Consider the following 60,948-nt stretch of genomic DNA (forward strand, 5'->3'; position numbering starts at 1 on the left):
AACCTGGGGATGGCAACAGTGGGCAATCATTGAAGAGCAAATCAGCTGTGGCTGGTTGCGTTATTTTACTGCAGGCACTCTGAGTCACACTTCTGACCATATCCATGCCCAGGCTGCCAGTTACTGCTTTGAAGAGATGCAAAGAAGTATTGATAGATACTGGGAAGGTGTTAGGGGGCAAATTGCATTTTTTGTTGCTGTGGTATGACAAAGTGCTACACAAGACACTGGCCCTAATGAGTCAGACATCGTGTATGTGCTGTGCAAGAGCTGAGCTTAGCCTAAAACTTTAAAAAGGTGGGTGGGTCAAGAACAGGACAGGTGGACATCCTCTCATTGCAGATGGAAAAACAAACTGCAGGGCAAGGCCAAAGTCAAAGTGTGTGGTGGATGGAGTAAACCAGCACAGATTTCTCTCCTTTCCCAGCCTCATGCTTACACTCATCACCTAATGCAGGCTGATGGACAACCTGCCCTGATGCTTAGCAAGCAAAGGTCTCTCATGAGCAGAGGTTTGTTGTCCCTCCCCTCTTTAATGCTAACATTTCCCCACAACACCCTTGGGACAAAAACACTGCCCTCACACAGGAGACTGCAAAGCACAGATGGGCACTGCTCCGCCACTGCACCTCAGGGCTCTAAGAGCACTTTCCACCCTGCTCTGGAGGCTGATCTTATTTATTCTGCCTGACTTTGAATCACACAAACGCACTTGATCTCCCTCCCACAGTGCATGCTTCATTCAAACTCCTTAAAGACGGTTGTTAACGCAAGTGACATTTTTAGAACTGCACTGTATGGGCGGTGTGTGCTCCTCCAGCACATGAGCTGCTTATCAATCACTTAATTGGGATGTCTTGGTCTTCACCCAGATGGTCCCTTTCAGCAGATAGCATTGTGTTTTAAAACTTTGGATAATTATAGCCCTGTAAATGGAGAGTGCAAGATTTGTTGGCTGCAGCCAGCTCATCTTTCTTCTGTAACAGCCTCATTGTCTAGTCATTGCCATATTCACAATGGGACAAGATCCTCGCAAATGGAGACACCCATTTAAAGACTCCTCAGCTGGGTAAACAGTAGCAGGAGCCTAGCTGATAGTAACTCCAGGAAGGATTAAAATCTATTAGTAACTTTGGCTCTGCTGTTTATCTTTCCCTCCTTCCCTGGGCACACAAAGTGGAAGGGAATGAATCTAGCATCTATGTTGCTCTGTTAGCTGATTTAAAACATATTTAAAACCTGATTACGCTGGCCAACAATACCCTGTCAGCACTTTGCTTTTTATTCTTTTTAAACAAAACCAATTAACAACGGTCCTGAGGGAAACGGGCCCATCATTTCTCTGTGGTGAAAATGCAGCTTCAAGCAGCACTCAGGCATTTTTGCCAGCACATTGCCTTCTCCCCTCGATCAGCCGGCAGCTCAGCTCCACTCAGGCCCTCCGGGCTGGCTCCCTCCTGGCTTCCCTCATCCGGGGGGCTGCAGCAGCTCTGCTGTGCCTGGCCAATGCCACTTTCCTCCCCTGTCCCCTGGGCACCAGCAGCGACTCCTTGGAGCCACTGCTGCTTCGTGTCAGCTCACATCCTCTGCACCGCATCACAGCACAGAGCGGCTGCCTGGCTCTGAAGTTTAAAAATTACCTTTATCAAAAGGGAAGACTAATCTCTAAACAAATGGACGGGAGGCAATAGTAGAGTGCTGATATGGCGTATGTCTTTCAAAGGCAGAATTAATGCACACAAGTAAAAACAACTGCTATTCAGATTCTGCGGAGCACTCCAGCAAGGGAGGTCTGGCACCCTGGGCTACCCTGGACACAGGGTGCCTTTGTTTAAGGACGCCTCAGTTAAAGGAAAAACTCAAAAACAGAAAATAAAAATTTTATTTTTATTAGAGATGTATTTATTTATTTTAAATTTTTATTTAATCTATTAATTAATTTATTACATTTATTAGATATTTTTCTTTTTTATTAGAAATTTTTATTAGAAAATAAAACATTTTGCTCATTTCATTAAAAAATAAATCAGAATTCTTACTTCTTACAGAGGTTTGATAGACCAGGAAAAAAATGGATGTGCTGCTTTTTTATTGCTTCGCAAGCCAGATTTTCTGATTTCCCGTAAGACACCATGGATGGCTGGAGAACAGGCTGTACCATGGGAGTCAGAAGGAAAGTAATTTTTCATCAGCCTCCATCTTTGTTTACAATTTAATTTGTTTAGGAAAACACCTATCCATAAAAACATCCACATAACAGAATTAGCACTTCAATTGTTTATGAGACAAGAAACCCCAAAGCTCACTTCTGAAACCTTAATGAAAAACCACAGGACGTGAGAATCAACACAGATATTTTTAAAGTTTAAATAAAATGCTTGTTTTGTTTTGGAACATATGCAAAATTACAGGCCCTGCTTGCCACTTATGCAGAAGGTTTAAAAAGCACATTTTCCCCTCCCATTTAATGCACTGCAAGAAAAGGTTACTTAATTTAGGCATTGACTTTTTCAAGAACTTGTAGATAAAGCTATGAGTTAACCACAGTGTTTAAGTGGCAATAAAGTATACTCAGAAATTATGTATTAGGGCTGGGCATGAGAATGTTAACAGCACTTTCCATTCAAATTTCTTTCAGCAAAACCTTCTCAGAAAAGCTGCGTGCACAAATTAACAATAGGTGGCTTTTGAGGCAACAGTTTGGAAGGTCACCAGAAAGGTACCCGACTTCACAAAGACTCAAATGTATGAGTAACTCCTCTGAGTCAGTGTCTTGTCACACAATGCACCGTGCTAAATTTAGGCAGGAACTGGGTTACAGGCTTCAGATTTTTAAAGAGTTTCAGCATGATCCATCTCTATTCCCGCTGTCACAAGTGACCACACTGACTGCACCTTCTTGGCAGGTTCATGTGAAACACTAAGAGCAAAACTTGAGTGATTGCTCAGATCCATGGGTTCCTGCATGGCATTTATCTAAGCAGCATCTTGATGCCTCCCACCAGTGTATTAAGCTACATGACTAACATCAGTCACATATCTACTCCCATCATCTTTTTCCTGAGGTAGAAGTGCTCACAGAAGACTGTTTCATTCTGGACTATGTGTGCACGTGCACGCACTTGCACTCGTGCCTGGATACAGCTAACCGATGCTGCTTGCGTGAGAGACTGAAATCCAGAAAGTGGGGAGCAGACTGCAACATCAGTTGTGATTTCTCAACTATGTCAAGGACTTAGCCGGAGTTTTTGCATGGAGGAAGCCTGAGGGCCTGTTTATTACTGTTCTGACTTCAGTGGGGCCGGTTACCACACTTAAGTCTTTGTGAAATTGCAACCTTGCTTCTGAACTTTGTGGCTCATGCCACATTTCTGAAACTGAAAATAATCACTGTGTTATCTTTTGCATAGTATTGTTTCACAGTTACAGTATCTTTATTACATATGTTATTTATTTCCACCGGTAGAGGAAAAAGGAAAGTTAAGGTTTCCCCCCACTATTGTTCCTGATTAAACTATTTGTTTACGTAACATTTGAAAACTGTAACAAAATCAACTAGGAAAAACAAGCTGCTCCAAATGAAAATACAGCTTTTTCCTTAATCTCAGGATTACATTTAATTTACTTGATTTAAACAGACATGCTTTACTAGGAGCAACACAGTGAAATTTGTTCATGGCACATGCTAAACAAAACGAGCTCCCTGTAGGATAAAGAAAAAATGTTTATCTAAAAACAAAGGGTTTTTTATTGTTGCTCAGTCAGTTCAAACAGCAATAAGTTTAAACAAACATAGCATTGACATCGCTTGCTACTCATAAAATGTTGATGTTTGTCCTGATAGCCAATTAATAGAATAAAATCCCTGTGTTTGCTTGATCACTCAGTGCATTTTCAAACATCTTTTTTTCTCAGTGATGAAGTTGCTCCCAAACTAATGGAGATATTTTATTACATTTTGAATACAATAATGTTAGACTAATAATGTCAGTAATTGAGAGTGGCAGCTGAGGATATTGGATAGTTGCATGCAATTATATAACTTTTTAATAGATCAGAATTTTATCAACAGTAGCATGTATTTCATTTAATCCTATCCTGATTGGTTTATATTTCACCTTAAATACGCAACACAAGCTTTTGGTTACTATTGCTTTAAAGTACTTCTGCAGACTGCAAATTCGTGACTGTTCACTAAAACACGCAGCTCACCCATAATTTGGCTTGGATTTTAATCCTTCTAAACTGATACAGCTCTCACACACCGTATCTGTAAGCAAACAGAAGAATCCCAAGATATCATCACAGGAAACAACCTGGACTGAAAAGAAAACCAGGAGAATTTAGCAAACCCTTGCTATTCTCCAGCACTAATGAGGTAGATTCTCCTCCAAATGAATAAGTAATGGTTGACTGTCTGGAAAAGAAGAGGGAAGAAGAAAGGTGGGGGCAGAGGCTGCTTTTCTTAAGCAGGCTGAGACCAACCACTATTTTGCAAAAGTGTGCCAGAACTGACAGCTTTCAGCTTGACACCTTTGCATTTGCAGGAGGGTACTGGTCTGAAGCTCCAGCTCCGATCATTCCCTACAAACTCAATCAGGCACATACCCCTGCCCATCATTTTGATTTTCAGTTTCATGAATTAAAAATGCTTCAGGGACTTAAAGGCTTTTTAAAACCTTTTGCAGCGATGAGATCTGCTAGATAACAGTCAGGCTGACCATTGACTCGGGCAGACCAGAGCTCAGCATTCAGACTGCATGGGAGTATTGCTCTCATGTGTGGTACATGCAAAGCTCGTCAGAGCTTCCCTGCTCTGCTCCCTCCTCACATCCCGGACCTCGACTGCCCTTCCCTGACTCACCCTTGCAGGAGGCCCTTGTAAACAGAGATAAGCAAACTTCAAAAAGTCCAGATTCTGTTTGGGTAAGTGCCTGAAAGTTCAGAAACTGGCTTGGAAACACAGTGAGAATTGGCTGTCTTGGGAGGCAGCCAAACATTCTCTAGCGAGGCTGGGCTATAAACACTTCAAGAATAGCCTCTCTCATCGTATTTTGGTGGTATTTGTTTCTCATCCTGTCTGGCTGGGAAAAGAGAGTATCACAAAAACAAAAGGGCCCAGGAATAAATCTGCAGGCCTGCTTCTCTCTGGTCTTGTGCCCGAGCCCTGGGCAATGCAGGAGCAGCGCTTCCTGCCAGCTTTGCCCACGTTGCGCACACCGTGCAAGGGCAGGCGGCAGTGACATGGTGAGGGCCCCTGTTTTGGAACAGTGAGTACATGTTATGGCTACGCCAACCAAAGGTGTCTGCCACCCAGGACAGGCCTCACTCCCCTTCACCTCATGCCTGATACCGAAGCTAAATCAACAGAAAACTGAGATTGCGGAAAATTAAAGAAGAAGGGGACAATTTTTGCCATGTCAAATTCCCTAGGTCAGTTCACTTTGGTGGTCAGACATGCATCGGGGCAGGGGCAGGACTTTGCAAGGCTGGGGACAGGAGAGGAAGGGGGATTTATCCTGCTCAGCAGCAGCCAGGTATATATGTGAAACCGCAGCCAGAGACCCTGAACGGAGTTAAAGCATCTTCGCATTGTATAGAAACAAACTTCTTTCTTTTAGGAACTCAGATGAGTCACCATATTCATTCAGCCTACAGTCAAAACGAGCTTTCCTTTCTGAAGTTCACTCCCAGCTCGATCTAGGGCATCATCAGCTCAGAGCACTTATTCTGGCATGGGCAATGATCCGGACAAGTGTAACCACATCACTCCACCTTGGGGCAAGTCACACCATGTCCCCTGCCCATGGCACACATTCACCATGACTGGCAGCACACCAGGGAGGACGCAGCTGTCACCATGGAAGAGGCCAAGGCAGGCCTGCAGAGCAAACAGAGCAAACAACAGCCCTGGACAACAATGCAAACACTTGCAGGAAGAGGGGAGCGTATGAAACCTGTCTGGTGTGTCTCACGCTTGGTTGGCACCAGAAGTTGAGCAAGACGCCTGCGAAGCACACACCTGCAATCAGTGCATGGTTTCTCAGCAGTCTGGAGTCTCTGCAACCACCCAGAGAGGTGCAAGCATGTGTGGGGAGGATGTCACTCTTGTACTGTTTCACCCCAAAATGGGGCCTGCCCTCCCCTTCTCTCCTTGCTCCAGACCTAAGGCTCATTTGACCCTCTCATCTCAGCCAATCTGACTTGGAAATCTGGAAGAAAACAACTAAGTCAAAAAAAGCCCCACAAAAAAGCAGTTTTCTGACAGTTTGAACCTTTGGCTCTCCCCCCGTAGTCAGGGCATGCATGTGTGCTCTGGCATACCCTCTGGACAGTCCACTGTCCCATCTGGAGTGAAGAGGGCCATGGCACCCACTCCAGGGCAGCCAGGTCCCAGAGACAGTGGGACTGTGGCCTTCCTGGGATGTTTTTCCCAAGCTGTGTGCAAGATGCTGACAGAAACATGAGGGCCATGGACAGCAGTGTTGCCCTGCTTCCATCAGTGGGATGTGGAAGCGAAGCATTCCTGCTGGCAGTTCTCATCCTCTGCTCTTGACATAAGCATTACCTCCTGGGTGACAAGCAAGGTGGTTTTGGGCTTCTGGACGCTGCATTCTCTGCCAGGAAGCCAACTGGAGGCTCAGGCACATAGGGTGCCAGCACCCCAGTGATGGCACCCACTCATCACCTCTGCTGGGACACTCGGCCCTTCAAAACAAGATCCTAATCTCGCCTGCCTCTTCTGAAGTGAGTGCTCGAGCTTACGGACGGACGAGAGGAGCTTGTGGTGAGGTTATTTATAGCTGCAGCAGCTTCCGCAACAGCAAATAGTAACAGTGCAATGTGAAACCGAGCCAAGCAAAAGTATTTTTCATTGAAAAATAGATGACAGCTTGTTGATACTATCAGACGGGAAAGGACTATGAAAACAAGTGGCGGTGGCAGCAGGTTTTCAAAGAGCAGTGTCTTGACTTGGGTTGTTGGCCTTCATTTGGGGCACCTGCCAGTAGTCCACAGCAGCAGGAGTCCAAATTTTTGTCAGCTCTGAGCAGTGAGCCCCGTAGTATATGTGGTATGGAGAGTGGGGTCTCTCAGCATGGCTTTGCCACCCCAAAGAGCACTTACAGGAGGTTGTGGTGCACACAGAGGGTCTCAGCCCTGTCTCTGACCCACCACAGGAACGTCAGCCTTGGCCCTTTCATGCAGCCCATAAGGCTCTCTGCACAAAGGAACATCCCTGTTCCAGGACAAAGATGTTCCCCAGCTGCATTTGCAGGCAGAAGGCTGCTGATCTTGACCAGCCATCTCTGCACCTCTGCTATCTCCAGGTAACATCTACAGTGACGGCAGAAGCACATCTGCCCCTGCTTTTATCAGCTCCTCTCTTAAACAAGGCTGTTTACTCTCTCCTGCCTCTGCAGCACTGGATGCTTCAAGATCTGTGGTTATCAACACTACGCAGGCAAGTGGCAAGGGTTAGTTCATTACTTTTTCATTCCTTGATTTAGCAACCTTCTCTTTATTTGAATTCACAGTCCTGGAAGATGGCTTACCAGGCCATCTTATGAGGAACACAACAGTAAGATAATACCATCACAGCACTACTCCCCCTTCCCTCCCTCACACACACGAGGCCATGTGAGAGGAAGCAGGGTTGCTCACACTCCTTCAGCTGAGTCAGGCATGGACTGCCCCCATGCCTGCGCCCACCCGGCATCACTCGCCCACCTGGCACCACCCCATGGAGGTGAGAGGCTTCTGCACCTACAGAAAGGAGAGTGAGGCTGAGCACTTCTCCATAAGAGGAAAAACTATGCACAGATTTAACAAATCTCTTCAACTGACACCAAGGGAGGGATCTATTTTCTGTCACCTTGTAGGCTTCTGTGCTCAGTGCACTGCTGTCAGAGCCCTCCCCAAAGCAGCAGAATGACCCAGCCAGCTTCATGCAATGTGGGAGGAACCAGAGGCCAACTAAGAGATTACTTATTTAACCCATGCTCCCACCCAAAAAGAATGTAGAGCTAGGGCTGATGCCCTCCCAAACCTTGGAGGGGAAGACCCCACTGAGTCACTGCTGGCCCCAGAGAGAGGCAAGGCTGGGGCCAGGGTCAGGGCTCAGGCTGCAGAGGGGAAACACACCTGAATCCCTAGAAAGGAGGGGGTTCCTCTTATTTGGTAGCCTGTGTGTGAAGTGATGGCACTTTTCCAGTAGCTATTAAGGGAGTTTACAGAAAGGAGACACAAACTGATGAAGAAGCCTTTTTTTTTTTTTTCCTTCTCACTGTGGCAGTCATCCTTGTTTCATGAGACACCTTTGAAAATATATTTAGTGTCATATTGCTCTATAAAGTGAGAAAGCATTTATTACCCTCACTTAACAGTCAGGAGTTGAAGGAAGCAAAAGAACAGGTTGTGCTTGTATTTTTTATTTTTAAGTGACTGTCTATTTTGGACATCTCCATCTATGAGGGCCTGGCTTCAGCCAGCTGTCCTATTACGGTTTTTTGGGAAAGGGAAAGGGAAAGGGAAAGGGAAAGGGAAAGGGAAAGGGAAAGGGAAAGGATCACACCTGAGGCAGACAGGAGTACTGACACATCTTCCTGTCCTCCTTCATGAATACCTGCTGTCTGCTTCACAAGGATACTGGACATAGCTAAAAACTCTCCATCATTCCCTAGTCCCTTGTAGCTCTTATGAGGCTGAGACGTGTGTAAGGATTGACCCAGCAGGATTTTATTTCAGTTGGTGTAAGGGAAGGCCATAATGGCTGCAGATCTCACCAAGCACTGCAGAAAATGCTGAGGTGAGTGGGGAAGATACAACACAGTCTATTGATGTGTGGGACAGGCATTCCCAAACTGCAGCTTAAAGCCTGAGAGAGGTCTCCATCAGGGACCCTGATGGACACTATAGAGGGCCTGAAGGATTGCACAAGTGAGGATGTTCCCCCTTGCTCCCACATCCAAATTCTCATGAGAGTGGCTGGGAACACTGTTCTCCAAATCTCCTCTTGTGTTCTCACAGCAAGTAACATCTGTGAAAGCCAGAGCGAAGGCTGTGTGTTAAAGATTAAGGGTACTCCTAAGGCAGTGAGCCTCTCAGACCAGCAGGATTTATGGCATGCTCAGTCACATCCCTGCCAGGCTTTTGACTCCTCCAGACCCCTACAAACAGCCAGATCATCTCCAGATTTTCCATCTGGAATCCAAGGCAAGACTGGTCGTTCCAGTTTAGACCCTCTGGGTCTTACTTTGAATGCTCTGCCACTGCATTTCATTTATGGGAGAGGTAGGAAGGTGATGCATGCTCCCTGGAACAAAAAGGGTAAAGGACTGTGAGTCATTCAAAGCCAGTGCACAGTGTAAAAGAAGTTTGAAAACCTCCTGACCCCCAGCATTTATTATCCATTAGAATTTCTCATTTACTCCCACTGGGAAAAGCTCCTCTGACATAAAACACTCCTGTATTTTGAGTAGACACAAATAAAACAACAACTTACCCTGCCCTGAAATGTCTCCTTTTTTTTCTGCAATCTCACAAGCCTTTATTTCTGAAGATAGATTTGCCCTCAAAGCAATTGTACTTTCAGTATTGTCCCTAAAGTAGGTTTCTTTCACCCAATGTGACAAAATTCCTAATGCATGTGTGCTGATCTTGATCCAGCTCATTATATTATCATTTACATACAAAAATTTCCATGGAAGTGTCTTTTTAAGTGTTATGCTCATCTAAGGTATCTAGGCTATATTTTCATTCTATCAACTATCACCAAGTTGTTATTTAACCTTATACTCTACTACAAATTCTTTTTCAATCTATTTGAACAATTGGTTGTCAATTAAAAAAGGACTCACAATGTTCTGTTCCTGGAGACTCTTCACTTCTCTGTTGCTCTGGCACCCTCTTGTCACGGTTTCAAGACCAACTCTTAGTTGCTGTGAACTTCTTCTGTGGATTTTTAACTTCATGTGACAGCAAAACCAAGTGAGATATTGGTTTGAATTATCACCTCACACCTTTATGAAGCACACAGGATCAGGAAATTCCGTGAACTGAGTTCTGTTTGCTGCTCTGCCAGAAGAAATGCAGCTCAAGTTTCGTTATATGTGTTCACAGCCTGATAAGTCATTATGGGCCAGGGATAATAAAAAATAAAACCACAAAGTGATAAACAGTGGAGTAATATAAGTAACACTGAAGCAAAAGAAATACAATATATCAAGAGTAACACCAGCCTAACAAAAGAGCCCCAATAATGGAAATGACCCGTGAGCTGGCCTATAAGCTCCATACATCTGTGGTCTTCAGAAGTGCAGGAGGGGCCTAGGATCAGCTCCAGTTTCTCAACTCCCAGGTTAACCCACATCATCTGCACAGACAAACCACAGAGGGAAATGAGCCAGGCAACTCCGCAGTGATCCTTCTGGCTGATATATGAGCTGAAGGAGTAGCCACTGAGCAGAGCTGAGTGACAATCGTTTTGTAGGTCCCATTGGAATTGCTGTCATATTTCATATTTATCCCACCTCATAAAGGAGCGGAAGAAAACCAAATCAACAAGCGAAAATTTGAGGACAGGAAAAAGGGAAAGAGATAAGTCAGATCTGCTGAATCCAAATGCTTGGGAGATTTCCAAGTGTTTCCCCTAAAGTATTACAAATGGACAAATTTGTTTTACTGTAAATTAATTTGGAATGTGAAATGGAAAGGCATTTCCAAATTGGAGAAGTAATTTTCAACTTAGCCTTTAAATGAGGCACGTGGTGGTTAAAAAAAACCCAAACCAACATTTTCTTTATCCTGTGTTTTCCCTACGATAAGGAGAATTCAATCCCTATGATATGGAAGAACTCAGCTGTGTATTTGGGACAGACTCGGACTTTTCCTGTAACCACACTATTTTCCAAAGAATTTCCAATATCAAACACCTTTCAAGAGGTCTTGAAGCCATTGCAGTCTGCTGTCCCTTCACTTGCAGCACCCTGCCCTTTCCTCTCTGGCAACAATGGCCAGATGGGAACTTTCCATGGGCCATCCACAGCACTCTAAACATGAGCCCCTGTGGCTGGCACTGCAGGATGCTGTCAAATCCATGGAGACCAGCCACTACACAGCTGCTTCTCTGACCTGAGAAGTGGTTGCATTTGCAAAGATTGCTGCAGGGAGCAGCTTGTGCACACAGAGAAGGGAAGAGGTGCCCTTTACTTGAAAGAGGATGGACTGTCCTGAGCACAGGGTAAGTCTTGGTGCCTGCAGATGAATGATAAAGTCTTTCACACAGTTTGGAAATGGAGAAACAAGACATCCAGATGTGAGGTCAATATCCAACACATTTGGATGTGTGTAGGAGGCAAGAAAGGTTGTGGAATCCCTTATTCCTAACAAAAGATTGCACTATTCCTGAGGTGAGAGTATAGAGACTCAACCCTGTGGGAGACACTGACCATGAAAGTAACCTGAAAAGCACACCATCAGTGGCCCTTCCCCCCTAGACCCTTCACTGGACGTGCCACAGTTGTCCTTGCAGCGGACCATGGGGCTGCACTGCAGCAGGCACCCTGGTGGCCCCTCATGGCTGGCCATTTGCATCCCATGGCACTTCCCCAAGCATGCAGCCAGATGCAACAGCAACATGCCCTCTTGCAACCTGGCATGTGTCACAAGATGTTGAGAGGCCTTTGTGCAGCCCCAGTCTGTCTTCAGCTGTTATAATCCAGAGCAAAACGTGCACAACAGCATTAACGTCAATAATAAATCAAAATTGGCATCATTTTCATCCTGCTCATGGTAGCAGCAACAAACTAACAAGTAGTAACACCAGAGCTGTGAACATTTTGTTGTTAGCACCACTGGTGATTTATAAAGAAACACGCAAGATGTTCCTTGTGCTGGGCAGACTCAATGCAGAAACAGAAGATAAAACACATCAGTTTTTATCCAGTATGGCAGGAAGGGGTTGAGGGGGGAAGAAGATATTTTTGCATCGTGGTCATGCGAAAGGCAAATTTCACATGGATTTTCAGGCAGACTCATAAATCAGTCCATGTTCCCTCTAAAAGTTCATGGTCTTTTGCAAACCTCTCAGTGAACCAGGGCTGAGCCTAGAGATTATAAAGAAACCTGAAGCCAAGCAAGTTTCAACTAAATTAATATTTTGCTGTGAACATTTTCTCAGGTCTACCTAGTTTGTTTAGGAGTTTAGGCAAGTACAACCACGTCTTTCAGGAGTAAAAAAAAAAAAAGTTCTGAGAAATCAAATACACCACACAAAAAATAACTCCAAAAAATCTTTACATAGATCTAAATTGTTCCATGCTCTGTGTTCATTGTATTACTTGCAAAGGTTTCAGTTAAGGCAAGGATTCAGCTTTCATTTCAACACCTGATTTTTATTTGTTCGTGATTTTTTCACCGCAGAAAATTCAGTGTGCTCGTGTTAGTTGTGGCACGGCTTGCTTGCTTTTGTTCAGGAAGGCATAATGGTTTCAGACCCACATTAATGAAGCAGTCAGAGGAAAATCTTCTCTTTCCTAGTTGCAAAATAAAAATAAAATAATAAACTCACCCCGTAAGAACAATTTAAATATGTTAGATCTTGCAAAAATATTCCTATGCTTTCTATGTTTGCCAGTGCCCACCTCATCTTTCTTGTCTTGTAATTACAGTGGGAGTGCTTTGAAGTAGGAGCTGATTTAAGGGTTTAACTCCATGGTGTTTAAAACACAAAAACGCGGTCTGTGCCCACAGCTGTGCCCACAGCTGTGCCCACATCTGACCTTTCAGGGTGGATCGCCGTTAGGCTGAAGTTCCAGCAGCATTTAACTGGGCAGGTCCGTAACACCAGCACAGATGTCCCCAGGTGCAGCCCCGCTGCACTGCTGGCCCTGTTGCATAGGGGCAGGTCGCTGCCTGCCTCCCTGGTGCAGCTGCAGTGCCTTTGGGGGGCGTCTGGGGTAAACCTCAAGGGCAGAAGTTAATGAAGGGCAGGGAGCCACATGTGTCTGCAGCTCTGGCATGCCCAGTGCTGTGGCCAGGGCAGCGGGATCACAGGTCTAGGTGCCTGCATCATCCCTGACCTCCTTCTAGCCCCAGCACTGAGGAAGCTTGTAGATAAAAATGTTGAAAGCAGTATCATACTGATAAAATATTTTCCTCCTTTAGCAAAGCACAGACCTTGCCACCAACAGCCCAAACACACAGCCCTGGTCCCCCCACCTGCTGCCAAGGTGCACATCAGGTTCCAGCTCTGCAGGATGCTGAGCAGGGCGTATCAGGACAGAGAGACAAGGGAAAGAGGCAATGCACACCCTGTGCCCCTTCACCTGCTGGGACTCACCAGCCCAGGCTTTCCGCCCACCCGTCCTCCCTGCACCACATCCCTTTGGGCGCCAGATGAAGATGGGGAGGGAGGTGGGCCTCGGCCCTGCTCTGCTGGTGTCTCTGCTGACATGGTGCTTTGGCCTGCTGAGTGTGATGACGGGTGGGTTTCCCCACACCTCCCGCAAAAGTTGTTTTTGCAAAGGCTGCTTTTATTAGCCCGGCCTTTAAAAGCAGAAGTTATCAGGGCATAAATCATCCTGTGACTTGTCGAGAAGCCTGCGAGAGGAGATAAAGGCAAGACAGTTTGACAAACCGTTGGGAGAGGGAGGAGGAGGGAGGGGGAAGGAGGGAAGGGGGGAAGGGGGGAGCCGAAGGAGGGAGCCAGGGCGCCGACCGATTATGTCATAGGTCAGCCGAAAGGATGCAAAAAAGATCGAGAAGCTGTTTCCAAACTTTCTGAGGCTGGCTCTGACTACACGTACCCACTACAGAGCTGGGTGTAATAAATTTCGCACTCACAGAGAGCATTACATCACGTACAGGGAAAAGCCAGCAGATGAACTCACACCCTAAAACCTTGACTTGGTATGTAGTCAAGCTCGAGCAGACAACCCCGTTATTACGGAGCTGACAGAGCTCTGCACGTTGCTGTGCCTTCACCCTTCCACTTCCTGCCGCCTCCTCCAGCCCAGCCAACACTTCCTCACTCGCCCTCTGTGCTCCCGCAGTCCTGCCAGCGGCCATCCCGGGCACCCGTAGCCAGCCACACAGTGCGAAACAGCAACAGCAAACCAGACATTTGGCAGAGTTTTAAAACATGCTCCTCTATTTCCAGCACACTTTCCTCACAGCAGCTCCAGTTTTTCTAGTTTTCCTTGTGAATTTGTCAACCATTAATGGCTCTAAAAGACAGACCAAAATTTATAGGCACAGGGGGTCTGATTCTCTTTTACATTAAGGCTCACATATCTGTTGGGCAGCAATGAGAGTCTTAAAGTGGGGCTAAATGTCATTTAGCACACAGAATCCCTTTTACAGCAAAAGAAGGGTAGAGAGTTAAGTCTATGTCTGGTGTCTCCCCAAGGAATTTCCCAATAGCTAATAGAGGCAATGCTGGGGAATACTATAACAGGGAAAATTGGAGTGAGACTCAGATCCCAGCACCCCCAGTCCCTCTTTTCAGAGGCCTTGGTAAAGAGGAGAGGCACAGCAGCTCTTCTCACTACCTGCCCCACCAGCCCAGGAAGGTTGCTGCCAGCAAGTCTCAGCCCCACCACAGGGCTGCAGGCACTGCAGCATTCAGCCTGGTTCAGCCTCAACAACTTACGGTGCTGTGACATGGCTTTCTCCAGGGGTCTTCTGAAAGCAAATGAAATATTGGGCTCAGGATGAGCCAAACTCACCTGCTGGGGCCTTTTCTGTCTAATGTCTTCATTCTGTCAAAATTATACTTGATCGGGTTTCATTATTGTTGTTTTTAACTTTCACCTCTGCCTCAGCAATTCCATCTGGTAGGTCATATTCCTCTCTCTGATTGCTTTTTGGATAAAAACAGGCTCACTGGGGCTTTCTTGGAATTAGCTTTTCTTTTTATTTCCACTAGTTGCTCAGCTCAACCCCACAGTTTCCTTGACTTAACACAGACGGGGTCAACCCACCTTTGCCTTCCTGGAACATGCATTGAAGTACTGATTCCCATGTGCTACAATAACCCCATTCCATTTCTAACAATCTCCAAGGAGGGTCATTTACAGGGACTTGAACTGAAAAACACAAGTGTCATATCATGCTCTTGCGTGTGCACTAGTGCAGATATTAAATCAGCAATGATAGGAGGGAATTGGCTATGCCTTGGCTATGTCCCCAGGACATTCTTAGAAGACTGATGATGTACATCAGTCTTAACTGTCTGGGTTTGAAATAATTAAAGACCACTTTCCCTTCCATTAATTTCATTGAGTATCTGGAAACACTTTTTTTATTTAGAATTTTGTGCCTGCCTTGTAAGAACACCATCCTCAATAACCTCATTTCCACCTACCATAATTACAGCAACATGACCACTAAGGTATAACGAGAGGCTGAAACACTACTGGCTACTGCACCACTGCTGTTTGTGCTCTCTGGCACTCTGTTATGTTATGCCAGGGTGGAACAAAAAGATTTCCCATCTTGAAAAGACTGCATAAAAGCTCCTGTTTAAGGTTACATCACTGGCTTGCTCTTCATATGGTTGCAACATTCAAGGGTCTGGAGCCTTTCCAGAGTGTGTACAAGCAGGGCAGCAATGCAAACTCTCCTCCAATCATAAAGATGATAAACTGGCTTGAAGAAAGGAGGACTTGGGCAACAAACCAGTTAAACAACCAGTCAGCCAGTGGATGGGTTAATTACAGATGGTAAACCTAGTAGCTTGTTAGAGCTTTTAAGAAGGCACAGGAAAATGAAACAAAGCAGGAGGTGTTTAAAGATGTTTCTAGCTAGTTAGCTGGTATGTGGCAACCATGTGTCATGGTGGCAGACCCCAGGGAGCCAAAACTGTCACCTGTATGGGAGAGGGAACAACAGCTAGTGGGACCTGTGCAGCTCTGCATTTCCCTCTGTGTGAGCTGGGGCCAAGTTACTGTGTGAGCACTGGCAAAGCTACTGGGCAGTAGGCCTGGACCCCAGCTGAGGTTAAGAGGTATTCTTGCGGAGATCTTAAAAAGAACCCTTTTCTGGTGGGAAACCAGAGAAAAGAGCAGTCTCCCTCTGATCTCTTCTGCTTCTCACTTTGCATTTCTTTCCTCTTTCCTTAGTCTTCTCTGTCATGGGTATTCCTATAGATACCACAGGGAAGAAGGACTCTTGCTCACTGTGGTCCCAAAGACCCTCAAATAGAGATGCTGTCTTGGAGAAACAGCAACATGACCCTTCAAACACTTAAAACCTTCTAACTGAAAAAATATTAAATCTTATGTAGACAGGATGCTAGGTAAATGTAGATTTTTTTTTTTTCAAGCAATAACCTGAAAAATAGCAATCCTTGACCCATGTTTTACTTTGTCTAACTTTTCCTTCCTTGCTTGTACATGTCAATATTTACAAGCTCTACCACTTCTTGGATTATTTATTTTCCCTGGTCTATTTCACTGAGTGAAAAATCTCTCCAGCTCACAACTTGACAGTTTGTTGCTGATATCCATCTTTATTAACTTCACTGCTGCAAAAACCCAACAATAACCATATATAGTCATAAAAAACCCCCACCTCACTCAGGATGATGCTTAAGTCTGGGGGGGGAAGAGGCAGGCCAGTATTCTCCAAAAATAGCCAGTGGTTTGCACACATTTATTTTTGAATGGATATCACTGAAAGCCACTTCTCCCTCCCCTTCATTAGCAGTCAGTAAACTCACTGAAAATCAGCAAGAGAGCTGCTGTCGCCACACCTGGGGGATGACAGGGAGGGTGGCCTTTCTCACCTCCCTATATTGCACCTTTTTCTGCTGAGGGGCAGGACCGAAAGGGTTCAGGGCTATCAGGCTCACTCTCATCAACCCTGGTAAGCTCTGAAACGCCAGAGCCAGGCAGGCAGCAACAACCTTTCCAGATCGCTTTTAAATTTGGCCTTTGAGTGACAATGAACTGCACACTTTTAAAATATTCCCTGGAATGTGTCACACAGGATGATGAAAAATGGTTTTCTGTGTCCATTAGATAGCCTAGAGCTCAGGCCCACCTCCATTTCACAGCTGACCCCCACCAAAGGGCACTTCAAGATGATCTGAACTTCCCACAAGGTGTTTTCAGCATTTCCCAGGTGGAAATTGTTGCTCTTTAAGAAGAGCTACTGGAACAATAGACTGTGCTGGAGGGTCTATCCTCTTCAGCTCACCATCCATCAGCTTGGCTCAAGCAGAGGATTTGGCAAAGCCTTACTGCTTTTGCACCAAAATGAATCAGAGCCCACTCCCGTATTACATCTGCCACTCAAAACGTGGGCAGAGCCATCTCTAATCAATCTGGCTAGATCAAGTCCATCCCTTCGCATTTTCCTGTCCTGCATTTTCAGAGCCAGAGCACAAGCAAGACAGTCTGGCATGCACAGACCTCTTTGGGCCGGCTCTTTTCATCTCTGTGTCCAGGCTTTACAGAGTAATCTAAAAATAAACAAAGCCTCTAGCCCTGATAGTGGCAAAAATAACCTTCCTGCCCTGACCCACCTCCTAGCCCAGAGGGGTGGGTGCAGCTGGGCAGACGGGGAAGTTAGGGGAGGTGGAGGGGAGCTAGTTGCAGACACCCACTCACAATCTCCTCAAGACCCAGTGGGTCACACTGCAGGGACCGGCTGAGCCCGTAGAGCCACCAAGCACTCCATGTCATGAAAGAGTGGCACCAGACCATTCAGCTGCCTTGATATGAACAGGACTCAAAGACCTGTCTAATCCTAACCGGAAAGACCAGCAGATGGTCAGCAAGCTGGGAGGCAGTAACATGCTCACAGAAACAGCATGCTAGTTTGCTAGCGCGGGTCAGCCTTAGCCTTGTGAAAGTAAGCGCTCATTTCTCAGTGTGGGCACACCTGAGAGAGGGTTTGATTAAACCAGCTGGCATCACATTAAGTCTTACATTGCTGCTGCTTTTTTTCTCTCTTGCCCACTTGTACTTAAGCTTATTTGAAAGCAGACACATGCCTGGATAGAAAAAACTTCTCTGTGAGTTCCTGTATTATCCTTTCTTAGCAGCACTGTCTGCACTGTGAGGGACAAAAAGCCAAAGGGTCTGGCTTGCACCCCAGCAGCATGGGCTCATGCAGACTGACAGGTCATAGCACAATGTATATCTTTCAAAGTTTGGCAGACATTCACTCCAAAAGGGTTTCCAAATTTCCTCTCTAGCCTCCTGTGACAGCCTTGGATTAATTTTGTCTGGAACAGAAGATTTATTGCCTTTGAGTCATTGTGGTTCACTTATCTGCTCTACATCTTGAACCAAAAGTTCAGGTGGCATTTAGCTATCACCCTTCTTATCAATTCACTGTGGGAATACCCTTGTGAGACCCTATTTCTTTCCACTGCCAATTGCTTCTTATCTGACTTTCAGCTGAAGCAATCCTACCAGGGGGCCCTTTCAAAAGGATGACTGAGGCTATGTTGGCTGTAGGAGGTTAACAGTATGGGTGGTGAGATTCACAGCATTCCCAGTGCTTCCTCTGAGCATTTCAGGCATGCTAAAGACAAAATATCGGAACAAAAACTTCCAAGCTTTCGAATAAAATCAGCTTGATACTCAAGGGCCTGACTGCCCCAGTGGCTTTAGCTCTGGTTTACAGCCAAAGTTTAGAAAAATCTGTTTTCCACTTCCCATTCAGATGCAGCTGAAATCCCACCAGCATGGTCCATCCTGGGAGCAGGCTGTCTCCACGCCCTAGGACCTGGCACTAGCCCAGATGGCAGGAGCGCTGTGAGAGAGGTTGCTCTTGTGCAGTTCTCATCACTTCGGGCAGAGGTTAGTTCACGGGACTTGGCATCTTCAGCTCTTCAGTCAGACTTAAATCTGTTGCCTAAACCCAATTTGGATCTAATTGTAAATGCCTGTGGACAGCCCTGGAGAGCGTGGGAGATTTTATCCTTTCTGCCTGAGAAAAGCTACTCCAAACATTGTGTTGTCAGGTAGCCCATATGTTTGTTTATTTGCCTGCTCACTTCTTCAGACCTGTCCTGATTAATTTCTTGACAGATAGTTACGCCTGGCTTCAGCGACAGATCCTTCCCACCAGCAGCACTGTTTGGGGACACCCATAAGCTGCTCAGTGGGATGCGTGACTGCAGGGCGGGGAGGAAGGCAGCGACCTAAAGCTCATCCTCCTTCGAGGCTGTGTGGGGCTGCGGAGGAATTTTCCGATGAGCTGGGAAGTGTCCTCACGCTCCGGCAGCGAGTCATCTCGGCAGCACGCAGGGGGAGGACTGGCGGTGAGTCAGAGCTGCGCAGAGCGGAGCAGCTGCGTCCTGGCCGCGGGACCCTGCCTGGGGACAGCCTTGCTCACAGCCACGACACTCACAAAAGCAGGGCACTCGCAAGGGCTGAGGATGCAGCGGGTTGTGGTAAATTAGTGTTTTAAATGGAGAGTTTATTTTGGGAGCTCAGTGTTTAATTTCCCATCCTTTATGACTCATTAAGTCAGGTGAGCTACCTCTATTATTTACTTATACTTTTATATTTCAAGGGCAGGTCCTAAACTGATATTTGTATCAGTTGAGCACCTTCTGAGGCCAAGCTCTCTCATTTATCTGCCTGCTTAGCTAGGAATTTATCTTGTGTTCATACATTTGCCTCCTCCAAAATGGCAGGTTTCTGGGAATTTGCTTCGCAGTCAACATCTAGCTGCTGTGTTCTGTGCTTCTCAATAACTATTGGTGCACTAATAGAAAAGAAAACTTCCACACATCTCGGTTAGTGTCTTTGAAAACACAACTAGAAATTTGTGAAGCTTGGGGAGAGGAAATGTTGCCATGTGGCAAAAGGAGACATTGTCCATGCACTGAACAGCTGAGAACAGAGAAAACTACTGAACAAATATTTTAAAAAATCATAAGATGATGACAAAATGATGGCCAAATAAGACCAGCTAACCCCCACTTCAACTTGCACATTTCCTTCCCACAAAACCATTTGAGAGGAAAGAGGGGGCTTCAGAGATGATATCCTCTCCCCCTGCCTCCCTGAGGCACTTAATCAGAGATTTACAAACCAGTAAATCAAAAGGCACTGTGAAATTCCAGCCAGAGAAGCAAACAGTGAACAGCGAGATTAAGTGGATTAGTCTACTGTACAGGAATCCAAGGAATGCAGCCTGCATGTGCTTTTGTTGTGGATTACTCAGCAGCAACATTATGGTTTTACATCTCCCAGAAACATATGGGCATGTGCACTTGTGCAAACCAACAAGAAATAGCAGTCCCCAACATGCTGCTTGGCTGTACCAGCTGTGCTGATTTCAGCAGATACAGCATTTTCCAGGGAAAGGAGGAGAGTATTCAAACACTTTTTTGTTGTATTGGTTGAAAATGAAACAGCAAACAGGCAAACACATCCATTTAGTTCAATGGCAAAGAACAGACATCTCCCTCTACCTATTGACCGTCCACCTGTTAATGGCCCAGTGAAATCCTGCAGTTCAGACACTGCAAAACTTTTAGGACAGTTGGCTCCTGATCAAAACTCAGCATCTCAGACTGATAATAGTTTTGGTGTTGTTTTAATTGGGTCCAAAAATATACATGGCTTCATAGCCTGAGCAGACTATCAAAAGGGGGTAGGCAGAAACACAGGGAAGAAGCAGTAAGTGATGGATAAATGAACAAACTATTACTAGCCAGAGTTAACAGTTTGTATTAGCAGTCAGTAATAAATAATTAATATGGCCCTAGGAGATATAAAGCCATGGTATCTCGTGCTTGGCTCTAAATGGAACTCGAGATAACCTACTTTGAACAGTAATGTGTTCACAGTATGTGGGAATTAACTGCTCAACGTAATAAGTATTATTGAATTTCCCATCTCTGTACAGATAAAGGGCAACTGCCACCAAAAAACACAGTAATAACAGTAACCAAATGATAAAAAAAGCAAACAAACCTGCTTTTCATTACATCCTTAAAGTGTTATAGGTTGAAATAATCTTAAAAGGGCTTAAAAAACAGCAATTAGATATTTCCATTTCTGTTTTCCAAGACTGCAGCTGAGAAAACGAAAGAGGCCTAAGTGCCATACCGTGCTAGCCTTGCTAATAACTCTCTGTGAAAAATCTCATTAATTCAGTCTGGCTCTTCAGATCAGCCGCTAAGACCTTGTATTGTCAGTCATCCTCTGGCCTTTTCAGGATTTCCACAGCCTAACTAGCAGAGTCTCCATGGAAACCATGCAGTCATGCTTTGCACATCCCCAGAACTTTTTGTTCCTGACAAAGCTTGAAAAATCACATGCAGCATGGAGAGTTTAACACAGTGAACTAAACCCTGACCCACACTTATAAATGATAAACCCCAGCATACTAGCTTTATTATAAATTATTTCCTTACAAGATACTTAGCCAAACTGGCAAAATGCTAAACCAGACGACATAGGAGGAATGCAGCTCTGGAAGAGAGGAAACAAACAAACCAGAGCAAAACACAGAGTTTTGGCCTAGTTCTTCCTCCTTTGACAGTGCTGGAAGCACGCAGGTGTGGAAACAAGCAGAGAGCAGAAGTGGCACTCTGAAGTTGCCTTTCCTCAAACCCGGCATCCTCATAGCCCTCCGGGGAGGAGTCAGCTCTCTCGTGACTGTGCATCACAGTGGTGCTGATTCACTTCTCTGGTTGTGCATCCCAGCCGGCAGAGGCAGCAGGAGCCAGGTCTCTGCCCTGTGGCTGCCGGGTGCCCCTGATACCCCGCCTGCACCTGGGATAGCCCAGGCACTGCTCATGCCTCCAGTCCTGGAGCAGGTACTTGGATTGACACAGCAAAACTGATACCAAAGGCAGTACTGGCATTGCTCTCAGAATTAGATCCTCTGGCTCGCAGCTGGGAACCAGCAGGCTCAGAGTGCATGCACGTGTCTGATGGAGGGTACAAAGTTGGCAACCCACTCAAGAGTCTACCTGCCTTTCCCCCCAAGCCTTGATGCTCCCCACTGGGCTCTGCCAGGAGGAGCAGGCACAGTGGTCACTGGTTGCACTGACCTGGCTCATCCCCACTGATGCATGGAAGGAGCACCAACATCACTGCCCAATATAAAGTATTGACTATAGCCAGCAGGGCAGGGGCAAACTGCCAGGTGTCCTCCCCAGAAATGAATCCATGGAAAGCCCCACTGCATGGTCAGCACCTGGCTGTCACTTGTTCCTTGGCACTGCAAGAGCCCCATGGGATTTTACCACTCTCCTTCCAAGCACTGCTGCTAGTCCGTGCTTGGGGAAGCAGTTGCACAAAGATGCTCTACATAGGAGGACCAGCAGAAGTCAGAAAGGTCACATGCAGAGAAGGAGTCACTGCAGGCCAAACTCACTTTGCCGCAGTAAATTCTCAGCATTGGCGCAGATGAGCAACCGCCTGCTCTGTACAGCGTCTGGGTTTGTGAGAAAAGAGGTGACTCATAGCTGAGGGTCATGCTGTAATCTGGGAGGACTGCCAGGGGAGGGAGAGACACGCTCAGCCTGATCCATGATGAGCTCACTCCTTTTGTGGGGCGGAAGATGCAATCCACCTCAAGAGGATCAGAGAGTCCTGAGTGGGCTGAACCAGTCATTTGGGAGCTGGCAGCCACATGCTTCCACCCCTGAGTTGCAAATAATGAGTTTAGGATTAGGAAGTCAGCCTCACATGGGATGGCTCAGGAGGTGTTTGGCACATGCAGTCCTTCCCCAGTGGGATTCAAGAGGTCAGAGAAGTTTTTGTTTCCATGGGGTTCCCCTGGTGTGTCACCACAATGGATGGAAAACATTTCCCCACCTTCTCCTCCCCCAGCAAGGAGTGGTACATAATCAACAGGAAGCCTTGGATCTCTGGGGCCTTTCAGAGCATAACCACAGGCATCAGAGCCAGCGTGGTGTGGGGCATGCAGGCCTGATAGATGTTGGCTGAGCTGGCCAGGACCCTCTGAAGTTGGCCCGGTATGAGCCAGCAGAACCACCCTGCCAGTGCTGTGCTTGGGTGAGCAGCACTTGCTGATGCTCTCTCTCGGAGCCATTCCCCATCAATGCCAACCATCTGCTTCACTCGCCACCCAAGCAGCTGCTGCTTTGCCACAGAACATATGAGCAGCTTGGGTACCCGAACAATGGAAACCACAGGTCCTCACCCTCAGGTGTGCATCCAGCCCACCTTTCCCGGTGGCAGTTTGCAAGGCCAGAGGAAGCAGATGGTGTTGGGCTGGAGCAGGCTGAGCTTGGAGCAGACCAAGTTGAATGACAGCCATCATTTGTGACAGCTTCAGTGTATTTGTTTGACCACGAGGACTGACAAGATCAGAGATTAGGAGACATACCTGGATGATGGTTTTATGCAAAAGCCTTGATTCCTCCTTGCCATGCTGTGAAATTGTACATGAGTTGGCTTAAAAGCAATAAAACATCTTCTTTGCATTTCTTGCTCTGATCTCTTATTTTCTTTGGCTTCGTCTGTCCTGTGGTCAGAGCTGAGACCTTCTGGGAGCCCAGGAGCCATGGCAGCTTGAAGCACTGCCTTGAAGGCCCTTGGAATTATAGTGGCTGTTTATCTGCTGAATACAGTGTAAAATAGAGTTGTGACTTCAAAGGCCATATTATTAAAATACAACAAGGCAACCACATGTCCCTTCAAAATTGCATTAAAATTAGAATAAGCAAACACTACTCTTCTGCTTTGCTACTGCAACTGCATTTATTTTCCTGAAACTGCATCCATACTTAAATGGGTTCACCATCTGGGACAGGGCTGTAGAGCAGGAGTCCTTCGCCTTGGTCAGAGATAATGACACTGAGCACTGCAAGGAGATTTCAGTCCCCAAGAAGGGCTAGTGTGGGATGCTTTTTGAGGAAGTGACTGCATCTTGACAGCATACCACAGAAAAGATAAAAACCCTAGAACGGAGACAGAGAAAACATTTACTCGATCCTGGAGCTTGTTGCTCGCCTAGTCTCAGCTTGCCCTTGCCCACTGCTTTCAGCCCTTCAGGGGACACCTCTCACAAAAAGCCCTTGCTGTCAGCCTCAGACCACTCATCTGTGCTGGAAGTGGCAAAACGTGTTCACTCAAAGGGGAAGTTTGCCTGCAGGATCACCTTTCAGAAGGTACCTGCCTGCTGTCCTGGGGTACAGGGAAGTTTCTGGCAGAGAGAAGCAGTCCCAGAGTCATCACCACTGCTCTCTGCTTCCTTCTGAGACTGTGTTCAGGCCATGAACAGCCACAAATCTCACTGGTGTCTGCACAAAAATAATGTGATCAATCACATGACTTCAGGCACTTACAGTTCAGACTTTCTACATAAAACCCTTTTTCTATGAGGTCTTTTATTTTCACACAGGCTCAGTATGGATTGTGATAGACAAGGCAAGGGGACACCAGTCATTTCTCAGATGCTTTCTGACTTGGAGCTTCTAGCTCTTTAACAACACCTGTTAAAACTCCTAAATATATGAGGCAAAATCCAAGTCTGATGCTCCTGGGATTTGCACTTTAGTGAAAAAGAGACTGTCACAGGGACTTGAGCTGACATATAATGGAGATAACACGCGGGGAATCTGGGAACACAGATCTTTCTTTGAATCTATAGAAGAAAAAGGGGGGCAAGAATGAACAAGAGAGATGGTCACTGAGCTGACTGTGGGAGGTCTACAGGGAAAGACAAGCAGACACAGGACACCAGAGACTACACAAAGTCCAGATGAAAATTACCTCCTTCAGGACCTTTTCAGTAAATTTAAGCCAGGATCAAACACAAACCCCAGTTCATCAATTTTTGCTATAGAGCTGCTGTGGTTTTGATTTAGCAGTAGATATTCTACAATACTGCAGAAGCACAGCCTGACTCTCCCTGTAGATCTGGGCAGGCTATTTACCATTTCTTTTACTTCACTTTCTCCATATTGACAGTGTTAATAGCAGATACTTTATCAAGCCTTTCATAAAAGATATTTATTGGTAAATCTCTTGAAGAGCAATGTATGATGGCCATCTTCCTCCATTTCTGCCTGGTAGAAAAAGGAATTGTCGATTTTCAAGTTAAAGTTTCATTGATGTTTAGATTCTGTGAGAGTTAAATATTATTCTAAATTGAACCAGCAGTTAAGTAAACAGATGATAAGCTTTCAGAGAACTCAGGAGTAGTATAGGAAAAAACCCTCCCATGTACTTTGGCTACAGGTGTGCAATGTTTATTCTCTTCCATTAAGTTGTAACTGAACTTTGCAGTTGGCTCCACAGCGTTTCAGTTGCCATAAAATTTTGTCAGGGATGCATTTTGTCTCCTATTTGGCTATACAAGGGGCAAATAGATCTATGGAAAACCCACCTCTAGCTTTCTAGCTTTTCACTAGTTCCATTAGCAGTCAAAATCTGGATCATACTTAATTTTACAAAGTCCAGTGACAGCCATGCCTGGCTCACCTCTCGTATGAACAAAGTCTGAGTAAGTTCTACCATTAAAAGAAAAATTATTTTCCTTCTATGCCTTAGATACTTCACAGATGTTATCATTAGACAGGAATGAAGAAAGAAGAAAAACTCCTCACGCTAGCCCCAAGGAGAGCCTTGGGGTCTTATATAACACTTTGAGGCTTGAGATAATTTCCAAGTGCCTTCTGAAATACAAAGAATTGAAAATACGTCACAAGGTGACAGTGGGACGACACATATCATCCATCCCTCTCAGGTACTGCACTCCACCTGCCCTCTGCCTCACTAATGTGCATGTATGAAGGAAGCCTCACCCAGGAGACACAGACACTGCTGGGATACCATTTAGGGTATACAGAAAACATATTTCCACACTGAAAAGAGAATTGCTTTTTTCTAAATATGAGTAAAAGCGTAACAGCTCAAGCACTACGGAGTGAAAATTCAGAAGCCAAGAATTAGTTTGCAGTCATCTAAAAACAGCTCTCCTGAGTCTAAGAAATCTATTTGTCTTGTCTCAGAGGAAAGGCTGTAGGCTAGACAAAAATAGCTTTCTGGTAAGTTCCTCTGTAACCATAAAATCCATGTTCCTCCTTCTTCCAGTTGTACATTCCCTTCTTATTATCAAGCTGGGCATATAGTTGGAAGATGCTGGCATGAATGTGCCAAGGAGAACCATGAATCCAAGCTGGAAATTAATGCTTAGCATGCTCTGAGGGGGCTATGGTCAGTAGCTGGCTGACTGATGGGTGAAAATTTGGCCTCAGCATTCAGGCTCTCACCTCATAAGCAAAAGTAACACTCAGAAACTTTGAAGAGATTTCTGGTCTCCAGCCAGAAAAGGCCATCATCATAAAGAGGTGGGAGAAGTAAGGAAAAACAAACAAAAGGGAGGGAATCTCAAAAAATCACAAATTCTTTTTGCATTTCACACAGAGCAGGTTTCTTGTGGATTTCAACACCCAGCTGCTTCCAGGAACAGAACAGACATGCACGTGCCTGCAAAGCAAAACACAGCTGGAGAGCTAATTTTAGGCCTACCAGTCTTGGCAATGTCCCTTTAACAAATGAAGAATAAACTATTTTCATGCATATGTACAAATACCAAATTCTTCCTGTTAATTTAGATGGTGATTAATGCAGTTTGGTCCAGGTACCACCAGGTGTGCCTGTCTCCCTGAAGTATGGTACTTATCCCTGACTGGTAAGATTGCCTCCTCCTATTCACAATGCAGTTCTTGTGTCTGAAAAACCCAGTAAAGAATTCCCCAGACAGCAGCTATGCCTGAGCAGAATGGAAGAGCTGGGCTTCACAAGTACTTTCAGGTGAAATTACACTGACATTCATCCATTGCAGGGATGCCGAGTGATTAAACCTTTTTCTTTAATTAATGGAAAAGTGGCCTTCCTCTTTCCTTCCAAGAAGCAAATGCCAGCATATGAGAGGAAAGAAATAACAGGCATTATGTTTGCACTTGGGACTGGATTTCAGGAAGACCAAGACCAAAAAAGTTACAGCCAAGGTTTAGAAAGACATCATCTTACTAGTAAGAATTTCAAGTTCTGTCTGCAGTATAGATATCAAAACTTACTTGGTCTTAACTTAAAACCCAAGAGTGTTATGGATTTTAAACCTGATCCAACTCACACTGGAGATGCTCCAGAAGTTTTGTTTTGCTTTGTAATTGTAAAACTAACTTTCATTCAGAATTGGCCAAATGTTCCAGTACCTGGAATCATTGGGTTAGTGCCAGGATTCAGAAGAAGAGGAAAACTGGCAAAAAACATCCTTTTATGTCTACCTCCAATTTGTTGGTAGTTCCTGACCCTGTCAATTCTCCCTTTCATTTCTCAGGAGGAGCACTAATTTTGGTTTTCACAATAACCCACTCTGAACTGGTGGTGTGGGAGGGACATGGCCTCAGGTACCAAAGGGCAGGTTCAGAGCATTCTGGCTACAACCTCCCTGCACTACCCTCTTCTGAAGAATGACATTAAAAACGTCATGCAAACCCTCCTTCTCACCTCACTAAGGTCCTCTCAAAGAGAGATCTTCCCAGTCCCTTGCCCATGTATGCTGCCAAAACAAAAATGCAGACTTTATTTTCTCTATTGCCACTTGCCAATTCATCTAATGTGGGTGATACCCTCTATTCACAATGGTAAAGAAGATTCATCAGCTTGTACCCAAAACATGGAGCAAGTCCAATGATACACCAACAAGCTGTCATCAAGGGCACTAAAAGTTACTCAGAAAAGATAGAAAATACAGTGCCTTTTGTCGGTCAACACAAATGAAACTAAGAAAGTGATTAGGAAAGGATGGATTTCTGCCCTCAGTGATTCATCTGCATTTTGAGAAAATGGATAAAATCAAAAGCTGGATGTGCAACTTCACTGTCTGCCCTGCTAGTTCCAGTTCAGGCTTGTTCTAAACATATTTATCAGACACTTCTGAAAACCCTTCTCAGACTGCTAGGTAATAACTTGCATGACACTAAAGGTAATCTCAAATATATCTTTCCTTCCCTTTTTATCTTCCTTAACACCAGAGGCATCTATCCCATCATTTATATGAGAAACAGACTGGATAATTTATGGAAACAAAAATAGTCTACTGAATTGAAATAAAATGCTTCAATATGTGGCAATATAATGAATGAAATAAATTCTGTCATCACACAGACACTGAGTTTTGCAAAAAAAATGTGCCCACACCCTGAGCAAATGAAAATATTAATTCCATACAAAACTGCCTCCTCAAAGAATGAGATAAGAGCAGGCCCTTTTGACAGTCCATGTGTTAAAAGATTTCAGGATTAAGCAATGCCTCCATCCTTGTAAGAAGCTATTACCTAATTTCTAATAGACAGGAGCATTTCACACAATAGCATGTCTTCATCAGGGAAAGCAATGCTTGAAATAGATGCATGCAGAGCAGTTGGATTTCAGCTCTGTTTCCAGCTAAACTAAACCCACAGAAAGTGAAATTATTTCATGCTCATTTTCTGTACTTGTGGTCATTAACCTTGCAATTTCCTAGATGCAGTGAATATTGAAAGTATCTCTTACTATTACTATTATTACCTGAGGTGCAATCTCCCAAACTTGATCCAGCTTGCAATAGACATGTTTCCTCTGAAAGGGAGTGCTAACACAGTTATGCATGCAAAACTTTTCTGCTAATCAGATAGTCATAAACTATTCCTCAAATTAAGCAGATTTCAAAATTTCCTTCATAAATCTGATTAGCAAATATTTACAGGGTTTTTTTTCATATAAAATTTCAAATCAGATCAAGATAATGTGACATTCCTGAGTCAGTGTGAACAGCTGACAGCAGAATGAAAACTGTACCAAAACTACCTGTACAAGTTTAAAACAGAGGTCCAAAATTCAGATCAAAAATTTAAATATGCCAGCTGCTTGGCTGGTTTTTCGTGATAGTTTGATCTATGAGAGATTTTCTAAAATTAGTTGTGGTGCATACTAGGATCTCACACCTATTTTGCCCAACGGAATGCAGAAAAGGGTACTGGCAGAGCTCAGTAAACAACATATTTTTAAACTCAGGCAGGATGCTGAAAATGCACTGAAGACATAGCTAAGGTTGAAGTTCTTGTTAATGAAGAATTTTATTCATTTGACTGCAGTCATTTAGCTTAAACCTAAGCAAATTCTGCTACATTCTTTGTCTTATTTTTTTTTTAAAGTGCTTATTTTACAATAAAAATGGTGACTTCAAGATGAAAAAATAAACACCTAATTTCTAAATATATAATAAATGTATAAGTAGGAAACAGTTCAATTTAAGACTTAAAATGAACATTTTTAAGTTATTATTAGGAGTCATGAGACTTCCTTTCCTTTCCCTGTTCTATCAGTAATGCAGCGTGTCAGTGCCTTCTGACAGGCACACTCACAGTCAGATGGAGACAGCCAAAAGCACAAGAGCACTGCTCTCTTACTTCAGACACATTTGCTCCAAATAATCACTCTGTTAGAGGCATTTCAAGGTACAGCTTGGTGCCAAATGATGCTGTCACTGTTAATTGTGTCCTTCCCCAAAAGCAGTAACTTTAACCAAGTAGCTTTACACAAATACAAACAAAACATGCCCAGCAGGATGCTGACCAAATAGCTTCCAGATTTTGCTAATGCTATTGTTTTGATGCCTGAACGCCGCAGTTTTGACCTGTGCTTGGAAGAGCACAAGGCTCCACAGAGATATGTAAGAGGAGGCGAGAGATATGGGGAACTGAGCCCTTCCAAAGCCAGACCCAAGTGCTTCTTATGGGAGATGCATCCTCAGGCTCTTATGTACATCGTACCATATTCTTTCCCAAGAATTTGCTTTGGATCCCAACCAAGCAGTTGAAGCACCCTTCGGCTCCTCAGGTTTTATGAGATGAAATTAGAAGACTCCATATATCCAAAGCAGGGCTCCAAGTGTGAGCCGAGCATAAGCCTGCACTATGGATGGAACCACAGTGTCAGAGGTAAGCATCACCCATGTATTTGAACAGATGGGTTATTAACTCCAAGAACCTAATTATGTCAATTTAAATGTCAACATTGTTAATGATGTCACTGCCTGTTATTTTAACAGAAGCACCCAGCTTCTCTGGCTTGGGAATTTGGGGTTGCATGTCTCTCATTTTGTCTTTGGTCCTAGAAGACAGATGAGACGCCTTCAGCTGCCAAAATTTCTAACTTCCACTTCTGACTTTGGCATTGCTCCACAACGAGTTTTAATTTATTTCTATATCTATTTGCCAGCCCACTGGAAATCATCGGTTTAGAGGCAACATAAACTTAGTGTCAAATTAATCAACAAGGAAATCTATACCATTTGTTTTGCTCCCTTCTCTGCTCATTCAGTAAAGGAAGCCACACAGCATATTATCTGCAGTTGAAGGGGATAACTTATCCCTGGACCTTACTGCAGGAAGCACTTTGCCACCAGGTAAAAAGGAAAATGTTGTTCTAGCTTATAGAAATTCCTAGTGAATTCTGGTCACGTCAGTAGGGATTTCTTTCTCCAATCTGTATTTTTTTAATGTGCATAATTTTTCCTTTTCCTGTGTTGTGGCTCTACCCTTCTGTTTTTATAACCTGCAGGAAGCATATTTCAAACATATTTATTAGCTTATTAAATCAAATTAGCCTTGCTCTTGCTGGACCAAGTTTTATAGAGTGCCCACAAAAATCAAAGAACCTGTACTGTACTGACAATTTGTAGTCATGGCAGAGACAACTTAATATTTTTAATTAGCAACTGCAAATACTTCAATTTACTAAACCAGAAATTGTTGGCAAGAATTCCTCTGTCTAAGTTCTTTGGCTCAAAACTGGGAAAGTAAGCACTTTTGGGGAAAATGGGCCAAAATGAATAGGCGTATTTGTTGAAAGCTCCTAGTAAAATGATCAGCAATGAAACGGTTAAAGATACTGACCTGTAAATACCTGTAACTATGCTCCAAATTTTAAAAGCCATTCGAGTAAATGAGACAATTTAAGGTTTCTCTTTCTGCTGTTTCTCATCTGCCTGCAGACGCAAAGAGTTTGGATAAGGAGAAATTTATCTCTTGAGATGCCTACCACAGTGCACGACAGGGATCAGCTCCTTGTATGATCAGCTGCCTCCAACCCCAGCTGCCCTCACAAGGCAGCTTAGCTATCACCCTGAGGTTGTATTTCACCACTATCAAATGCTTGTGTTGTATTAGCCAACTCAACCTTTAAGCATCTTTTTTTAAAGTTCAGATGAGCCCAGAATGCAACAGCAGATATATTTGCACTGCAAATTGATTTTAAAATTAAAATTTATATGCTGGAGAGGACAGAAAAAATATGCAGTAAGTCTGGGAAGAGACCTTAAATCCTCAAGGTGCTGTTCAATATTTTATATATACTATTTGTGCCTATATTTGTATATACATTTATATATACATGAATATGAAATCAAAGGATTTCCAGGAGTCCAATACAATAGCAATAGGAAAAGCAAATTTGCTAACACCACAGATTTTGCACTCAGGTTCGGAATGCCCAAAGTGTCTAGGAGAATGATTCCTGAATGCTGGACTTTTGTTAAGCTGATTACAAGCAGGCTCATCAGTCGCAAGATTAGAATTGATTTTAAAAAAACGTTTACACCTACACCAGCCTAGAATTTGGAAGAAATGAGATGCAAACATCCAAGTTGTATTTATCTCCAGCATTAAACCAAGATGATTTGGGGGGGTTCCTCCTGCTTTTTGCATTGCCCCACAATTTAAGTTTTATATTATAGATTCAAGTGTTGCATGCCTTCCCTGCAGGAATCCCTTGGTGCCCAATAATTAAAGATGGTTAAATAAACTGGGTTTTGTAAACTTTTGAAAACTGAAAATTTGGAACTTCAAAGAAAGACTTCTTTCTGCTTTTCATTTTCATCAGCCTTTCTGTAATTGTATTTCAGTATTTAGCTCCTTTATAACCCAATCTTAGATTATATTATTGATTTGAAAATCCAACGACTTCATAAAGAGCAGAAACAAAGCCTCTCTTTAGGCCTTGCATGAAAAACAAGGATTTTAGTTTCATCCCTGCCTTTACTCAGCATTGCAGCCATAGAGGAAGTCAAGATATTCCATGCAACATCCGAGTTACAGTAATTCAATGTAAGACTTGTGACTGCATGACAGGGAGTTTTAGATCCCACAGGGATGACCAAAACAAGAAAATTGTGTGTGGAGGGCAGCCTGCCTTACTCTGCTGTCCCACCAGCTGCCCTGACCAGGCCACCTGATGCCACCAGCCAGCACACTTTCCCAAACTGCTGGCACAGCCAGACCCGGCAAGTCTGGGTAAAGCTGAAACTTGCTTGCCCCACCAAAAAAATTACAGCAGATTCACTGGTATAAAATCTTATTCTGAATAAAACATCAGAAAAGAGAGGGCTAAACCCTTAGGCAGCTGGTGCCCAGGCAGTTCAATGCCCTGTGCCAGGGCAGGGCACTGGAGCAACGTGGATGTGAAGGTAAAAGCACCCGTGGGCATCCCTGGCGTAAAGGCCAGAGGGAGGAAAACAACTGCATGTGTTCGGTGTTTATTCTTGATGCTTTCCTGCCTCCCTGCCTGCCCTTCCCGTGCTTACAAGCTGTTCGCTTGTGGAACGGGTGCCTGGCAAGCAAGGGGAGGTTTCCTCCAAGGGCTGGAAATTGGGTGCAGCCAGCACAGGAGGCGAAATTAAGGCTGTCACCAGGCAATCTGGTGTTACAGCCGTCTGCATTCCTATTGATCTGAAGGCTTAGTCTGCATTCTGGCTTTATCAGCCGGTGGCATCATGACTGCCATCTCCTCTCTCTCATCCTTCTAACCTGGAAAACACTTCTGAGGGTGCTGAGAGACACTTATCAAAGACCCACTGCCTAAGAAAAGGATAACATGCCTCAGAAGAAACAGCTGCCTGCCACCTTTGAAGAAAAGTTTCATGACACTTTTTCTATTTAATTAAAAAAAAAAATCCCCAATATATACATGATGTTTCGCCTTGCAGATCATTTCAGAACAGCTTCTGACAGTGGTGGATAATAATGAACCTCTTATCAAGACATTGCCAGCTCGAGACAGACAATGTGTGTATGTATACGCATAGATCTCAGTCTTGTTAACATCAGAGAGTGAAAGGGATGGTGTGCAGGAAGATTTATTGCAGGGAATTATCCACATACACAAAACAAAGCAAAACAAGCCTGAATTTTTCACATGGAGTTTTTTGCTCCTAATCGGTTTGTAAGCTGGGAGTGTTGACCCAAGGAGCAGAGTTGATGAAAGGGCGATCTGCCGAGATTTTGCTCCATTTGATTTAATTATTCCTCTCCTGTAAGTGTCACATACACAAAGAAAGTTACCTTAAGGAATCAAATCAAATCAAATCAAATCACACCACTGAAAGAACAATGGAATAAAACCCAATGACTATGTCAAAGTGGACCACGAGAGATTTCATTTTTCCACACTGCTATTGTATTTGAGAAGCATAAACACACTTTCATATGGGGAGTGAAGGTTTAAACCACAGTCTGGTATTCAAGGAAGAACAAAAACTATCCTCTACATTTTCATATGGCACATTGAGACAAAAAGATACCCCGTTGAAGCTATCTGAACTGCCTCATACACTGGTACGAGGTAAAACAGGATCAGGCTCTTAAAATTGTGCTCTCACCCACAGCTTTTTACCAGAGGCTCAAAGTAAAGCTGTAATTAAGCTCAAAATACTAGAGCTGCTCTGATCTTGAATATTTAACATTTAAATTCAGGACCACAGAGCTCAACTCTGGTGCTATCAAGGCTGTCATTTCATGGCAAAAGACACGGGACCACAGCTGTCAGGCTGCTATTATTCCTAATTTTAATTCTTATTAAGGAGAATTGCTTACAAAAAAAGGTAAACCCCAGATATTTTCTGTGAATCTCACAACTGGTGGGTGGGTTCAGATAACACCGAAAACCAAACAGTCTATGGATCAGTGAGGTTTTGCCTAGCCAAATGTAAGCTACTTAGCTCAACTCTAATATTTATGATAGGCTTAAGCTAGTAAACAGATAAATTGGTAAAAGCGTGAAAAGACCACACAACTGCATGTAGGCAATAAAGACCACACACGTACCTTTTTTCAGACTTGGGGCATTAAGAAAATAAGGATGTGCCAACAAAAATTTAGACTATTGGACTGAACAAATAAATAGTGGTCATTAGAGTTGAATAATGGACCACAAATCCAAACAAATAGTCAAACTTACTAGGCAAAAGCTCCCACAGTTTATTTTAGCATTACTTTAACATCATTTTTGTGCTAACATGATGGGTAAAATTGTAAGTACTTTCCAATCTATAGAAGGTTTTGTCATCGATTTCTCTGGGGCAAGAATTTGACCCTATGATTTATAGCATACAAGATCTACAGCAGCTCTTCATACACTTATGTGACTCTACTCCAGAGTTGAATAAATACAACCCAAACAGAAGAAGCACAACTGAAAAAAGACAAGTCCATATTAAATAAACAAACTCCAAGAAAAAAGGTCTGGCTTTAAGCATAATTTGAATAATTGTGAGAGACCCATGCAGACATTGGAAAACCTGGATTCTTCTTTCTACACCTTTCTGTTAGAAATACGGGGTTACATCTTGCTGACATCTTGCTCACTCATTTTAATAGCAGAAGTTTACTTTGGAAATCAAAACAAAATATTCTTCTGAATTTTGTATTGGAGTAAAATGGTTTTAAACCTCTGTGAACTCTGTGGGGCTAGTGAGAGATAAATGAGAAATGCAAATCAATTACTAGAGAGCTTAAAATCTTCTGTTGCTGTGTCCATACAGAGACCTTTTCCAAAGGTAAATAAATGGGGAAGGAAAAATGTTGCAACAGTACTATGGCTTATTACTCAGGCAGCCATGTTAGATAATTCCAATGGTAATTTTTGGCCTCATCATTTACACACAGCACAGGCAGTAATATACTAGAACATCTAAAATCCTACTGTTATTGCACTATTCCACATCTCTAATTAAACCTTATCTACCTAAAGTGCCCCTTCATTACTGGATATACATGAGTGAGCAACGTGGTATTTGCATAGAGCTTTGTAAATTCAGAAAGCTTTGCAAACAGTAACGAAGTAAGCCTCACAAATACCGTGTGGAGGAAGAAGAGAAGTCAGGGATCCCACTTCTACAGGTAAGGAGAGCGGAGCAAACATATGCTTATGGCTGTGCAAATATTCATAAATGATGACAGAAGTTGTAGTTTCGCAGTGCAGTATAATTCACACCAATTGCCCATCCCTCCTCGTAGCATAAAACTGTCGCACCACAGCACAACACTACATATTTTACTCAGACGTGCAAAGGGGAAGACAAGGGGCTAAAACCCTGTGTGACTTAGATGACCACATACAACTGCAATAATTACTTCTTAGTGTAGCACCTGGCCCAGTTGTATTATTCCAAATCAAGGTCTATATTTTTTCAATTAACTAGTGATTTCTAATACTTCACCTTTGGGTTCAGCTAAGCCAAACCCTGTACCAAGCCATGTCTTCAGGGCTGGTTCTCAGCTCTTTCTCACATGAACACAGATCCCTTGAATTCTCAGGAAGGGTATTCAAAAGCAGACGGATTAGAACCTTGGTAGGCTTGAAGCATAACTTTCCCAATAAAAAAACACACTTAAAAACTATCTTTAATTTATCTGCTGATCATCAGAGCACCTTTATGAAATGAAAAGCAGAAAATTTATTTTCCTAATGAAATAGCTTTAACTTTTCCTATTCAAATATCAATCATTTTCTCTTAGGCAATCTCTTTCACAGCATTGCCAGCTCTCATTATGTGATTGTACATTGCAAAGTATTTGTGTCTTTGCTTTCGTTTTTATGTATCCTTGCTATTTTACCCTACCACGAGAACGGAAAAAGCTCATTTTCCAAAATGGCTGCCACCTCCTGAAAGGGCCAATGTGCAGAAAACATAAGCTGGCCTCACTGCCTAAACTGCTTTGCCCTCACAACTGTTGTAAAGGGAAACAACACTGTCCTTTGGAAAGAGCATTCATAATTCATGCTGCGGTAGTGCCTGGAGGGGCCCTTAGCAGATAGGGCTCAGGTTATAGCTGGCACTCGATATCCACGTAATCAAGACATAGATCTCTGCTTAGCAAATAAGCATATGGTTAAATATAACAAAGGAACAAAATAGGTGGTAATGACACAAACTTTTGGCTCCTCAGGGTGCTGCCTCACACCAGCCACCTAAGCTCAATTACTTTGCAGGGTTTATGGTGTTCTGAGAAGAGGCAAGAGGGCTTCAGTGTGAAAGACTGACATAAGAAAAGGCCAAGAGACTCTGCAGGTTATTATATGGGTTCCTTCTTTTCAAACCCCTGGTGTCTTCACTAAAGGCCTTTGTTGAGGAAGAAAGATAATGAAAATGTGATATAAGCCAGCGTGCTGGGCTAAGCAGCTTGTTCTTGGGCTGCAATGGCAGGAGGACAATAACTCTAGAAGCATGCGGGGAGGGTGGGCCTCTCTTGCTTAAATTTGGAGGATGTCAAGAGCAGAGAAACAGCAGCTCCTTGAGCACAGTAGAACAGAAGAGGCAATGATGAGAAAATGGAGGCTGCTCTATGTGTGCACATGCACATCTGAGAGTACTTAACATTAATTATTGGCACCCTACACAGAAAAACTGATCCCAAAAGCAACATTCAACACCACGCATTTCAGTTCACTGATACCTCAAAGTGACCGCCTCACATAATTAACCAAGTTTGGTTAATGTTATAAACATATATTATAATATTGGCTTCTCGCAAAGTATTAAGGTAGATATTATATAGTGTTAGAAATGCTTTTTGCTGTGTGGATGTAGTTTTCTCTCGTTTTAGCAAGAATGTTAGCAAGTGTGAGCAAGTAAGATAACCTCCAAGCGAGCAGAGGATGAGGCCCAAGGAGCTGCTAATCAACACTTTGTCCGGGGAACAAAAGGGCCCAAAGGCTGCTCCGCTGGAGAACGGGCGGCCAGGAGGGTCCGAGAGCCCTTATCACCGCTCGGCCCGGGGGGCAAAGAGGCCAAAGCTGCAATCAGCCCTGACTGTCTGAGGAATTAAGAGATCCACCCTACCATCGACCCTTACCTAGCGGGCCCAACCCCAAGAATCAAAAGAAATAAAACCACAAGGCAGAAGGCGGAACCAAGGAGTGGCCATGCAGAACAGCTCCAGGAAAAGTTTTAATATGAATAGAGAACAGACAGTAAAAATGGTATAAAAAGGACTCACCTCGGGCATCAGGGGTGCTCTTGGCAGAGCGCCAAGGCACCCGGCCGTTATCCCTTTGCTTTATTTTATGTGTCTCTTACTGTCTTTATATTAAACTCTTTAAATTCTAACAGGAGAGTGAACCTCGTTTTTCACAGTTAAGCAATTCAGTGCCATAAGAAAGTCAAAGAGGCCATTTGCCCCATCTGACTCCTACAGGACAACTTCTCTGGAGCCTTGTGGTAATGTGGTTATATGTTTTAATGGTTTAATCTGGTTACCCCCTTTGCCTCCGTTCCCACTTGGTACACCCTGAACTTTAGCCGCTTCCCCAGTGCTCCTTATATGGTTGTTCTCCTCCCCTTGTTCCAGTCAATTCTCCATCAATCACCCAAACCCGTCCCGTTATTCCCGAAACTTCGGTGTCCATCAGCTAAGCCCTCGCTGTTTATCCTTATATGGTCCTCGTCAATCCCCTGAGATCCTGCCCCTTCTGATACCTCCCCTCTGGAAATCCCCTAAACCTCGACGCCCCGTATGTGACCCCTTTCCCTCCACCCCTTGAGACTATTGGTCCACATGAATGTCTATGCCTGTCCCTATCCCTCCCCCGAAGACCCCTATTGGTCCCCTGTCAAGCCATCCCCGTTGTAACACCTCCCTTTATAAGTTGTTGCGCCGCTCTGATCTGGTCTTGTCCTCTGTGGATACCCTCTAATAGACTTTGATTACTTCCTGTGGCAAGCCTCCCTGCTACTTTTTATCCTCTCCCTTGTCGGGGCAGCTGACAGCCACAGCACCTGGAGCTTCAGCTCCCCTGGGCAGAGCCGAACTCCAGAGGAGCAGCTTTAAAGCCAAGAGCCTTCGGCTGCTCCCCACTCTTGCTGCGCAGCGCAGGTGCTGGCCGGGCTGAAGCGAGTGGTCAGTGCGACAGAGCCTCTTTCCAGAACGGTTGGGAAGCCTTGGTGAAATTCTGTGTCTAGTTAACATCCATTTATTCTCATATATATCTCAGCACTGTCCTTTAACTCATAGTCCTGCTGCTGAGCTCTGTATCTTTAGAGACAAAAAGTAGCATTAAATTATCTTTTCCTAGATTGAATAAGCCCAGCTCTTCTACACTCTTCCTGGAACATAAACTTCCTATTTTCCCAATTGCCCAAGAAGCCTGTCTCTGCTATAGCCTGAGTTCAGCTTTTACCAGTGGAGATGGCCAGAACCAGACAAAGCCTTCTTAAATAGGAGCCCAGTGGAATAATACTTCCCTTTTCCTCCTCTTTGCTGAACATCATCTGTCAGATACACCTTTGCACTTTTTGAGGCCAGTCTTGTCTTTCGTCTTGTCTTTCTCCTTCTCTGTCATCTACAATTGATGGATTCCCATTTTACCTAAATTCTTATTAGCCCCTAAGTGATTGCCCATGCCATTACATTCTATCACACAGTTTCTCAAGATCTCATCTTATGTAGCTGAAGGATATTCCATTAATTCCTTGCATTAAGAATGCATCTCAGATTTATCATTGGTAAAGGAAGAGTACTTCTTTAAGTTACGAGATGATTATACACACAGGTGCATGGCTTTAAAAAAAAAAACAAAAGCAAAGAGGAGGTCACAAGAAAGGTGACACAGGTCATTCAACTGCCCATATTAAACCTTGTAGGCTTCCTGTATCTGCTCTTATTTTTTAGAGTGTTTGGTGACTTTTTTCCCTCTCAAGAGCCTAAATCCCTTTACTGTGCTCAGCAAATGATTATCCTGTTAGCTCTGAGAGACCTTTCTGTCATCGTTTCTGGTCATCTCTTCCATCTCCTTCATCTGTGGAGAAAAGAGAGACAGAGAGCTGCTAAATGTTTTGGTCAAGGTTTCCTGAACAGGCAAGGGTTTCCTCTAGGCAAAGAGTGCTAATGCATGAAGACCTTCCTTTCTCTGGAGAAACCCTTATTCCAGACGTGGTCTGCTGAAAGCTGACTGCTCCCCCCTCTCTCTTCACCCGACCTCTATTCAGTTTTGGCTCACAATTAATCATGAGAGATACCTGGGCTTTAAATAGTCAACAAGAAACAAATCTTCAAGTGTCCTTCAGCCTGGTGGGGGAGGAGGGCGTGAATATTGTGGCAGATTCAAAGGAACAGCTTGAAAGCAGCTGGAAAGCCTTGCAAAAAACCCCCATACACCGCACACATACAGAGCAGCTGCATAGAGGGTGCCCTGCACAATATTAATTGTAAGCATGTTATGGAAGACAACATTCAACATTTCCAGTGCAAAGCATTCAGCATAGGAGGAGCCAGTGACTCTATTTCACACTCCCCAACACACCTCCACTAGGACTTGATTTAACATTATAAGGTTCCAAGTCTGTCAAGTTGTGACAATTTGTATGAGTGAGATTTTGGGTATCTCACGGAAATACGCATTGCAAAAAAAAAACCCAACCCCTTCATCAAAAGCCTGCTTGATTTCAAAGGCTGCCTTGAGAGATGAATAATAAAGAGTAAGGGAGTGTCCCTAAAACAAATCAAACTTGGCAGGGCTAACTTTCCTTGTAAAATTAATTTTTAGCATCTTCTCTCCAGCGGCCCTGCCTCAGCTGTCTCCCCCTGGGCACAGTTAATGATCTTGTTGAGCAGATAACCAATCTCTGGTTGATATACAAGGCCTTTTATTGTCTGGACTGTCTATAATTTTTTTTAATAGAACTTCAGTTGATATTGCAGTAAAACAAGGTTCGTTTTACATATTTAATGAAAAAGTGAAAACAAGCCAATAAAGACACCAAAGGATCAATTTGCTCCATGCAGTCTAAAATATCTTATACGCCAAATATCTGTAAAGCAAATGCACAGGCTCTCGATACTAAATCTTAAGCCTAACAAAAAAAGAAAATCTAATAGCATACTTAACACCTATTTCGTGTCATGAATTGTTGATATGTTTTCCCCCTTATTATTCCAAACTACATTAGAAGGATTTGTTCCATTTCTGTTTCTAAGCAAATATATATATATATATATATATATATATGTATATATTAGCAGGGTAGTGTAAAGATTTTAATTGTGCTCTGCTCCAAGAGTCCTACCTGATGAGAACTCACAAAGTGGCGATATTCGAACGAATCCTCCTGAACTGATGTAGCTCAACACAATATACACCATGCGAGGGAAGCAAGCACTGGGAGCTAGATATTTTAAAGTGATTGATTACACACTGTGCAAGCACAAATGAAGTCAGTGCATAGGGAGTGCATGTATTCTCAGGCACGGTTAAGTCAGGTTTTCTGCTAGCACAAAGCAAAACACACAGGAGCTCGAGGAACCGCTTGGTTATTTGTTACAAACCCCAGCATAATGCACCTGAAAAAATGTTATTAAGAAAATAAAAGGCATGCCAGTTCCTGATTCTTCATCAGCCTCCCTTGGATGGAAGTGGCCCCAGAGGTGGGAGGCAACACAAGGCACAGCCCCAGGTCCCCCTCAGCCTGCAGGACCAGAGCTGGGGCTCACCTTCCACGGCAGCCACGTGCCATATGTGGCTCACCCATGCACGCTGTCCCAATCCCTCCCAGGCTCTCTGTCATACCTCCATAGGAGTAACACACGACACCACACCCCAAACATATCGGATCCTAGCCAAGCGTCTAGGACAGATTTCTGTCGTAAGAGCACAGCCGGGGCAGGGTACTGCAAGCAAGCTGGTAAGACTTTTCAGACAGGTCCTTGGAGCCAGCTTTTTCTCCCTGTCACCTCTGCGTTTTTTAAACTGCTGCACACTGTTGTTGCCTTATGGTGATTATTTTCACTGCCAGCACAGTCTTTTGCATATTAGCAGCCTTTAATCCATTGCATCAGCCAGCTTAATTGGGGCAGGACGTTCCGATTTCCAACTTCTGTCCTCTGCTCCTTCCCCCCTCTCCCACCCCATGGTGTTTAAGGGGTGTACGAAATCTACAGTGTTTCTACATCTGAATGGAGCATATAAAGGGTATTTGGTCAGATCTGGTTAATTGGGGGGACTTGTGGTTTAGTGGTTAGGAACGGGCCTAATCAGGGATAGAGGGGGAAGGAGAGGAGGAAGGAGGGGAGGGAGAGAGGGGGGCTTCTTTTTTTATGAAAATGTGGACCTCCCTACAGTAATTCCCCTTCAGCTGCTGCCTCACAGATGGACCTTTTAATTGAATTTTCTTACAGGCCTGAGGGAGGGAGTTCATTTCAGGTCAGGTGAGGCAATTGAAGTGAATCTAATAGCTCTAGTTTCTTTTCATTGGGAGCAGAGGGAAGTGTGTTGCTTTGTTTTTTCCCCTCTCCCTCCCACCACCCCCACCTTTCAGCTCAGCTAAAAAGTTTCAATTAAAAATTGAAACACACACATGGTGATTTCCAAGGATTTGTTTTCTTCATTTTGGCACAAGTGGCAGCAAGGTCAGCAGTGGGAGAAATCTGAAGCAGTTTGCATCCTGTTCTGGTTTTGTTCCCCACACAAGGAGGAATGCAGCATGCACAACCTTCACAAAAACAGCACGAAAGCATCCTCTTGGCTTGACTTGTGCTGGTAAACATAAGAATCATCTTCCAGATCTAGAAACATGTTGTGAATGAGTTAGCAAATTATTCATCCCTTTGCCTTTTTTTTTTTAATAGTGTGACACTTCTTCAGGCCTCATTTGGCTTGGTTCTAAATTAGAGAAAATTTAGAGGGAGTCATCCTAAATGAAGCCCTCTAGAGCACAACTTGCTATGTCTGTATTGGGTAAGAAAGGCTGGGCTTAAAATTCAAGCCTTGTGAATGCAGTTTATAGCACCAAAAAGTCCTTCCCATGTTGGTTTTCCATCTTTCAGAGATTTCTAGGGCCAAGTTAGCCATGCTAGCAAAAGAACATTTATTCTGGCATAATATGTCTATGGTTGGTTTTTTGTTCACAGAGAAAAGCTGCAGAATTTTCTGGTGTGGGTCATGCCTTTAGCACATCAGACCATCAAGAGTATAGTCTCTTCTAGCCCAGGGCAGGTACAGCTCCATGTGAAGCCACAGGCAGAGGAGGGCCAGCAGGTACATGGTACAGGTTGACCTTTCCCTCTGGGAACATTGCTACCAGCAGCAGGATGGCTTCCAGGAGCCTTGTCAGCAAAGGAGGCAGAATTTTCTTGAAAGGCCATCTGGTCACCTATGCCTGGGGCAGAGAAGAGAGCAGGATGCCACTCCAGGTCATTCTCAGGGAATGACAGGGGATCTGCAGTGAGAAGGGTACTGAGATACCCTGCAGCCGCCAGGACAGAGCCTAGGAGGTCCTAAGTGGATTTTAGGGAAGGGAAGATGGGTGTACTGTGGTCAGAGAGGTCTGGTCAAGGAGCAATGCTTTGCCTCGGCTGAAAGCCTCTTTTGGCACACAACCAGCCCCAATCTCATATATGTTTCATTAGCCAGTGTGAAAGGCTTTCAGATCTCCCTTCCTCCTTGGTCTCTGTGGCATCAGATGGGGAGAGCTGCTGGCCTTTCAGGGTGAAAAGCAGCTTCCTATTTCTGCTCAGAGAAATGCAACTTGAGCCAAGTGTGAAGTGTGGAAGTGAATAGCTCTCCTGGACTTGGCACCAGCCCAAAAAGTAAGCACAGTTGCTTCTAAAAGGGGACCACGTTACCTGCAGCTGTGTTGCTGTTAGGACCAATTCTCCCTCCTTCACTTCGACTTCAGACGTCTGGGGAGCGATAAACCACCTGCAAAGCTTTGGGGCTCCACGTGGAGCCTCTGAACAAACTCACTCCCACCAGCCTAAAATTCTCTGTACAACACTTTGCACCTTCACTGGAAAATGGAGGGATTCAGCACACTCAGAATGTTTGAAAAATACCTCTTTAGGGATCGTTTGATGAAAAGATGGCATCCATGTGTTGTTTTGTTACTTTGAACCTAATATAAACAAGGAAATCCAGAAGTTCTGGTGGGTTTTGTGTATGAGAGAGTGAACCTAAGCAAGTATCAACCCATAGAGGAAGGCACCCATTACCTTACATACATGAGGTGAACAGCATAGTGATAGAACAAGGAGTAAAGGGTGCAAATTGAAAGAGGGGAAATTTAGGTTAGGCATTAGGAAGAATATTTTACTGTGGCAGTGGTGAGACCCTGGAACAGGTTGCCCAGGGAGGTTGTGGATGCCCCAATCCCGGTAGTGTTCAAAGACAGGTTGGATAAGGCTTTGAGCATCCTGATCTAGTGAGAGGTGTCCCTGCCAGTGGCAGTGGGATTTGGGACTAGATGATCTTTAAGGTCCATTCTAAACCCTTGACATTCTATGATTCTATGAAAAGCAGAGCACTAAGGCCACAGCCAAACTAACAGAAAGATTGCCTGGGTTACTTCTCCTGAATTGCTTTGACCACAATTTATAAGTAAAAATAAATAATATCTTGTGTCAACATTCATATGTTTCAGTATTTCAAATATTGCAATGATACTTCATTTCTAAATGCAACTTCATTTAATTTGAAATTTCCAAATGCTAAAGCTGCAATGAAATGATTTTGTAACTTTTTTGAGGAGGAGGAGGAAAGGGAAGATCTTACTTGGCATAGATCTACTTGCAATATCAAATAGCAAATGTCTGTATCTGTGTAATGCAAATAGCAAATGTGTGTATCTGTGTAAAGGAAACAGCAAATGTCTGTATCTATGTAAATTTAAGCTAAACCACAGTTTAAAGAAGTTCCTTTTGCAGTTGGGTCTTTCATCTTAAACCGTTCCGGGTGTTTTAAGACAAATACACCTAGCATTTGGTTTCCTCACTAGCTTTTCCAGCATCATCTCATTCACATGCTTCTTTATTTTAGGTTTTTTTTAAGACCTAGCAATGTACATAAGAGCAGCTTGGCCAGTGGGGCCTGGGCACAGATTAAATTTGGGGAGAGGGTCCAACAGAAGCCTTGGATCTTCCTTATTATTATTCCCTTTATAGAGCCCCATTTAGAGGCCCCAAGTGGAAACAAAGGTAGCAAGCCATCCCAATCCTGCTGCCAGGAAAAAGGAGGGGTGGTTTAATCAACCATCCGTGTAGCACTGTAGCAGAAGGGGCAAAAAAGCGCACATTTAGGACCAGATGCTTCTCCTTTAGATGAAAGGATGATTAAAGCACTTGTGCTGAGAACTGCAGCGATCCCTGCGTTACAAATACAGCAGTGCATGTCTGACCCTTCCCTTTCAAAAGCAGATTCTGTGGCTATGGTGAGGGTATACAGAGGTGAGAGGGGAAAAAACAGCAGTGGGTAACACTCAACTAAAGAGCTCAGCCCACATAGGAAAATGTAAATGCTTCATTTGCTCCTCTAAGGAAACTGGCTGTAGTTTCAGAGCATACCGTAAGTGCCCTAAAACTTTTCTAACCAGAAGGAAAGGGCACTGATTAAATTCCTGTGTGGGATTGACTATGGGCAACATATTTGTATTTGTCTTGAGACACCCACAGTTCCATGCATAACCAGAAAGAGTTCTTTCAAACGCAAGGAAGAATTCTGACAAAGCCACTGCCTATTACAAACAGTCAGCTGAATGTTACAGGACAGCTGCTTCTGCATTGTAAAACACATGCAGGACATGGTGCTGTGGAGCTATCACAGTTCTTGCTACAAGAGATGGGTTTTGTCTACAGCACCCCTTCAGCACCTCTTGCAGTATGAAGAAAGCTTTAACATACTGCACTAAAAATGCCTGATGGACAAACATCGCACATATCCATTCTCTAATAAAACATTCTTTTTAAGCATTATAATGTTAACTTCATATATCCAAAGGTTTTTTACTGCCTGGGCAGCTTTGGGGGGAAAAAAAAAAAAGAGGACAGATTGACAATAAAACATGGCATTTCAGTCTTAAAAGGAAACAAAACACAAGCTCAATTTTCCTTATTGTCCCCCTATTGTGACCATCCACACCCATAGAACTGCCTCGTACTGATAGAAAGGATTAAGTCTTTATGCACGAGATATTTCACATCTTGCTGGATCCTGAAACTACTATGATATCCAAGTCGTTTCAAGCAAAGGACAAAGTAGCAGCAGTTTCTCAAAAACAGAAAGAGTTCGTAGAAGCAAAACAGAAGGCAAAGCTGTTTCCAGGCACGGCAATCCAGACATAAGTGAGAGTACACGATGTGACACGCACTTCACCATTCAGAGACTAACATACCAGTCTGCTCAGTCCAGAAACTAAATGCTTCTGTCAAGTGAATTTCCCATATAAAAATCTTGTGGAGATGCAAAAAACTAATTATAGGAAACACCTAATAATGGGAAATATAAGCTTTAAAATTGTTAGTAGATAAAAGGCAGGGAGCTACAAGATGGAATCTTTTGCATCGAGCATTTCTTTTCTTTTGAAATTTCAGTGTGCAGGGATGAGAAAAATGGGTACAGTTTCCCTTTACATGACAGGAACAATAATTGAGTAGGATTATATGTCATCCATGAAAATACTATATTTATGCCTCATTGTAATCCATTCATTGGTTTATGGATCCGAAGTCCCACGGGTAGTGTCACAAATCCACATAATGTCCCTGAGTAGTGGATTTTGCATTTGGATCTGAGATGTAGCTGGCGGACACAGCAAATGACATGTAGCCAGACAGCTCCCAGGAGAGCGCACAGACGGGAATGCCAAACACAACGGTCGGTCCCCAGCTCGGGTGGGAAACACAATTTTTGGCTCCCCAGTCTGCCAGCTTCAGAGGGGTGCTCTAACGTACAGACCACTTTCTCCCCAGTCATCAGAGAGATTTTACACATCTACCACTGGCAAGTGTCAAAAGTGACTATGATGTATCTCCTGTGTCATATGGAGCCATTTCTTCTTTTGCCAAAAGATGGCAGAAGCCCGACCCTAATTATATCTCTTGGACTACCTAGAGATATCTCTACAGCCAAATTTCATAAACCTGAGACCCATCATTATTTATTTCTTCTTACATTAGGAGTAATCCTGAAGTAGTACAGTAGTATGTGATAACCCTCCTTGTACAAGATTTCCTGTGTGGCTTTGTACCAGATCTATACTTCAGCTTCCCCCTGGAAATTGAGGGGTTTGTTTTTTCCCGGCAGTGCTTTCCTTAGTTAGCCTTTTGGGTTGTACATTTCCTGAGGCAAATACCATTTTTTATTTCACGTCTGCACCAGACTCAGCCCAGCTCCAGTCTCAGATGAAGCTTTAAGGCAATATCAAAACAGTGATTAAAAAAAGTACTTGACAAGACTTTATAGCCACTGCTTCTGTAGATTACATGTGCTGCTGGTAGAGGGAGGTGCACTTTGGTAAAAAGCTTTCCTCATAATTCATTAATTAGGTATTTACAAATATCTCAGCTGCCAAACCCTTGAAGCTTCTCAGTCTTAATGAAGAGGGGAGGAGCAGTGAAAGAAGTTGTCAGTTTCCTTAGACATGCACCTCAGACACTGATATTGGGTGTCCGTCCATTACTGAAAGTTACAGTAAAGTAATAAAACTCTCCATCCAGTGTGCTGGCTTGATTGTCAATATCAACACAGTCCTATGCTGAAGTTACAGCTGACTGCGAGTAGCCTAAAACTGTAATATGTAATCAAGCCGTACCTATTATGCTACAACTGAACAGAATCAAATGGAAAACAGCACCCTGGTACAGTACCTTTCTGGAGTGTTTATTCCCAAAGTGTATCTTCACACCAAAACCCCACTCCTGGTGATAGTCACAGGGCAATGCTCCTGTCACAGGCAGCAGTATTTCTGCAAACTCCCAGTGCTGGGGCAGAAGCACCAAGGATCCTACCTACCAGATTACTGCAGCCAAACTAGTAAGATGCAGCTGCATGGTTTCCATGATGGAACAGTTGAATTGCAGACTTTAAGTTAAAAATCAAATAGGTCATTTCATACCAGAAGTCTTGAGTGTAACATGGTTTTAAAGCACATTAAAACTTGAGCAACAATTATTCCAGCTGCTTGGGTACCACTACCATGAAGGCCCTAGGACTGATCCAAAGCATGGGCCTGACCAGTGTCAGCAGTAACACAGGTAACCTTCTCCTGGCTGTCTTGGCTAGCCCTTTCATATAAGATCATTGCACACCACATTCAATTCTTTTTACGGTTGTGAGAACTTGCAGAATAAAGCAGACACGGTCTGTTCTGAAAGAAGAGTCCACATGGAAAATGATTCCCCAGTTATGAGTTATGACCCAGAAGTTAGACAACATCTCAACTTTCAATTTCCCTTTGCTTTACCTTTTCTTAAAATATTTTGCAAGATTTTACTGTATAAGTGGATTGACAATCCAGGAACTTGTATTCCTAGTATACATATGGCTCCTGTTATATCCTTCCATTTCATTCAGGTCACATGATAGTTAACACATCATCTATTTCAGCCACTACAAAACTTGAAGAATCTAACCTTTCAAAAGGAATTTTTTTACCTCAGCAACAGCTAGCACTTCTGCAGCAGTATCAGTGAGGCAAGGGTGCAGGTTCTGGTCTCAGAACAGTACTTAGGAGGAAGATTTCCACATTCCAACATATTGCATCTGGCATGCCTCATGCACAGAGTATTCCTTAAAGGGCCAAGGACGATGTGAAGCAAGCCCATCTGAGGAGAAGGACCTTTTGGGAAGACAGAGAAGTTTATTATTAGAATTGCGTTGTGTGTTTTCTCGAAGTTACATCAGTGCTGCACCTGCTAAGCAGATTAATAAAGGATAGCAACCTCTCAGGTACCAACCTGCCTCTTGTGATTATTGAATCTACCTAGGGAAGCAAGTGAAAGAAATGCTGGAAATCTTACTCAAGCAAAATATATGTATCAGCTGGAGCTAGGGAAATGTACTGTATTGCCTTGAGCTTGCTGATCCTCTTTGTTAAAAAAAAATAAAAAAACCCCAAACCCCAATGACATTTAATAAAGATCTTATGAAAAGCTATAAACATGAGTGCCTATGCACCATGCAAACTGAAAAATAAGTGGTACCTCTGGCATTGCAGGATTTTGAGAATGTATTTAGACGTATGTATGATGATATTTGTCTCAACTGATTTCTACAGAGCTATCTTGTACGCTAGGAACAGAAGTGTGAACAGTCAGGTGTGAATGGATCCAAAGAAGGCACATCCTCACCCCCAGTTTTCTCTCAGGTCCAATCAGAGTTTCAGTATCTCCACCCTGGACACCAAACCTTGTGTGTCCTCCCCACCAAGGCCCGCAGGGCTCCTTTGCTTGTTTAGGTGGGTGCACCCAGCAAGAGGCCAGCACTGTAAGGGTTAAAAAGTGCATTTTTCCACCCAGAAGGCTGAACGGACTCCTTTGAAGCCATTAGTCTATTGTATAGATCCCTCCCAGTTTTGAGGATTACAGAATAAATACATTGTAATGGCTCCATAGGAGCCTGGCCCATGGGGTCACCCTGACTTTAGTTTGTGCATTGTGTCCCAAGTGACAGAAATCGAAGCACATTAAGCACTTCATGAATGTGAAATGTCCAGAGTTTTAATCTCAGGAGCTTTGCGGCCTTACAGTTTGTCTTGGATGTACCTAAATCCACACTGCAGACTGATTAGAGAGGAACTGGCTTCAGCTGACCCATTCACACCAGGCAAATTCAGATAGTTTCAGATTTAGAGCAATAATTGCTTGGTGTGTGTTGGGGTGGGACTTATCTAGCTTTATGCATTGTAGTAGAGTGCATCCAATAAACACATAGACAATTTATGCAGAAAAAATTCTCTTCTATTAAAAGAAACTATTTTTAAAAGTAGATTGGCCTAATAAGACACTTACAGACCCTTCATAGCTGAATAACACCAAATAACTACACAGTTCCACTCCCCTCCAGGTGAGAGAGATATTAATGGAATTTACGAGCAAGGAGAATAACTTACAAACTTATCAGACTCCCTTCAAGACTGTCACCTGACAAATCATCTTAAAGCAACTTGGCCTTCTTAGGTTAAAAAAAAAAAAAAAGAAAGGACATCCTTTCACTCTCCACCCATTAATTTAGGCAGTGGAAGTAGAATTTCTGCAGCCTCTCTTGCCCTCAGCTCTGCCTCATTCTATTTCTTTTTTTTTTTTTGGTTTTTGTAAGCTAGCACAGCTTTTTGTTGACTTGAAACTGCCTTTGATAGGTAAATTCTGGCCGATTTTATCTAGTGCTCAGCATACTCTGTCGTATTGTACTTTTCACTAGATACTTTGGTTAAGTTGGTTTTGGTTCTTTTTTTTTTACCAAGAGAATTTCCATTCCTGGCAGAGACAGAGACCCCAGTACCACTTACTGAAGAAGGAGGGAGAAAAGGACTATAAGAGAATTGAAATGCTGCCATTTAGTATTTGAAATAGTTAATAGCAACTGAAAAATACTCACGCTTTCACAGACACACAAACATATGCTACAGTATTTGGCTGTTTACTTTGGGGGTTGTGTTGCATTTGCTAATCTTTTTAATAGAAGTATTCATAAAATTATTGAGATTTTTAAAAATCATTTTTCTTTTTTTTTACTTATCCTCTAGAGAATTATCTGCTGCACTCTGACTCATAAATGCCTTTGACATTTTGGAAGAAACAAGCATGTATTCTGTTAAATTACGTTTGAAGAAAACGCTTTAAAAGTTGAATTTCACTTTTCATTGTGATACCATGGCTGTTCTTTACTCCTCCTGAACTCACTTTTACATTAGAGAGGTTATAGTTTTAAAGGAACTTTCTGAATTTGTTCTCTATGGATTTGCTGAAGAAAAACAAGTATTTCTTCCCAAGCCAAAGCTTTGCAAAATCATATGGCAGTGGATATTATCAGCCAGTCTGACATCTTATTACAACAGCATTATAACACAACCTTATCCCAGTGGGGATGGGAATGTGCTGATGCCTCTCTCATCACCAGAAGGATTCCCCTGTCTTTCCCTGATGAGTTTCAGTCCATCTAATCTCTTTCTTTCAAAGATCCCATGAAATAGCAACCTTGCTCGAAAAGAGGAGAAAATTATGTCATTATGTCCCCATTTCTTGCACACCCAGTGGCACTGACAATGCCCGTGGTGCTGCGGCTGTATAAATAGGTAATGACAGCACCCTCTTGCCCGGCAGCTGCTGCTCAGGGGCTTCCAGAGGCTTTGCAGGTTGTTACCAGGTCTCAGGGTGTGTCTCCCCTTGGGAAACAATGCAGAAAAGCCCAAGCAAGAGCCCAGGAATGGAAGCAGTGCAGCCACATTGGTGAATAGCCCCCCTGAGCACTTGGGCCTGGCTGTGCTGCTTTCTGGACCTCTGCTACCACCTTGACGTGGCACCGCTCTGAGCTGTGTGCCATGTATTGCCACAGCTGCTGTGCAACTCATCTGTGCTTTGTATTACCTCAAGAAATTCTCTTCAGCTATTCCTAAAGCTGGGCCAAGGACCTTGCTGGGCTTCCAGGGGTGCTGGGAGCCTTCTGTAAGCGTGGGCAAGTGCCAAGGACTGCTCCTGTGCTGAACAATGAGTACCCAAACACAGCTCCCTGAGCTCCTATGGCTGTGGGAATAAGGAGTCAAGCAAACAGCAAGATCACAAGCCTCTCACACCGCAGTGATTTAATTTCAATCCAGTGCGCCGTTTCTCCTCTCCTTGCTATGGATAAGTCCATGTTTATTAAGGGACTCCATTAGTCTTCCCCTGTGACTCCACCTTGCTGCAAAATGCTTTTTTCCTCCAGGGCTATAGCAGCAGCTGGCACACTATTTCCTTCTGAGGTGTAGCCAAATAATGGCCTTTTGGAGGGGGATCTGTTTCATCTCTCTTCTCCATATGTTCCTTTCTGTTGATGGGCTTAATACACTCATTTTCACAGTAGCTATCTAAGTGTTTTTCCTTTTTTGTGTCTATTACTGAAATGAGTAAATGTGCACAAGGCAATGAGGCACATGAGTCAGGTCAATATACCGGAGCATTCTTTTGGGAGTAATTTTCCAGGAGACCTGGAGAAAGGAGGGGTTTGCCAGGGTTGGCCAGAAGTTGATCCCCTTGTCTGGGGCACAGGGACATTAGTCATATTTGTATGAGACAAGAGAACAGTCTTCTTCCCACGATATATGAGTGCTTTTCCCAAATGGATGCAGCGTCCCTGGTCAAGAGGACAGCATTTGCTGTAGTAAAACTACTTCTTTTGGGCTATGATTTTTTACCAAGATGGCCCTACAGCAAAACAGATGTAGACAACTTGGCAAGCACTAAATATGCAAACAGATAGATAGCTGGATAATGCTGGAAATTTCAGGGCAGGAACGAACAATAATAAGTGAAGCCTGCAAAGGGGTGCAGTTGTGCTGTCACAGCCCTCCTGTTGTAGCCTGGCCTAGGAGACCTGTTACAGCTGAACGTGTTTCAGTATAACTGGATCCACCCTACGGGACATAATCTGTTTAAAATATACATCACTGCATTCAAATTGCTATGTACCTGTACATAAAGCACAGAAACAAAGGAGCAAGCCAGGGAAGTAAGAAACCTGAAACAAGAGGTGGAGAAGCTGGCAGGGGATAGCAAAATGTACACTGCATCCTCCCTTTACCTGCCACCAGGACAGCACCCCAATAACAGTGAACAGTTTGGGGGAACATGGAGCAAATCAACCCAGGAAAGCCATCTTCTAGTAAGGAAAGTGACACAACGGCACACTGAGACTCTTTGCCTGGGAATTTGGAAAGGCAAGATGCAGGTGGCCAGGGAGTGTCAGACCTCAGAAAAAGAAAAAACTGATGACCAAGTACCAGAACTGAGGAAACCTAGGGTGCAAGAGCTGTCACATGAGAGATTCTCTGATGCACAACTCATTCCCTTTTCCTTCTATAACATCAGTAACACAGTCTCTCTCCTTCAGTCAAACACCTATTTACACAACACCCATAGAAGCATCTGATCTTGGAGACACCCACTGTTCTGTCAAATTTGGCTGAAGTCATTAAGTGGGTTCAAAATTTAGACAGATGTATAGCAGTGACATTATTTTCTAAGAAATTAAGGTAGGTAAGTGCAATGAATTAAGAAAGGGCAGTGAAATAAAGAACAAGTACCAAGAACACTTGAATTTGATGTGAAGTACATAAATCATGGAAGGAGATTGACATGGGAACAGCAGCAGATTTCAGAAGGTAAATCTTTGCAGTGATACAGTGATATTTTACCTGGAGGGAATGTGAAAGTTGAGGGGGCCAAAGAGAAGAATGAAGGTATCAATACGAAGAATTGCAGGACTCAGACTGCTGCTGCCCACAGTGATGTGATCAAAATTAGAAGAGTTAGGTTTTACTTCGGGGAAGGAGGAAGAAAGTGCTCACTAATCTGGCCAAAACTGCTGCAGCCTGTTCTGGCAAGACATTAAGGTGCTCACTGCCAAATGCCAGGTGTCCTGCTTTTCCTCTGTACAACTGGGAATCACTAGATCTTTATTTATGGGCAGTACAAACAGATGGGTCAAAACAGCCCAAACAGGGAAAAAGCCCCAATTCATGCCCCAGAGAATTTATAGCCTGGAGAGGGTACACATGAACACACTTGAAAATATCTGAGGCATGCCAAGATGCATTTCTTACACCATTCAGAACTGACTTCACTGCTCAATTTGCACTCCCTGCAGCATGGCTTGTGAAGAGAAAACAAATGGCATACCAGACCACACAGAGAAGCAATATGGTTACCAGCGAAACATTTATTAGCTTAGGGAAAGAAACACAAAGCCTTCTTTTCAGAATTTTACCCTCTCCTTGCTATCCTCTCCTCTCATACATCATTTTCCTTGCCTGGACTGTTATTTTACAGCTATCTGCTGCACAAAGTTGTAGTTTATTTAAAGCAGCATTTTATAGTTAAATCCCACTCCCATTGTTTAAAAGCAACTATCCTATTTCTCAAAAGCAAGACAATGAATGCACCTCCAGAACAGGCTCTAGCAATACCGTAGGTTTTGAATTTATCTTCATCAGCTGAGGTCACCTCATCACTCAGAAGAACTGTATTCAAGCAAAGACAAGGGGATGGGAAATATACCACCCACACCAAGGAACAATAAATTCAGCTTTCTTTGCAGTGCTATTGCATATTTACCCTGCATTGATAATAATAAATTGATACTTTTCATTTATATTCCCACTTGCTGGACTTCTAGTGTTTCTCACACTGATGGTTCTCCAGACTTTCTTTTCTATCCAAACCTACCTGTTCCCTCTGTACCTTGTGCTCTCTCATTTCATCCTGTCCACCTTAGTCTCCCTCTCTCTTCTCCTGTCTCTCCAGCTTCAGCAGCTCTTTCCATTCTTCTGGCACAACATCACGGGGTGGAAGCTGAATAATAAACACGCATAACACACTGAACCACTACTCAATTGGCATACATGCTGTCAGTACATACACTGACTATGCAGCTATTTTCAGAGATCCCTAAAGAGCTAAGGAGGTTTGTGCTATTAATATACTCTGGAAAGAGAGAAAATTCCCACCAGAGGCCTTAAACAACTCCACTGTGCTGCAGCCAACCATCAGCCCCTTCGAGCTTCCAACAGCAGGGTTTATGTAGTTTTCCAGCTTGTCCAGGTATTACATCCAAGAGGAAGGCCTCAACCCCCACTCTCTTTGCATGAGAGCAGTCAGGAAGGAGCCTTCACAAACAGCAAGCATAATGCCAAGGAGAGAGAATAACCAAGGAGATAACACACTGCATTGGCTCCTCCGTTTCTCTGGCAGGACTCCCTGGCTTTGCTCAGAATATGACTGACTTTGTTGCTTTCAACATTTTCTTCCATTTCGAAATATTTTACTCATTAGCAATCCTCCTTATGCTCAGAACAGGAGATAGCAATCAAGTTCTCCTCTTCCTAGCTGCTAAATGCCTCAATGTCGGCTCTTGAAAAGCTGCCCTATCCTCCATGTTTATCTTCCCAGGATTTTTGCTCGTCTAATTTCATCCTCCCTGTCTGGTGAATCTCACCTGCCCTCAGATGTTTGCAGACTGTTTTCTAGGCTGATGATTCATACATATAGTCTTTTACTGCTTTTACTGCTCATCCTCAGCCCTGCCTCAATATCACACATCTTCCCATCAGTTTTCACTTGCCTTCTTCATTCAACCCTTCCTGCTCCAGCTTCCTCCAAACCAACTTTTGACTCACTCCTCTTTTTTTTCTCCACAAAGTCTGCCCCTATCCCAAACCTGATGCTTCTTCAGTCTCAACATCATCTAGAAACCATCCTTTGGGTTTCATACTCACAAAGGTGTCTCTCATTTGGGCTTTCATTTTTTCTAACTTGCTCCTGAAGCACCACTGTGGCTCTTTCACTGGAACCACATATTTCAGTCCTGACTAGAGACAGCTGCCAGAACCATTTCATTTGATCCTGTTAAAATTCCCTTCACCAAACCTCACTGCTCACTGCTATAACATAACATAACATAATTTTGAAATTGAAAGACTTCTGGTCCAGACTCTCCTTAGTCTTACCTCCTGGCACCCCTTCTCCGCCAGCTGCTGGACAGGCAATCATTGCAGTGCACTGTGCTCTGTAAGGTCTCCTAAAATGAGAAGTCTCTATGCTTAAGTTTTTCCTGAGACACTGCCTCTGTTGTGCTCCAGTACAGCAATTGGTTTGGTCCGTGTAAGCTGTCCCTATTAAGCCCTTCCTTAGCTTCCTCCTGGCATCTCCCATCTCATTGTCTTGGTCCGACTTGTGGCTGCATCTAGTGTTGTAGTGATCATGAACACATTAACACCACCAGCAGTTCTAGACAGATATTGCAGTAATGATGCACTGCCCACCAAAACAAAGCCCACAGAAGGCAGGGGCACCTTCCCAAACATACCACAAGCCAATAATTTCTTACCACATTGAAGACCTCCAAAACCACAGTGAAGCCTCCAAGAAAAACTACTCTCTGGACATGACTAAAGACAGGAGAATCCCTTTAGCTGAGGACTAACTGCCAACCCAAGGGAGACAGTCACCATGCAGCAAGAACATCACACTGTGTCAGGAGTAATGCTAAAAAGCCAAGCTTCTTTTTCCTCTTCCAGGCAGTTTGCTGGAACACACAGAAAAGATGTGGAAGAGGTGCACCTTAAAGTATTTGTGATATGTCTGGATGTAACTGTGGCAACTGAACCGCGTGGCAATCCAAGGACACACAACAAAAAGTGAGCCAGGATCTGCCAATCATTTATTGAGTTTTCCGGTAAAAAAAGGCAAAGGACCCCCCCCTTCCTGCACCACTATCTCATGTGAGTGCTCTTGTAAAACAAATCACACAGAAAAACAGGATTTGTAGGATCAGGCTGGCTTGTTTCCAAAACACATACTCAATGCAGAAAGTTGCAAGAAAAAGAATAGGTACTGAGAGGAACATGACAGATTACTGCCCCGAAAAATCAACAACACCACTATCTGACAGGAAAAACCCTTTTTGAGCTACTTAGGGTAATTTATTAATATCATTTTTATAGTGATAATAAATAGATAAATGTATCCTACTACAACTTAAATAAAACCTGGAACTCCAGCCCAAGTGAAGCTATCAACAAAAAAACAATGCATCACAGTATAACTCACATACCGACATCTCATTCCAAATATCAGAAAAATTCCACATTATTAACTAATCATTTCTGAAATGTGGTTTCAAAAAAGAAAACACCATTTTTGCTCTATTGGAATACAAAATAAATCTGCTTGAACTTGTCTTTTGACATATTTTTACAAATAGGTAACAAAAAAATTAAGGGGCCTTCACATTTTATTAAAGGAAACACTTAGGCTGAGAGTTTGCTTTTTGCTTTTTAACAGCCAGGTTTCAATGGAGGAGTAGTTTTTATAGACAATATCAAACCCTCCATAAACACAATGCTATCAAAGGAAGCAATAATAGATGTTGTCTTACAGTTATATGAACACTATCATTTTGGGGGTGGCACTAAAGCCCCGAGACCCAGACAAAGACCTGAAAAGCATTTTAATCAGTGAACTGCTGATGGATAAGCCCCCTCTTCTCTCTTGGCACAGTAATCAACACATTGCTTCTCTCATCTCCCGTGTGAGTTTGATTCTTCATCTGGGAGCAGGATGATATCCAAGCTCTCTCCGACAGCAGCACTGTACCTCCAGGATTTGCGTGCCCACAAGCTCAGTGTCTTTACCCATCTCCGTGGCCTGGCTTCTTTCCAGTGCCCCACAGAGCCACTCCACTCCCCACTGCTACTCTGATGGCTCTCACGGACATGCAAGTAAGTTGGTTGTTTCATGCTCACCCTCTCTCTCACAAGGAGGGCAATTAGATTAGTTTACTGCAGGCAAAATCAATAGCAAGCATCTCGGGGGGTACGCTAGCCACTGCTAATTAGAGCTTTTAGACATTATTTGAATAAAATGTATGAGGTTGATCAACCAAGGTGGAAAAAATCCATAATATTCCAAGTCTGCCCTTGGTTTGTCAACACGGCTCACTTTGGAATTAGAAATTGAATGAAATTCCAGAAGTAAAGGTAAGCTTTTCTGGACTGGGATAGATGCAGGGAGGGATGGCGTTATTTATCTTCAGGGAGACGGACTTTTCTGTGTCAGATAAGAGGTACAACACTGGCTTCTAGGCATTTAACTCAATTTGCAAAATATTCAGAAGCTTTTTTGCATTAATCTGATAAAAATCAGAGCCATATATTTTGAGTCTACTTACTCTTAATGAATTATTTTAGTTACAGCCATCTATTTTTAAAAGATGTATTTATAAATTGTAGAATTATATATGCAATGAACCTGCTATAATTCCATGGAAATATTTTACTAAATTAGCCATTTATTTATATTCATTTAAATAGTTGGGTTTTTTAAAAATCTGCTATTACATTTAGCATGTAAATGCCTGTTATGATGCCTACTTCATGCAGCAATTTTCAGGCCATGTAATGAATTACTTTCATATCTTCAGATTAGGTTGCAATTAGATAATGTGTTCAAATGTGAACAATACATTTTCAGGGTAGCTTTCTTTGAGTACTTATCCATAGAACATTTTTCTTGATAGGAGTTTCCTCTGTAGACTATTGGAATTCTCATTTCAGGAAAGGGTACTTTCTCCATGCAATGAAATATCTTTTTCTCAATCGAGTGTTCTTAAATAGTGATTTAAAGTACAGTAGGAAGATGAGAATAACATTTTAAATATGAACAGGAGATGAGCATGTAATCTATAATATACTTGAAAAATGTCTTTCTGAATCTCAACAATAATCAGAAACTTACAAAGACAGAAGATTTGTCTTATTTTAGATGTCTAAATAAATAAATGTTAAAAATAAATGTAATTATATCCTCTAAGTAAAATTATAGAAAGTGCAAGCATGAAAACACAACATAAAAAGAGGCGTTTTGCCACAGAGGTAGAAGAAGGAATTATGTATTTATGTATTTTTTTAATTTTGGGTGGGGGGAAAGATAGAACAACAAAACAAAACCCTTTGTTGGACCCAGCTAAGATTGTGCAGGTCAGCACAATCAGTCTAAATTAGCCAAACACCTCAAATAAATTTTTCTTAAATTATCTGGATCCAGGCACATCCTTAAAATATTTAAACTACAGTATAGTTAATTTTTAAGTACAATTTCACATTCTTAAGTTAATCACACTTTGATGAGGAAAGAGTAGAGGGAGAGGAGGGAGGCTGGAGTCCCATTTGAGTTGCTGTGCTCAGTGGATTGAAATCCAAGGCCAGGGGCTGTTCTCCCCTGTTTGGATTAGGATTCAACAGCAACTCCTTTGTGAATGTACCTTAAATTTTGCTGTAAAACAGCAGAGACCAAACCCTGTCACATTGTCGCCCTTGTGGATATTGGAAAAGAAAAGTGTTTGAGTGATATGAAGGAGCCTTAAAGGACCCCAAGCTAACACTGCTATGTATAGCTTAAGTGTGAAAAAGCAATCAGGCAGGCAACAAATTCCCTAATTCACTACAATTCTTTGCAGTTTTGGGTAGGCAGAAGCGGATGCCTGCCAGTGTGTGGGATGCCTGTCACTGTTAGTTTAAAAAAAATATACTGAAAACAGGTTTTGTTTAAACTGAAGGTGGTTTTTCAGATCAGCTGCTGAGATCATATTGAGGCATGGAGCAGTCCTCTCTCTCTCACATGTATGACATTGTGCTGGCCAGGGGCATGCTGCATCTATGCACAAACAACAACTTTGTAGGGGCCTTTCATAGACCAAGGGATGGACTTACAGTCCCAGAGGTGGCTGAAGGTTAGGGAAACACAGTGCTCCTGTCACATGCCATTCCCCATCTGCTGGGCCATCCTCTGTATCTAGGTACATGCAATTTTTAGGATTTAACTTCTAAACTGTTTTTCCAATTCCTTTACCTTTCATAGCATCTTTTAGACTGCAGCACCTTTTCAGCTGTTTGCAACAGCACTCTTTAGTAACACCTTCTTTTCTTCACGAAGCAGCAAATACCAATTTCAAGATGGTTGAGCCCCTTTTTGGCACTTTGCATACATCTCATAGGGATTTGATACCAACTACAGGAAATCTCATGCCAGAGGAGAGTAAGGCCATTAGCATTACACCTCTAAAAATGGCATCAGAAATGTAATTTTATTAAAAAACCACATTTCCATAAGAAAGCAATATCTCCAGTAATGCACTTTCTGCATATTCCATTTTTGTTTCATATTAGCTCCCTGAAATGGTACAGTACAGTAGTATGATTTTTACTATATTTATGCCCTTTTCTTTGGCTGCATTATACCTAACAGCAGAGCTCTTGGAGAATTTTATTTCCAAAAATTGAAGTACTCAATTGTATGCCAGTGAAAGGGGTGGAGAGAACAGAATGTTAAGGATCAGAAAACATAAAATGTCTAAAATAGGTGTATAGGGTTTACTCCCTACTGCAGCATCTTCAGCATTTACTGCTATACACATAATAAAAACCACTTTATGAGGGGACCTTCCTTGTCTTTTGGTAGCTGGACATACCCAACTAAGAGCAAAGATTCTGGATCTCACAACCAAGCGAAGCTTTCCATCTTCGGACTAAACTGTTTACTTGTAGGAGGCCACAGTGTCAGAATTCTACATAATGCTTGGAATCTTGCTTGAAACTTGGAAACTGTGAACTCCAGGTAACTAAATCTTTTACCTTCAGTTCAGTGAAACTCTGTGCATGAACTTCAGTCATCTCTCAAAACACTGGGACGGCAATACACAGAAAAACTCACTCATCTTGTAACCACTGGCAATTCATCAGATAGATTTGAAATATAACCACATAGAATTTCTCTAATTCAGTACAGGTACTAAATGCATTTATTTGATAACATTAGGAGATACATGATAACATAAATCAAAACTCAGAGAAATTCCAAATAACTACTTCTTTTTTTTAAGTCATAGCAAGTATTTTAAAAGATAGCAAACAAAATAAACCCCACTTCAGGGTTTCACTTTCATGGAAAACAGGCAGAAACAGTTTCCCCATCCTGTGAGATTTTTCACATTGTCAAAACATTTTCTGTGATAGGACATTCGGAATTCTGTTTGGTTCAGAGAAGAACATAAATTTGCCTCATTGGGAAGGGTTGCAGTAGTAGTTGTTACACAACTCATCCAATTGCAAAACTACAGTGATACCAGTTTAAAAATTATAACCCCACTGTTCTTCCTTAAAAAGCACTCTCTTGTCTCTTTCATCCCAAACATTTCAGCTGACAAACAGGCACTTTCTGATGAAAATCAATATGGTAAATATTTTTAGCTATGTTCTACATAGGTTTACTATCCATCTTTCCTGAGGGTTTGCAGAGATAGAGGAGTAAAAATAAGACTACTGAAAAATCCAACCTGGACACATTTACCATCCTCTTCTGTCTTTCCTCCTCATCTCTGGTCACCTTAGCTTCTTATTTTAGACAGAGATATCCCATGAAAACCCTGTGTAAACTGGGCCTGGGAGCAGGTCTGAAGGGGATTCCCTAAAGATGACCAATATTTGTCTGTGGCAGGTGAAGGCTCTCAGGATATAATGTGCACTAGATGAAGTGTAACATTTTCAAACGAGGACCCTGTGATGGGGCTTATAGGTCTACCAAATATTAACAAGAGCAGACTCAATAGATATACTGAGTTTTATAAGATTGTAATTTTTCTCTTCCCACTAACCTGTGCCACAGGCTATAAATTACTTCTTCCGTCTGGTTTTCCCTTAGGAAACAGCTACCTTACCACTGCTTTCTTTACTGGCATCCCCTCTGCTCCACAGGTGCCAGCCACATTTTCTCTCAGACATTTTAGCTGATTAACATTTCCAGTTAATCTCAAAGCGACTGCTCTCAACCTGGATTTCACTTTGATGTCTGCTGCTTCTCTGGTTTAGACCTGATTAAGAACTTCCATGTGCCAAAGAGCTGCTGCTTTCTTCTGAGAGGATCAAGCTGCCCTGAGGAAAGGTCCCAGCTCTCTGACAAACCCTGCCTTTCTCCTGTGCTAAACATCCACCACCAACCCAAGATGGGGCTCAGGTGCAAAGGATTAATATGTCCCCTAAACCCTGGCGTGTGAAATGGCCTTTCACAAGATCTTAGGTGGCACAGAGGCTTTGCTGTAGCTTAATTGCTTGCTGGCTAACTACAAGCGGCTCGATGGCTGGCCACCACACCGCTGCTGAACT

General features: G+C 43.3%; 1 long non-coding RNA gene across 1 annotated transcript; it reads right to left on the reverse strand.

Moving 5' to 3' along the window:
• Positions 1-10,813: 10,813 nt before the first annotated feature.
• On the reverse strand, positions 10,814-54,815 carry LOC116446658. The gene is made up of 3 exons (XR_004241305.1): positions 54,739-54,815; positions 47,694-47,877; positions 10,814-12,533 (listed from the first exon to the last, which is right to left on the reverse strand). It is a non-coding gene; the product is annotated as an uncharacterized LOC116446658 (long non-coding RNA).
• Positions 54,816-60,948: the final 6,133 nt, after the last annotated feature.

This window comes from Corvus moneduloides, chromosome 1, assembly GCF_009650955.1.
Source record: "Corvus moneduloides isolate bCorMon1 chromosome 1, bCorMon1.pri, whole genome shotgun sequence".
NCBI classification, from domain to species: Eukaryota; Metazoa; Chordata; class Aves; order Passeriformes; family Corvidae; genus Corvus; species Corvus moneduloides.